This window comes from Ipomoea nil, unplaced genomic scaffold, assembly GCF_001879475.1.
Source record: "Ipomoea nil cultivar Tokyo-kokei standard unplaced genomic scaffold, Asagao_1.1 scaffold2845, whole genome shotgun sequence".
In the NCBI taxonomy this organism is placed as follows: Eukaryota; Viridiplantae; Streptophyta; class Magnoliopsida; order Solanales; family Convolvulaceae; genus Ipomoea; species Ipomoea nil.
The window spans coordinates 1,263,940-1,322,759 of record NW_017619273.1 but is presented as its reverse complement, the minus strand read 5'-3'; the positions used below and the strand labels follow the sequence as shown (position 1 = coordinate 1,322,759).

General features: G+C 40.7%; 4 protein-coding genes across 5 annotated transcripts; 3 read left to right on the top strand and 1 right to left on the bottom strand.

The window, feature by feature from the left end:
* Positions 1–23,550: 23,550 nt before the first annotated feature.
* Positions 23,551–26,777, top strand: LOC109160346. The gene is made up of 3 exons (XM_019308678.1): positions 23,551–23,709; positions 25,736–26,393; positions 26,520–26,777. Exons 2-3 carry the CDS (start codon positions 25,772–25,774, stop codon positions 26,642–26,644), a joined length of 747 nt encoding a protein of 248 aa, XP_019164223.1. The 5' UTR covers positions 23,551–23,709; positions 25,736–25,771; the 3' UTR covers positions 26,645–26,777.
* A 4,123-nt stretch (positions 26,778–30,900) lies between these two features.
* LOC109160178 (T-complex protein 1 subunit eta-like) lies at positions 30,901–36,838 on the top strand. The gene is made up of 14 exons (XM_019308391.1): positions 30,901–31,086; positions 31,458–31,718; positions 32,268–32,393; positions 32,514–32,717; positions 33,444–33,613; positions 33,726–33,861; positions 33,962–34,078; positions 34,209–34,328; positions 34,840–34,938; positions 35,023–35,112; positions 35,583–35,670; positions 35,803–35,891; positions 35,967–36,041; positions 36,451–36,838. The coding sequence occupies exons 1-14, from the start codon at positions 31,072–31,074 to the stop codon at positions 36,541–36,543; spliced, it is 1,683 nt and encodes a 560-aa protein (XP_019163936.1). The 5' UTR covers positions 30,901–31,071; the 3' UTR covers positions 36,544–36,838.
* Positions 36,839–38,573: 1,735 nt separating this feature from the next.
* On the top strand, positions 38,574–42,186 carry LOC109160177 (pentatricopeptide repeat-containing protein At4g28010). The gene is made up of 4 exons (XM_019308390.1): positions 38,574–38,806; positions 38,876–41,259; positions 41,905–41,992; positions 42,074–42,186. The coding sequence occupies exon 2, from the start codon at positions 38,898–38,900 to the stop codon at positions 41,103–41,105; it is 2,208 nt and encodes a 735-aa protein (XP_019163935.1). The 5' UTR covers positions 38,574–38,806; positions 38,876–38,897; the 3' UTR covers positions 41,106–41,259; positions 41,905–41,992; positions 42,074–42,186.
* Positions 42,187–43,000: 814 nt separating this feature from the next.
* On the bottom strand, positions 43,001–51,426 carry LOC109160179 (transcription factor TGA2.3-like). 2 transcript variants are annotated; one of them, XM_019308392.1, is made up of 10 exons: positions 51,412–51,426; positions 51,322–51,348; positions 49,663–49,792; positions 49,245–49,310; positions 49,092–49,151; positions 47,230–47,307; positions 47,009–47,060; positions 44,687–44,958; positions 44,154–44,399; positions 43,001–43,395 (listed from the first exon to the last, which is right to left on the bottom strand). In XM_019308392.1, the coding sequence occupies exons 3-10, from the start codon at positions 49,726–49,728 to the stop codon at positions 43,249–43,251; spliced, it is 987 nt and encodes a 328-aa protein (XP_019163937.1). In that variant the 5' UTR covers positions 49,729–49,792; positions 51,322–51,348; positions 51,412–51,426; the 3' UTR covers positions 43,001–43,248. The 2 variants fall into 2 exon arrangements, with proteins under 2 accessions (XP_019163937.1, XP_019163938.1); XM_019308393.1 differs by lacking the exon at positions 51,412–51,426 and adding an exon at positions 51,036–51,158 and having other exon boundaries at positions 51,322–51,342.
* Positions 51,427–58,820: the final 7,394 nt, after the last annotated feature.

Below are 58,820 nucleotides of genomic sequence, written 5' to 3'. Positions count from 1 at the left end.
TTCACATGACCCTATTCAAACTTTCATCCAGAATAAAAATTACCTTCTTGCTCTCTTTTTCTCATTCTCAATTTTAAGCAAGTGATCGATCTGTTCTCTAAGCTTACAGTAATCACCTTTGAACAAGTTAGAAGCAAATTTCTCTACCTGACCAATCACATAGTATCCATATGCTTCAATGATGGATGATCCGGGTAATACTCATGCTTCATACCAATCTATGCATTCATCAAAGCTTTTTCCCTCATCCAGATTTGATCCATCATGTTTTGCAAAATCCCTCAACTGATACCACATGTCTGTTCTTTTCTTTTCAGAGACTCCAATCTATTCTACTCATTGACCCACAACCTTCTGTAACCACAACTTCACATGCAACATCTCATGTTCTCTCCTCAACCTTTCTGTCAATCAATCCCATTGCATTTTCCATGCCAATATGCACTGTGATAGTGTTAATTGTCATGTAGTGCGGTAATTAAGTAAACAAGAGACCAATTAAAGCAAGTAAATAACTTTTATTGATCACAGTGAAGTTCCTAAGTACAATCTAAATGGCTGCTCTGAGTACCGACTGACTGCGGTCGGGATTCTCTAACAACAACCTATCGATCGTCCAAAAGTCCCTCACATTGTTGCTATCGCGGGTATTTATAGCCGTGGAGCCGGAGACACAAATCCGGCCGTTCGGCATGCTTCCCACGTAGTAACCACGTGTCGTCGTTGTAACACCCCGTGTTACGGCCTTCAATCCCGGATTAATTATTAAATTAATCCCGTTAATAATAATAAAATATGATTTAATTCGGTTAGGTTTCCTTTAATTAATTAATAAAGGTCCACCATGAACCGTGGACCCTTGCCTAAATTAGAGTCATAAGCCTATTAGGAATAAAGAAAGTAAACCCTTTACTATTCAGATTCTAATTAGGAATCCTAGACCTAGTTATCTATTAGGAATAAAGGAAGTAGGCCTTTTACTATTCAGACTACGATTAGGATTCCCTTTAATTAATTAATATGATCCACTACGAACCATGGACCCTTATCCCTAAACCCAATCCTTAGTTCCAAACGGAATAGAATTAGCAAGCCTATAATATTAGTTCCTAACCAGGACTCCTAAATATATAAATAGGGGACTTAAGAGGCACCTAGAACCCCCCACCACAATAAACGTTCCACCACCCCAAAGTGCTCCAAGAATCCCCTTAGAAGAAATCAAGAAAGCAAGAAAGCTTAAAGAAAGACCCTTCATAGCCAAGGAATTAATTAAGGCTAAGAGGTAACCCATGTCTCAACAAAACCTATTTTCATAGCTATGATTCCCCCTTAGGGTTTCCCCATATTATTGTGTATTGGCGAGATATGACGATTATTATTGATGTTTGATGTGATGATCCCATGAGGGATCTTGATAATCTTGATATTGGGAGATTCTTGATAATTATGGTGTTCTTGGTAATTATATGGAGTTCTTGATGATTATGTGTTGTTCTTGATGATTATGTGATGCTCTTGATGTTTATGTGTTATTCTTACCGAATCTTGCAATTAGAAGACGAACCGTATTCTTGTTGATATAAAAGTGATTAGAACCCTAGGTTGTATCGTATGATCTTATTCTTGGATTATCGGGTGGGGAAATCACATGTTTTGGTGTTGATTATATTTAGAAAAGCATGATAGGTTATGTGCCGTTCGTTTCTTGTATTTGATTCGTTAATTGTCTACGTGTTGTCATTAATTGCGTTGTAAAGTGTCTAAGCATGGTTTCGGGTTCCACAACGGTTCCCGGGGCGTAAAGTGTGTGAAAAGAGTCAGTGGGGGGTAGGTGGGGGGTAGGGGACCCGCCACCTACAAACGGCCGTGAAACACCGCCCGGCAGCGGGTGGCCGGCGGGCGGGCAGCTGCCCGCCGGCGACCCGCTGCCCGGAACAGTATTATCCAGCGGGCAGCCGGCGGGTGGCCCCCACCCACCGGCTACCCGCTGGAAATTCATCCCAATTCGGGATCCCGGCTTCCCCGTTTGATGTTCCCCGTTCCCCGTGGTGTCCCAACGGACTCCGTTTATCGTGCCTATGTCTAGTTTGATGTTCCGGGTACCGTTCGTAGGTTTATGAGTCTATTATATTGCATGCTAGTTGAATTGGTATCCCGTTGACCTAGGTGGAAGAAGTATGAACCCCTTAGGACCATTCTTAGTAAGTGATGGATCACGCATAGGTTTTGTTATACGTTTTCTCCCCCTTCCTAATGTGTAATGTGGGTTGCATGTGCTTGCTATGTGTTATGTGTGTGTTACCCCAATTCGGTTGCGATCGGATTGGTTATCCTGAGCTGCGGTTCAGAAGCTGGCTGCGGTCAGATTGATACTCTTGGACTGCGGTCCACCGTTTGGTTGCGATCAAACGTTTCTATACGAGCTGCGGTTCGTCCTTTTTCCTAGCTGCGGTCAGATGACATTCTCTTGGGCTGCGGTCCACTGTTTGGTTGCGATCAAACACTATGATGATCTGCGGTTCATCGGTCGGTTGCGATCGACCCCTCCGTGTTGCGATACGGGGCAGGGTGCTGCGGGGCCGTGTCAGAGCTATATGCGCTGACCCTCATGTATGGACATGCGATTGGTCCTGTGGCGCCAACAAAGTGTGTTATGTGTTGTGACATGGACGAGTTGTGATTACGAGTGTCTTGGGGGATGTGACTATGGGATTTATATTGGGGATTGTTCATGTTGGGTTATGATCATTGTTTATGCTTTGCCTTATCTGCCTTATCTGTTGTGAACTGCATATGCTCGTTATAACTGTGCTTGTGTCTGGCCTTATCTGTCGAGTCATTCCCGGTTTTAAAGCTAGTGTTCGTAGGATATATCTTCATGCTCAAAATGGTTTTCGTATATCTATATATATCTCTATATGTATTGTATTTCAACGCGTTGGAGTGGGTTACCAGCATCTCTCGCTGAACAGATATATTTGGCTTTCAGGCACAAAAGATTAAGTCACTGGAGTGCGCTAGAACTTAGAAGTAGATAGTTTCCCTTTGGCCTGCGTGCCACGTTTACGTATTTACGCTTTGAGGATATTAGTTAGTTAGCCTGTGCACTTGGGTTCTCTAGCCCAGGTGTGGCATAGCACCCCGAACGCTTGTATTTATATCTTGGGATTTAATAAGATTCTACCTTTATTATAAGTTTTAAATGTCTTGAAAATCTGGGGTGTTACAGTTGGTATCAGAGCTTAAGTTTGACCCTAGGATAAGACTCTTAAGACCGGACTTTAGGACACTAGGCTTGAACTCTAGGTACTTAGGAACATAGGATCCAAGAATCTTAGGACGCGCAGTGAGATTGTGAAACCTACACATAACCTCCCCTCACTTCATCCTTCTCTAACTTAAAGGAACCTCCCCCTACGCTTACCACACCAGGTAAGGGTGCGAATAGATAAGTTTACTTCCACAACTGGGTAACGTACACTTACCCGATAAATCGCCTCGTCCTAACTCCCGTCAAAAGACTTGACAAGGACCCTGAAAACGGGCCTTTTTGACCGTCCGGGAAAAAACGGGACGGGATGAAGAAGCCCAACCGTCAGCCGCCAAACCGACCGGCCAGCTGTCATTCCCTTTCTCACCACGTGTCGACGACTGCCGGCCTCTGTGACTGCAACGGTCGCCTCGGAATCAGTGCTGGTCGTGTCACGCAAGTGGGCTTGTTTCCCGCCTAAATGCTCTCATATAAATAGGCCCTTGAGGCCCTCATTTGAACTTTCCTCAATCTTCTGAACCAATCGGCACCCTCAGAGAGTCCCGAACGAGCTCCTCAGCAGACCAACCGAGCAACTCACCTTCAAACTTCTTCAAAGTCTCCCTGATCGGTAAGCTCTCTACTTCCTTGCTTTGTTTTTATTTTAAGCTTTGCATAGTAGTAGGATAGGACTAACTCCGACCCAACGTCCCGAGCACTATACTAACCCCGACCGACCTTTAAGTAGAAAAGATGTCGGACTCGGACAGCCAGAACGTCTTGGTCGTAGACTATGACGACGAAGTCGAGCAGGTTAGCGAGGAGGTGGACATCATGTCCTATTCTCCGAAGGTTGTACAACGACCGCCACAAATCCCCGAGCGAGCCCCCGAGCAAGAAAGGTCATCCAGCTCGTCTGGGACGTCAGGGTCGAGCTCCAGCGGATCGGGGAGCTCGAGCGAGAAGAGCGGGAAAACGTCCACGAGCGGACGGAATTCCCCGGTCGAAGGCGTTAGGGAAACGCCTACGAGGGTAATTGGGGATTACCCTCAGGTTGGGCCCGAAGGGGGCGACCAGGCAGATGACGCAGAGCCGGTCGAAGAGGACCCGGCCGAGCCAGCGGCGCCAGGCGGAGACGGGTTTGAATTTCTCAACAGCGAGAGCGTCAAGACCCAGATGAGCAAATTAACCAAGGGCGAAGCAGCCAAAATTGTCGCAACACTTGCCGGTCGGGTCGAGTTCGACACCAACAGGCAGCTCGGGAACATCATCAAGCGGCACCAGGGAAAGTGGCTCGGGATGCACTACGGTTCCCTCATGGCCCCGATCACTTTCCCCTTCTCAGGCCTCCTCACCGCGTTCCTGGGTTATTACCAGGTGGTGCCCGGGCAGATCTTCCTGAATGCGCACCGGATGATCGCATGCTTCCCGCAGATCTGCGATCGACACAACCTGGCTTGCACCATGGAGCTCTTCAACTTCATCTACCAGGTGAAGGTGTTAGCGGCCACATACGGGGGCGGGTACCTGATGACCAAATCCCGGGCGGACATATGCTCGATTGAGGGCCTGCCCGGGAACAACCGGGGATGGAAGAACCGGCTGTTCTCAGTAAAGTACGAGCCGTGGATTCTCCTGGTCGAGAGGGTCTGGAGTCAACGCTTCAGGAAACAAGTCGTCCCAGCCGAGACTCAGGCCCTCAAGGACGCGGCCACTAAGATATCCGGAGAGATCTACGAGTACCGGATCTTCAAGACGCCCGAGTGCTACGAGGCGGCCGACCTGCCCGAGCCAGTATACGACGTGCCCGAGAAGTATAAGCCCGAGCCTCTGGGCGTAACGATTGTAAGGATACCCGCTCGGGGCAAGCGGAAGAGTAAAGGTTTAACACTAACCATTCTTCCCGACCCTAACACCCCGAACGACCTTACTTTCCCGAACTAACTGCCTTGTTCTTTTTATTTTGCAGAAATGGCAAATTTTGGAGATGATGAAACTCCTCTTCCCCCGCCCGCCAAGATCTCGCTTGGCAAGAAGAAGTCAAAAACCAAACCGGCCGGGCAGAAGGAGGTCCCTCTTACCCGACCGATTGGCACCTCGACCGAGCCGACGGACGTCCTGGTCACCCGGGTGGAGGTCGCCCGAGGGAAGGAGAAGGTACCCGAGAAGGGCATGGCAGAGAGCGGCGGTCTAAAACGCCGCAGAGAGCAGCGCAGCCCGAGCCCCTCGGCCGGGGCTAACAAGGGCGGTTCGTCTGTCCTCGCCCGGTTCGGTAATGCCGGGCCAACTCGGGAGGATCTGAGCAAGCTAACCCCAACTCAAGTGGCCGAGAAAATCGGCCTCGACTTGGCCGAGGTAAAAACCTTTCCCCCTATTCCTTTTCAGGCATAAGTGTTATCAGTCGTGCTAACATAACATGCCTTGCAGATTTCCTGAGCGGCCCAGCTCCTTTAAGGTCGGGCCCTGCTGGCCGACGAGGCCGATCGACACAAAAAGGCCGCCGCCCGACGTCTTCAGGAGGTCAAGGACATCCAGGCCGAGTTGGAGAAGGTCCAGAAGGACCTAAAGAAGAGTCGGGAGGATCAGGAAATAGCCGAGAAGGTCGCGCAGCGGGCGATCGGAGAGGCGGCCGAGTGGAAGACGGCGGCGGAGAAGGCGACCAAAGAGGTCGCGGAGCTGAAGGCCCGGCCGGGCAATCCGGACGAGTTGGCCCGGTCCATTTTCCAGGACAACGAATCGGGCGCGGCGTTCTTCAAGGCGGCCCGGAGGACGAAGATCGGGGAAGAGCTGATGCTATCATTTGGTCGGTGGGCCTTCAAAGCCGGCCAAAGAAAGATGCTCGAGAAGGCCCAGAAGCGAATGGAACAGGCCCTCGAGGGAGACGATCTCCAGCTGGTCCTGTCTGCACTTCCTCCGGATCTCTCTGACCCCAGTCCCTCTCCGTTCGACACGAAGGAAAGAGCGACCGAGCCGAGCGGGTTTGCGGCGGCCACCCCGAGCGAGGCGGAGGCTTCAAAGAAAGGCGAGGCCAAGGAGGCGAAGAAGTAGAAATAGATTGTACTTCTTCTTTTTGTAAGTGACCTTGATCGGGAGCCCGGTCCCGAGTTTGTACCGGGCACTCTTTTAATTAAATGGAATTAATTTTTTGTCCAACTCATATCGTTCGTTTTCCTTATTCGCCCTTCTATTTTCAACCATACATGCGCCGAACCCTTAATGCTCGACCTCGTGGCCTTTTGGCCCGGTCATACATTACTCGACTTGTTCGACACCCGACCCTGCGGCCTTATGGCCCGGTCGTGCATCCGAGATTTCGACGTCAAGCTGGCCTGTCCGATCAGGTTTACCCGATCTCCTGGCCTTGTCGAAATTTTGAGAATAGGTAAGCCTCCACGATCGGGATTTTCCCGAGCGACGGACCTACAACACTTCTTTCATCCCAGCCCCCACACTATTGTGCCCTCGAGGCACGAGCGGGTGCGATAGTGGAAAGAAGTTGGACGGATCGGGGAAATATGCTGGGAGCTCTGGCTTTCCCGATCGGTGGCGTGACCCAAATGTCCGCCGAAGAGGAGCGCGTTTGACCGGTCGAAATAGCGTGATGAAGACTTGACCTGCGTGTGACGAAGGTAAGGAAAATAACCGATCGGGCCGCCGTGTGCAAACGGTCGAGCAATCACCGATCGTATATACATTGAACCCTCCCGCTCGCAGGCGGTTGAATAAATATTTACAACAATAAAACTTAAATACAAGTGACGACCGGGACTAACTCGCAGGTCGAGCCCCCACTTCGTCTAAAAATTACAAAAAAATAGGCTAATGCCTAAACATAACGAGGTGCTCGGAATTCCAAATCCCCTCGATTACCCGACCGGTTGTCGTCTCCAGTCGGTATGTCCCCGGCCGTACGACAGCACTGATGATGTACGGCCCTTCCCAATTCTGGGCTAGCTTACCACCTTCCAAAGGTTGACTGGCCTCCCTTCGTCGTAGAACGTAATCTCCCACCTGGAAATAACGAGGGTTGACCCGGACGTTCTTTGAACTCTTGACTCTCTTCTGATACTCGGTCATACGCCAAGTGGCTAGCTCTCTTTTCTCCTCGACCCCATCGAGATCCATGACCATCGAGTGTTCATTCTCCTCAGCATTGTAAGTTCGTTCTCGGTCAGTTGGGATCCAAGCCTCGATCGGGAGTCGGGCTTCTGCTCCGTAGACAAGGGCGAATGGAGTTTCCAAAGTAGCCTCCCTTGGGGTCGTCCGATAAGTCCATAGAACATATGGCAACTCATCGGCCCAACTACGACCGGCCGAGTGTAGCTTTTTTTTCAGACCTTCCAGAATCGTCCGATTGGCATTCTCCACTTGTCCATTTCCCTGCGGGTAAGCCACCGACGACCGGACGTGGGTCGTCCCGATCGTGGCCAAGAAATTTTGGAAGTATTGGCTTACGAATTGACGGCCGTTGTCGCTGATGAGATGTACAGGCACACCAAAGCGGGAAATCACATTGCGCCAAAGGAACCGAGCACACTGCTGAGAGGTGATCGTGGCCAACGGCTCGACTTCTATCCATTTGGAGAAGTAATCAATGGCGACAATTACAAACTTTCTCCGACCGGAGAGTTGAGGGAAGGGTCCCAAGATGTCCACCCCCCACCTACCAAAGGGAATTGCAGTCGTGACCGGTTGATAAAAAGTTGTCGGCCGTCCAGGCATCCGGGCAAACAGTTGGCACGTCTCACATTCCCGAGCGAGCTTTTCACAGTCAAGCTGGAGAGACGGCCAATAGTACCCGATCAGCATGATCCGACGAGCTAAGGATCGGCCACCTTGATGGGACGAACAAATGCCCGAGTGCAATTCCTTCATGACAAGATCGGCCTCGAATGCGGTCAAGCAACGCATGAGAGGGCCTCCGTATGATCACCTATAGAGACGACCGTCCAAGACTTGGAACCTCGGGCTCTAAGCTTGGCCTTTCGAGCACGCTGAGGGTCGTCTGGGAGCCGACCGTGCTCGAGGAATTCCTTCAGGTCGGTGATCCAATTGTCTTCTACCGGTTGGATTGGATTGACCGGCAAGCGATGGATGCTGTGTCTCGGGATCACCAGAATCCGAGCTATCTTCGACATGTGTTCCGGGGCGTCTTGGGCCAATTTGGACAAGATGTCCGCATCGGCATTATCCAATCGCGGTATGTGCCGGACAGTATACCCCCGGAACTGGGTAAGCTTCTCCATGGCCAGGTCTCGGTATAGTTGTAGTCGTTCTCCGTTCACTTCATAATCCCCGAGAACCTGCCCGACCACGAGCGCGAAGTCCGTTTGAACTCGAATGTATTCAGCCCCCAAGTCCCGAACACATTGTAACCCATTGACAAAGGCTTCATACACGAGGGCGAAATAGACTTTGAATCCCTCCGGGCTCGTGACAACCACTCCTCCTCCTGCCCCTTTTTTGCTACTCGACCCGTCAGTAGCCAGCGACCACCACTCAGCCTCGGGATCCGCAACCTCGGGAGGTCGGGTATCCCGGGCGGTGCACTCGACCAAGAAATCAGCAAGGGATTGACCTTTGATGGCTGGTCTCGGTCGGTATTCGATCGCATACTGGGTCAGCATTAATGCCCAATTGACTAGGCGACCGGATGATGAGGCAGTTCGGAGGACTGGCCCGATCGGTCAAAACGTGAATTGCTCGACCCTGGAAGTAGGGAGCCAACTTCTTCGCGGCAATGTACAAGGCATAGACGACCTTCTCCAACCGGGAGTACCGGAGCTCGGGACCATGTAGCGCGTGGCTTACATAGTACACCGGTCGCTGGACCCCTTCCGGATCGGTTCGGCACAATACTGCGCTTACTGCACGATCGGACACGGCGAGGTACACGTCTAGCTCTTCTCCGAGCTCGGGCTTCGAGAGCACGGTTGGTGACATGAGGTACTCCTTTAGCTCATCGAAAGCCGCTCGGCATTCTTCGTCCCATACGAACCCATTGACTTTACGCAATACCTTGAAGAAAGGTAAAGCGCGCTCGGATAACTTAGAGAGGAACCGGCTGAGAGCTGCCAACCGACCGGTCAATTGCTGGACTTCCCGAACGGTAGAAGGTGGTTGCATGTCCAGAATCGCTTTAACTTTGGCCGGGTTGGGCTCGATTCCCCTCTTGGTCATCATGTAGCCGAGGAATTTCCCGGTCTGAACCGCAAATGTGCACTTGGTCGGGTTCAGCCGCAACTGGTACTTCCTCATGATCTAGAAGCACTCCCGGGGGTCCCGAGTGTGGTCGGATCGGTCCCGACTCTTGACCAACATGTCATCAATGTACGCCTCCATCGTCCGGCCTAGTAGATCGGCGAAGGCTGTTTTGCTCTCATCCTCATGGTGCATCATTATTTGATGATAGCCTTTAAATGCATCCATAAAGCTCATCAACTCGGCCCCGGCTGTCTCGTCGACCATCTGATGGATACTCGGTAGAGGATACGGGTCGAGCGGACAGGCCTTGTTGAGGTCGGTGAAGTCAATACACATCCTCCAAGCTGGGGGCTTAGGAATAAGAACAATATTAGCCACCCACTCGGGATAAATTACCGGCCGGATGTGCTCGATCGCCGCCATTTTCTTGACCTCCTCTCTGACAAATTCGCGGCGATCGGATGAAAGGTGTCGGGTCTTCTGTACGACCGGCTTTGCTGCGGGATCGACGGCCAACTTGTGACAGATCACCGATCGGTCGATCCCGGGTATATCTTCGGGCCCCATGCAAAGATGTCGGCATACTCCCGGAGTATGGCCAAGATTTCCGCTCGGAGCTCGGGGGTGAGGGCCCGGCCAATTTTAATCTTCCTGTCCGGTCGGTCCTCGGACAGGGGAATTTCCTCTATTTCCTCGGAAGGCTCGGGTTGTTCCTTCCGGTCTTTAGATTCCTCCTTAGCAATAGTGTTCACCCGGGAAGACGGACCGGAGTCACGTTTGTTGACCGCTCGGGTGTAACACTTCCGGGCGGATTGGACGTCGCCACGGACCACTCCGACCCCATTGGGGGTGGGGAATTTCATGCATAGGTGGGGCATGGAAATCATCCCACCGATCTTCATAATTGCGGGTCGGCCCAAGATAATGTTGTGGACGCAGTGCAAATTGACCACAACAAACTCCAACTCCGTTCTGATCGACTTCGGGGATGTGCCGATCTCGACTGGGAGCATTATTTTCCCTTCAGGGTAAACGAGCGCCCCGGTAAATCCCGACAGTGGTACACCGACCGGAGTCAGCTCCTTCCTGTCGAGTCCAAGTTTCTCGAACACGTCCAAATAAAGGACGTTGGCACTGCTCCTAGTGTCCAGCATAACCCTCTGGACATCCGTCCCTTTAACATCAATCGTGACCACGAGCGCCTCCATGCCATGGTCACCGCTGCTAGGTTGATCTTCGAGGGTGAAGGTTATGGGCTCCATCTTTTGCCTCTTCCCGGTGTCCCGGGAATCCACTATGGCGACCGGGCAATTCTCCCTCGGTCGGGAAGCGTCATCCAATCCACAAAAAATGACATGGATGGTCGACTTTCCTGCCGGTTAGCTGCTAGACGGTGAGTCAGGGTCCCGTCGGTCATCTCGACGATCGTCTCTTCGGTCCTGACCTGACCGATCGGAGTGTCCCTCACGATCAGAACGATCGGAACGGTGGTGAGAGCGCCAGTGATCTCTCCGATCGGTATTCTCCTTTGTGTCTTCTCTCTTCCCCACACACTTGTCCAACTTTCCAAGATTGAGCAAATCCTCCAACAGTTGGCGCAAGTGGGAACACTCTTCCGTGTCATTCCCGACACATCGGTGGTAAGCATAGTGCTTACTCTTGTCAGGGCCATCTTGATCGGGATGGGGGAGTTTGATGAGATTGCAGGACTGAGCGTACTGCATGGCCTCCGCTGCGGATCGGTTCAAGGCCGTAAACTCACCAGGCCTGGTGCGGGATCGGGGATGATCATCACCCGATCGGTGTTCCGCCCGGCCGGCCGGTTTACGGGACGAAGACCCGACCTCCTGCGAGCGATTTACGGCATTCGCCTCGCTGGCGTTGGCATAATCTGTGACCCTTCGAAGGGCCTCCTCATACGTGGCCGGGGCGTGTAGAATGAAGTCTTGGTACAAATAACCCGCCCGGAGGGAAATGTGGAGCATGTGGGTAGCATCATCCATTGGCTCGACCTCCTCGACCGCTGCCTTCCACTTGACAAGGAAATCGGTCAAGCTCTTCCCTTCAAGCTGTTTGGCCTTTTCCAGGTACATGTAGGGCTTTCTCACCACCTTGGAGGTGATGAACTTCCTTACGAACTTGATCGCCAGGGCGTTAAAATCAGCAATTGAGCCCGGTTGCAAAGTTTGGAACCATTCTGCCGCCCGACCGGTGAGCGTGGAATAAAAAGCCCTGCACATCACGGCGTCTGATACGCCCTTCAACATCATGTTGCCGTAAAAGTCGTTGACATGGACCTCAGGGTCCGTACGGCCATCATAACTTTTCTCCCCGGATACCTTCAAATCGAGTGGGTAGGGCTGAGCCATTACCTCCGCTGTAAAGGGCGTCCTGAGCAAGGACGATTGGTCGACCGGGGGTGTCGCGGGATGCGCGTTCCTGAACTACGCGAACTCCGCCTGGAGGGTGTGTAGCAATCCTCGGGTCTCGATGAGCTCGGCCGTCTGGGCGGCTTGGGCTGTGTCCCGAGCGCGTCGCCGACGGTGAGATCTCGACCCACTATGCCCGGATGAAGCCTCCTAGCTGGCGTCTTGCATCTGCACGTCTTCCGGCTGCCGGCTCGGGTCTTGGGGTCCCAAGCGTTGTCGCATCGCCGGTCGAAGACGATCAAAAGTTACCGCTCGGGTAACTTCTTCGGGGTCCTCCGCTCGGGCTGGAACCTCCGGTGCTTGCTGGGCCTGCCGTGGTGCCTCCATCGCATCAAGTGGGTACACTCTTCCGTGTCATGCCCGGCACATCGGTGTTAAGCACAGTGCTTACTCTTGTCAGGGCCATCTTGATCGGGATGGGGGAGTTTGATGAGATTGCAGGACTGAGCGTACTGCATGGCCTCCGCTGCGGATCGGTTCAAGGCCGTAAACTCACCAGGCCTGGTGCGGGATCGGGGATGATCATCACCCGATCGGTGTTTCGGCCGGCCGGCAAGTTTACGGGACGAAGACCCGACCTCCTGCGAGCGCTTTACGGCATTCGCCTCGCCGGCGTTGGCATAATCTGTGACCCTTCGAAGGGCCTCCTCATACGTGGCCGGGGGGTGTAGAATGAAGTCTTGGTATAAATAACCCGCTCGGAGGGAAATGTGGAGCATGTGGGTAGCGGTCGCATCATCCATTGGCTCGACCTCCCCGACTGCTGCCTTCTACTTGACAAGAAAATCGGTCAAGCTCTCCCCTTCAAGCTGCTTGGCCTTTTCCAGGTACATGTAGGGCTTTCTCACCACCTTGGAGGTGATGAACTTCCTTACGAACTTGATCGCCAGGGCGTTAAAATCAGCAATTGAGCCCGGTTGCAAAGTTCGGAACCATTCCGCCGCCCGACCGGTGAGCGTGGAATAAAAAGTCCTGCACATCACGGCGTCTGCTACGCCCTTCAACATCATGTTGCCGTAAAAGTCGTTGACATGGACCGCAGGGTCCGTACGGCCATCATAACTTTTCTCCCCGGATACCTTCAAATCGAGCGGGTAGGGCTGAGCCATTACCTCCGCTGTAAAGGGCGTCCTGAGCAAGGACGATTGGTCGACCGGGGGTGTCGCGGGATGCGCGTTCCTGAACTGCGTGAACTCTGCCTGGAGGGTGTGCAGCAATCCTCGGGTCTCGGTGAGCTCGGCCGTCTAGGCGGCTTGGGCTGTGTCCCGAGCGCGTCGCCGACGGTGAGATCTCGACCCACTATGCCCGGATGAAGCCTCCTGGCTGGCGTCTTGCATCTGCACGTCTTCCGGCTGACGGCTCGGGTCTTGGGGTCCCAAGCATTGTTGCATCGCCGGTCGAAGACGATCAAAAGCTACCGCTCGGGTAACTTCTTCGGGGTCCTCCGCTAGGGCTGGAACCTCCGGTGCTTGCTGGGCCTGCCGTGGTGCCTCCATCGCATCAGCACCCCCCGACCCCAACCGCGAACGAGCCGAGCGTCGAGCCCGGGAAGTGGGCTGATGCTGCGGCTCTACATGTGCGGCCGGGTAAACTGGAGGGGCGGCGGCTGGAGCCGTCTACGCAGGCGTGAAAGGTGGGTAGCCACCGGTGGTGTGTAGTACATCGGTTGACCGGGCCAATACCCGTACGGTTGAGGTGGGACCGGGTATGGATACTGGCCGGGATATGGCATCTGTTGTTGCTGGTACTGCGGACCGGGTGTCTGATATCCCGGTTGAATGTAGTTCACCGGCTGTTGGGCGGCCGGGTATGTATTAGAGAGATGGGGTGGTGAGAGATTGAGGTTGAGGTCCATATTCTGACCTTGTTGGTGAGTCGCCGGGTGGTCGGATGAGCTCGTTGCATCCGCCTGGTCGTCAGCGAAGTTGTTGTATGCCCACGAATACATGATTGATGAGAGACCGGGTGCTCGTCAAGACGATAGCTTTCTTGCACGGGTCCCCACGGACGGCGCCAAAATGATAGTGTTAATTGCCACGTAGTGCGGTAATTAAGTAAACAAGATACCAATTAAAGCAAGTAAATAACTTTTATTGATCAAAGTGAAGTCCCTAAGTACAATCTAAATGGCTGCTCTGAGTACCGACTGACTGCGGTCGGGATTCTCTAACAACAACCTATCGATCGTCCAAAAGTCCCTCACATTGTTGCTATCGCGGGTATTTATAGCCGTGGAGGCGGAGACACAAATCCGGCCGTTCGGCATGCTTCCCACGTAGCAACCACGTGTCGTCGTCCCGGGTGCCCTGCCTATCAACGCGTAGAGCCGCCACGTGTCCCTCGTCAGCTCTCTCGCCAAAGGGCTACCGCTCGGTGGTCGACACTGCCGCTCGAGTAACTCCCGGTCGGATCCCGACCGGGTCTTTCACAAGAAACCCGACCTGTTACCTGCAAAGACAAGAAGAAAAGGACGAAGGCACACCGGTCGGGGTAAAGCTATATCGGTCGGGGTATTCCCTACCACACTGGATTTTCAGCTTCATTTACGGATCCCACCCTAACTTCTTCATTATCAATAGGTTCGGCCATAACAAATTGATAAGTTCCAAAGACACTCATGTATAAGGATCTTTAAGGGGATGTTTAGTACTCAATTGCTATCCTTTGGGCTTGATTTATGGTTAATTATGCTTGAATGTGCTAATGTGTTGCAAAGCACCGTCATACCTCGCATTTTTGTGATTGTGAAAGGAATCGGGATTAAGAGAAAGGCATATGGGCATGATCCGGAGCGTCCCGAGAAGAGAGCAAACTAGAGCCTTACAAGGACCAATCCACGATCGTGGAGCCTTCGTGGATAGGAAACAACAAAGTCCACGAGGTTGATCCACGATCGTGGACCTCTCGTGCAAAGGAATCAGAATATTCCACGAGCCCGTCCCACGATCGTGAAGGAGAGACGCAGCTGGAATAAGTGAGCGATCCATGAGCATAGAGGGCTCGTGGACCGCTCATGGACGGGAAGCAGCACACGTACGAAAGTGCAAAGGGAGGAAAGAGTTATTTAAAAGCTTAGATTAGACTTAGAGGGGAGACTTTTGGGCAATTTTGCAACTTTTGACTATGAATGGTTGACTTTACCATTCGTCCTACTAACACTTCAAAAGGTCGACTCTTCTATCTCTCGGCCTTTGCAATCTTTTGGTCTTACAGTCTGTTACTCTTCTAGCCTTCATCTCGAGTCATTCAAGAAATAACCATTCGGGTTATTCTATGAATCATTTGTTGACACTGATCAAAATGTGACCCTTCGAGTTAACATTCGGATATTTGTTTAACCGATTTGTGACTATTCGAGGTACCATTCGGATTCTTCGAATGTTGAGCAGAAATATACCTAAGTCTAGAAAATAATATAATTGTGGACTAAAATTCCTATTATTTAGTATCAACAAAATCTAAAACAAAATGTTCCTAGCAATTTCCCCCTTTGATGATGCAATTTTAGCAAAATGGATAAATTTAATACTTTTCACGTTGTTACATTTTGTGGTTTGTTGTTAGACATAATTGTTTCACTTGTTGATTGTAGGATAATGTTAATTGGAGCAACTCGTGTTAAGCATCCTAAGATGAAGTTGCATGAACGTGATAAGACACAAAGTGAGCTTGATAGTTTGTATCTCATTACAGATTCAGATTCGAGCACGAATCCTGTTCAAGAAGGGGAGAGTGATAGGAACCAGCCCACACCGGTTCAAATAAGAGCCCACAACGGGCTCATCACAAGGCCCATCACTATATCCTTAAAGCATCATTGGTGGAAGAAACAAGAAAGTCCAAGAAGAATTCCATTTGATAGAGGAAAGTATTATAGTGAACCGTTTCAAGTGATATCATGGATCAAAGACAATGCTTATAAGGTTGATCTTAGGGGAGAAAACAATGTCTCTTCTACATTCAACGTTTTAGACTTGTCCCCGTATGATTGTACAGATTCGAGGTCGAATCATTTTCAAGAAGGAGATGATGATGCGGCCCAACATACATAAGATCCATTAAGAGTACCAATTGGCCCAATCACAAGGTCCAAGTCCAAACAATTAAGAAAATTCTTCTTTGATTATGTTCAAAAATGGTGGAAATTCAAGTCAAACCCAATTGTAAAAGATGAAGAAGAACTCAAGGCTTTTTATAATTGTTTAAGTGCTGATTTTAGTGATTAAATTAGGCCCAAATCAGCCCTATTATTCTTTGTCATCATTAATTTAAATTGTTTGGCATGAAAGAGAGAACACCAGTTTGTATTTAGAAAGGATTCCTTAAATCCCTTTCTAAATAGGACTATCTTTACTTGCTTGCTACTTGCTAGATTAGGTTTAGGATTCTTTTTCCAATTATATTAAGGATTACAATGTTACCCTATACCTATAAGTAGGGCACAACCATAGCAGCTTTGATTCACTATTTCATTCAATAAAACCCTTAGGTTTTTCTTTACACTTGTGTAAGAAAGCTTATTGTTAATTGTGGACTCAATTAGTGGCTTGTTCATGGACTCGACTAGCAATTGATTTGTGGACTCGAATCATTCTTCTTTTTTTTCAACCTTAGATTTAGATTCGTGGACTCGTTCTTGAATCGAAGGAAACTAGATCCGACTCTAGTTGATTGAAGATTGCATCATCGAGGTACTTGAAGCTACAACGGGATTCTTCTAAGTCTTTAAGGATTCGGGACTAAGGGTTTCACTGAGGTCTAAGGTATTTTCGATCCATCTCTATCCTTGCATTGAGAACAATCTTGGGACAATACTCTATTTTATTCGAACCTATAATAGGTTCATATCAAGCCTACTCCACTCTTTTCCTTAAACACAGAGGAGGTTTGCACTATTTCTATAGTACAAAGACACCACCCAAGCATTGAACGCTAAGCTAGCCTTGAGCGTCTAGGTTTTTCAACTCCACACGAGTTTACTCCGCCTCTTTCTACTTCTATGAGTAGAGTTACAAAAGTTGAGGATAAAATTCTTCGTTTCTCCAACTAAGAAAACTCGACTTTAGAGCGTCTTAATCTTTGTGTGTAAACAGCACAAGTTTCTTGAAAATCTGGATTTATCTTTGCAGCTTCAGTCTCTTTCTCTCATTGGTCGCTAACTGTGACCGATTGGTTGAAAGCTTTGAACTCTTAGAAAATATAAGATTGGCCAGCACCTTCTTCAGTCTTAGAAGAGAGTATTTATAGGCGTAATGAAAAAGGTCTGTTGGAGGGAAACCATTTTCAAACGGATATTAACCAGTGGGTAGAGACCGACGATTAATCTGGAGGGTAGGTGAGCGTGTCAGATTTTCCAGCCGTTATAGACTTAATTTGCGCTGAACATATCCTTTTGCTCTGCACAAAACGTCAAGGCTTTTAAGAAAATATTTTCCTTGAGATGTGTTCCTAGGACTCACTTTGCCTTGGACACATTCGCTCAGTATTTAAGGTCTCGAACTGTTGAGTCAGAGAATGTCTAGAGCAGTCCTTTTGAATGGTCAACTAGGTTAACTCTTCGAACCATAAACCTCTCGGATACGAATGGTTGACTTTACCATTCGTCTCTTTTACGCCTCGAAAGGTAGGTCCTTTCATCTTTCAAACTTTGTAACCTTTCGGCTACGAATAGTTGACTTTACCATTCGTCCTACTAACACTTCGTAAGGTAGGCCCTCTCATCTCTCAGCCTTTATAACCTTTCGGTCTTGTAGTTTTCTACTCTTCGAATCTTCAGACTTTTAGTCTTTTAGCCTTCATCTCGAGCCATTTGAGAAATAACCATTAGGGTTATTCTATGAATCGTTTGTTGAGACTGGTCGAAATGCGACCCTTCCAGTTAACATTCAGATATTTGTTTAATTGAATTGTGACTACTCGAGGTACCATTCATATTGTTCGAATGTTGATCAAAAATAAACTAAGTCTATAAAATAAAATAATTGGAGACTAAAATTCCTATAATCTGGTATCATCAAAATCTAAAATAAAATGTTCCTAACAAATTGGGCTTGCCTGGTCTGATCCATTTGCTATAATGGGCATATTAGGGCTAGCCCGTTTTATACTAAGGTCCAGGTTAGACTTTAATTTTTGGTGCATGGACTGGACAGGCCCGGTCCGGCTTATACATTTTTTCAAAGATATATAATAATAATAATAATAATAATAATAATAATAATAATAATAATAATAATAATAATAATAATAATAATAATAATAATAATAATAATATACATTAATAAAATTCACAATTAAGAAAATGTTAAACACTTAAAAGTGTACTATAATATTTTACTTCATTAATTTTTTTATTTTTTTTTTGAAAAACCTTACTTCATTAATTAACATATATAATAACATTCACTATTTTTTATATTAATTTACCGTAATTAACATTAGACTCTAGTCTCTAACTCTTTATATTAGTGAAGTTATTATTTCATATTATTATTGTATAATGTATAGTCTTGTAGTATGTGGTTATTATTAGTTAGTCAAGACTAGTTCTACTTATCAGGGTTAGTTAGAGTTTTAGTCGTGATATACTCTGTAATCTTTATCTTGTTTCTAATTGAATCGAAAGACATTCTCTAATCTGGTATCAACCGAGACTCGATCATATTTTCTCATCTCCACCGTCAAATTACCCGCTCTCCACCGTAACCTCCACCACCAAATTATCTGTTTTCCACCTTCTAAACCGAGATGTTTTCGAACTCCTCTGAGCACACCCTTCCGCCGCTGCCGCCGGTACGCCATCTCCGGCCGCTGGAAACTCTCTCACAGGCGCCCACCACTATGTAACCATGAAGCTGACATCCCGGAACTTCTTGTTCTGGCGTACGCAGCTGCTCCCGTTTCTTCGGAGCCAGGAACTCCTCGGTTATGTAGACGGTAGCCTGCCATGGCCGCCGGCAACGATCGCCGCACCTTCGTCATCTGCGGATTCCAGTACCACTCCGGTGGCCAGCGGTGTTCCGAATCCAGCATACCAAGCCTGGGTGAAACAGGATCAAGCTATCCTTTCACTTGTGATCTCATCGATGTCGGGTGAGGTCTTGTACCTTGCGCTTGGCCAAAACACGTCTGCTGCGATCTGGGAGTCCATCACCACGGCGCTAGGTTCCTCCAGCCAAGCTAGGTGTCTCAATCTGTTGGGGCAGTTCCAGCTTCTCCGTCAAGGGAATTCCACCACCGCTGATTATCTCGGGGGCGCGGGGGTGTTGGTGGAGTCTCTAGTCCAGGCCGGCCGGCCTCTGTCGTTGATGGAGCAGAATCTGTACGTCATCCGCGGCCTGCGTTCGGAACTGAAAACGTTGGCGGCCTCCTTCACCTCCGGCAATGCAGTAACCCTTGCGCATCTTTCGAATTATCTACAGGCAAATGAATTCATCCTGGTGGATGATTTCCCTGCTGCCGACGGAACTGCAGCCCACTCGGTGTTCTATGCCGGCTCGGGTCGTGGTGCGTCTTCTGGAGGCGGACGACAGCAGCAACAACAATCGGGTCGAGGCTCCTCGTCCGGTGGCCGTAGTGGGCGTGGTGGCCGGCAGAACCGAGGTGGCCGCGGAGGTCCTCGGTGCCAGATTTGTCGCTCCCATGGATATTCGGCTATGTACTGCTTCAAGCGGTATCATCCGCAACCGGTCGCGCGGCAAGCTCATGTCGCCATGTCGGGCGACACTCCGCCGACGCCGGTGCACGCTCCTGCCGACGGGTGGTACCCGGACACCGGTGCCACCGCGCATGCGACCCCCAATGCGAACATGATGGGGCAGTCGGAGGAATACACTGGTTCTGATGTGCTACGTGTGGGTAATGGTGCAGGTTTGGCTATTACTAGATTCGGTCGTGCATCTCTTCCTTCCGAGTCAAAATCTCTCTGTTTAAATAAGATATTGCATGTCCCGAGTCTCTCGGTCCCGTTACTTTCTGTTCATAAATTTGCAGTTGATAACGGTGTATATTTTGAGTTTCATGATTCCTGTTTTTTTGTGAAGGATTCCATCACCAAAGCGGTCCTGCTTAGGGGTCCTGCTATGGGCGAACTTTACAAGCTTTCAGCATCACATTCACATTTTGCGTATGTCAGTTCCCGGGCCACCCCTACGGTTTGGCACTAAAGGCTCGGTCACCCGCATAAAACTGTCCAGAATAAAGTTCTACAAAGTTGCCTAGTCAAATCCAATAAAAATGATCCAGTCAATTCCTGCGTCTCGTGTCATCTCGGGAAATCATCGCGTTTTAAATTAGACAGTGTACCACGTTCTAGTGAAAATGTACTAGATCTTATTTTTACCGACATTTGGGGACCATCCCCGGTACTATCTGTTAGTGGTTATCGTTATTTATGTTTATTTGTAGATGATTTCTCCCGCTTCTGCTGGTTTTATCCATTACGGATAAAATCAGACATATATAAATGTTTCGAGTCGTTTCGTGTTCTGGTCGAGCGCCAATTTGGGCATTCTATAAAGTCAATCCAATCTGATATAGGGGGTGAGTACAGAAAATCACATAATGTATTTCAAACCTTAGGCATTAATCACCGCCAGTCATGTGCATACACACATGAGCAAAATGGGCGTGTAGAGCTCCGTAACCGACACATTGTCGAAATGGGCCTAACTCTACTTGCTGAGGGAAAAGTACCTCACGAATATTGGGAATATGCCTTTGAAACAGCAACTGTCTTAATCAACTACTTACCGTCTTCTGCCATTAATTATGATAGCCCATACACTCGTCTCTTCAAAATACCACCTCTGTATACCTTTCTTCGCGTCTTTGAGTGTCAGTGTTACCCATATCTACGCCCATATAACAGGCATAAGATAGAGTACCGCTCCACCCCGTGCATCTTCCTTGGTTACCCACCCTCCTTTAGGGGATACAGATGCACTGACTTGGCTACTGGTAAGACCTATATCTGCCGCTATGTCCGTTTTGATGAACATGTTTTTCCTTTTTCAGCAAAGAATGTGCAACAAGTTTCGCCTCCACCGAGTTTACCGTGGGTGGCAGCTCCTGTTGTCACGACCAGTACATCTTTAGTGCCCACTGATCCACCGGGCCCACGAGAGGTTGTTGAGTCTGAGCCCATACCCTTAGCACATGATCCACCACAACTGGCGGTCACTCACACTGCCCCGGCACGGACCCGTAAACGGCGTGCTCAACTGCAAGGACGGGACCATGTCATGCGTCTTCGTCACATGACTAAGGGTACGGACGAGCCTTTTCAGGCCTTGACTGTCAGTTCAGACCCGACGTGTTATTCACATGCCGTTGGCCATGCACACTGGCGTGAGGCTATGGATCAGGAGTTTAATGCTCTTCTCCACAATCAACCTGGCGCCTAGTCCCACCTGAACCTCATATGAATATTATTGGGTGCAAGTGGGTGTTCCGCACTAAGCGCACTGCGGATGGGTCAGTAGAGCGGTATAAAGCTCATTTGGTAGCCAAAGGGTTTAACCAGGTTGCAGGGGAGGACTTTTTTGACACATTTAGTCCAGTAGTCAAACCCACTACAGTCCGAATGCTGTTTTCATTGGCTGTATCCAAGGGTTGGACTCTACGGCAACTAGATGTTCACAACGCCTTCCTAAACGGCCACCTAGCCGAAACAGTTTACATGAAACAGCCACCGGGGTATGAGGATCCTACAACAGCTGGTCATGTGTGTCACCTACAACGGTCTCTTTACGGGTTGAAACAGGCACCCAGAGCCTAGTTCAAGCGTCTCCATGATTTTCTGTTATCCACAGGTTTTCAGGCATCCAAAACCGATGTCTCTTTGTTTTATTACACTGCAGGAGACTCCCGTGTGTTTTTGTTGGTCTACGTAGATGACATCATTATGATGGGCAATGATGCCAAACTTGTGACTACTTTACTACAACGACTGTCTACAACCTTCAAAATTCAAGATCTAGGAGCACCGGGATTCTTTTTGGGTATCGAGACAGTTGTGGTAGGCGGTGGTCTCCTTTTATCGCAACGGCGCTACATGACGGATCTGCTTGGCCGCTCGGGTATGATTGACTGTAAGCCGCTTGCCACTCCAGCAGCTGTCACCAAGTCGATCACTACGGTGGATACCCCGTATGATAATACGACATAGTATCGCGCATTGTTGGCGTGTTGCAGTATCTGACGATCACGCGCCCAGACTTGTCTTATGCGGTCAATCGACTTTGTCAGTTCATGCATTCTCCGACAGACGATCACTGGAATCTGGTAAAACGAGTCCTTCGATACATCAAGGGAACTTTAGACTATGGTTGCAGCTTACTCCGTCTGCTTCTACTGCCATTCATGCCTACTCTGATTCAGACTGGGCTGGCTGTCCCGTCGACAGGAAGAGTACAAGTGGTTGTGCTGTTTATCTGGGTTCCAATCTCATCTCATGGTTGTCCAAGAAGCAGCGCATTGTGGCCCGCTCTTCCACTGAAGCTGAGTATAAAGCGTTAGCTTATGTATATGCTGAGGTCACCTGGGTTGTTTCATTACTTCAGGAGCTTGGGTTACATTCTGGTCAACCTGCGACACTATGGTGTGACAATCTTGGCGCAACGTATCTATGTGCAAACCCGGTCTTCCATGCTCGCACTAAACACGTAGAGATTGACTACCACTTCGTTCGTGACAAAGTTGTTTCAGGGGACTTCGTGGTGAATTATGTGTCTACTACTGATCAGCTAGCCGATATCTTCACCAAACCGCTTCCGTCACCGCGTTTTTCTACTCTACGAGGCAAGCTCAATGTGGCCTCTCTGCCGTCTTGTGCTTGCGGGAGTGTATTAGTGAAGTTATTATTTCATATTATTATTGTATAATGTATAGTCTTGTAGTATGTGGTTATTATTAGTTAGTCAAGACTAGTTCTACTTATCAGGTTAGTTAGAGTTTTAGTTGTGATATACTCTGTAATCTTTATCCTGTTTCTAATTGAATCGAAAGACATTTTCTAATCCTTTATTACTCTATAATCTATTATTTATTATTATTTATATAATGCAGCAATGCAATATTAATTTTGAAGTAAAATATGTTACAATAATATTTAGACAACAGTAACATTTATATAGTGCATCAATGCAGCATTCATGATTCAACTTGAAAATATCGATTTCTTCAATTTTTAAAATAATTTTTAAGTTAAATAATTGAAAATAAATATGTAAACTTGTAAAGTTAATTTAGAAAAAAAAAACATAATTTAAATAAATTGATATATAATTTTTAATTTTTTTATATTTTATATTTTATATTTTTTGAAAAATAGACCCGACTATACTTTAATTTTTATTTTTCAGACCGGGTCAAACCCGATCCAAAATATAATCCAAACAAACTAACCCAGTTTAAAAAATAAGCGGGCCAATGACAGGCCGGTCTGGACCGGTCCAAGCCCACCCGTTTAACACCCAAACAATTTTCAAGTTGCGATTTTATTTTAAACCTTGAACCAAAAACCAATTCGGGTTCGGGTTACGGTTTTACGGAGTCTTTTCTAAACCTTGAACCAAAACCTGGTTCCCATAATCCATCGACATGGGCCCACACAACGAATTGCAGACCACAAGAATAGGGAGAATTCACTCTGCAACCAATCAGCCGTATCCAACTTTCTTTCCCAATCTCTCTCTCTAGCTAGTCTATATCTAGAAGCGAGCCCAAAAGACAAAGATCATACTGGATTGAGGGAGGTTTCGAGTTCTGTTGCTCTCTCTCTCTCCCTCGCGAGAAGTTATCCATGAAGAAGACAACCTTTAGGTAACCTTTTAATACTGTATTAATTTTCGTTCAGTTCCAATTTTGAGCTATAATTTTCATCTTTAATGGTGATTTAATGTTTTATCTTCAACTTCTAGCTATCGCATCACTGTTATTATATGTATACGGAAGTATAAACACAATTTTGTTTATGTAGTGTTCCTCAATTATTTTCAGTCTTTTAATGTTTTTTTTTTTTTTTAATTATTGTTATGAATTTGCTATTTACCGTTGGGCTCCATCTCTTCTGATTGCCAAGGGAAAATTCGATATATTTCAGTTAATCTGACCGGGGGGACTGAGCTTGTAGTTTTGGTAGGTGATGTTGATGGGAAATTTGAAGCAATTCGATTGATATTGTTTATGAAAGAGGTAGGCTAACTTGTTATGACATTGATCCTTGATGGTTCTTGAACCCATGCTATGCAGGGCAGGCTTTAATCTATTCGACTTGTTTTGTTGTGCTAGACCTCTATATTACTGTACATTGAGAAATGAATGATCTTTCTTTATTTTATTGAAAATTCACTTCACTGAACCAGAACAATTCATCTCCTGTTTGAACTGTAGACTTTTTTTATTCTGATATAGTTTTGCAGAAGCCATAAAATAATCTTCCTTTTAATTTTCCTGAAAATTTACTTCACTGAACCCAAGAATAAATCTCCTGTTTGAGCTGTAATCTTTACTTATTGTGAAATATTAGTGTGCAGAAGCTGTTGAATTGCATTTCAAAGATACTGCAAAGATATTTGTCAAGTTGTGTTTCATTTTGATGTCTGAACTCTATGTAGTACTGAAGGGACTGACAATGTTTGAAAAGTTATAGCTACTGTGGTGCTCTGTTTGGTAATTGAATGAAATTGTGAGGGATCTTGTAGTAGAATAGTGTAGGGATTGCAAGAAAATGAAAATGACACAAAGTCCAATTATGAAATTGTTCTAAAAAGCCCTATTGAATATAACAACAAAGTTTGGGTTTTGGAAAGTCGTGGGTTGCCCTACTGTCGTCTGAGTTCTCCTATGTCAGTTATATATCTCAGTTTTATATATGCCCCCCTCCCCTGCACAAAAAGGTTCCCATCATTCCATAAATATATGGATCTCCACTCTCACCTTGCAGTTATTTTCATTCTAAATTAATATTAATTATTACTCATTAAAATTTCAACATTAAATATTTAAAAAAGGGTTAGTTGTAATTGAACAAAAATGCAAATTTACTACATTTAGGATAAAGTACAATATACTATCAATCAAGTGTGAACAGTGAATGCTATGGCTTTGAGGCTTTCATTGAGAGTTGATTATGGTTGGCACTATGGAGTTGAGTTAATGACAGCTTTGGCTTGTTGGGTGTTTTCCGTGGGAGTGACAGATGGATGACAGGAAATGAGGAGCAGCCAGGAAACGTGGTTTGATAGAAGGTGGCAAGTGGGCAAGGGGTTGGGGACAGTAATGGGGTTCAGTGCCCAATTTTGTTTGGGATTGTTTTAAGTGTGGTATTTATTAGGCAATTTGGGATACATTTATATTGTAAAAGAAAAGAAAAGTTGATTCTTCATCTTTGGAATCCACCATACCTAAGTTTGTGTGGGGGAGTAGAACATGTGCATTGCAATGGATTTCAAGTGGTTGTGATTCCAACACCTAAATTTTGTTCGATTTATATAACTTATTCTGTGTACCAAGCAGAGAATGAGATATGCTCCTCTCCTTTGTGCTTGGTCTTTGGCTGAGCTTTGCAAAGAGAATGAAGGATATTGGTTGCATTTGACCTCTATAGGTACAAGGCAGAATAAAGAAAACGGAAAGGGGAGGAAAGTGAAGTTGACCTTTCCTTTGATAAATTATCTTATTTTCTATTTGGTTATTAAAAAAATTAGCTCATTGGTTGAAAATTTGTAAAGATCATTGCTTTGCACACTACTAAATGCATAGCATTGGGTCCATGACCAACTGGATTTATCTTGTGTTAATACTACATAATTAGAAGTTGCTTATTATGTATTGTGATTTGTGACAGGTCCACTGCTCTTATAACTTCTGGTGGCTAAAGTACATGTGCTTCGAACATCATACATATATAGCAATGGCTTCTTGGTTTCTTGATAACCTCCCATGGTTCAGACCTCTCTCTAAACAGGATGTGGCATCTACCACTATTTCCACTACCATACTAATACAGACTCCTAAACAAAGGGCACATATTGATATCAACTTTTGGCAATGGCCTATATTTTCAATTATTCCTTGGGTAATTGATGCAAGGAATAAAATTCAAATGCCAGCTACTGTCAACCGCAAGTTCAAAATCAGCTCACAGTCTCGTGACAGAACTGAACTTGTTGCTCAAAACTCTATACGCTTCAGACCATATGTTTCCAAGGTTCCATGGCACACAGGTACAAGAGGTTTTCTATCTCAGTTGTTTCCACGATATGGGCATTACTGTGGCCCCAATTGGTCAAGTGGGAAAGACGGTGGATCTCCAATTTGGGATAGAAGACCAATTGATTGGCTGGACTTCTGTTGCTATTGCCATGACATTGGTTACGATAGTCATGACCAGGCTGAGCTTCTAAAGGCAGACCTAGCTTTCCTCGAGTGCTTGGAGAAGCCTCACATGAGTACCAAGGGGGATCCTAACATCGCTACCCTCTACAAAACAATGTGTATATCTGGTAATAAATGAATGTTTTGCGATGCATATTAACCTCTCTCTCTCTCTCTCCCTCTCTCTCTATATATATATATAAACATAGTGGTATTAAATTGTCAGCGTTGCTGGATCAATGTTTAAAATGCAGGTCTCAGGAATGTACTGATACCTTACAGGCAACAACTGGTGAAGTTACAATCAGGGCAATTATCTTATCAGTTTGGATGGTTAAGCGGTGTTAAATGGAAATGGCCGAAGCTTCAGAATACTTGAAGAGAAGAATAAAGATGTAGCTTGTATCCTATTATTATGAAATGATCAATGTAATGTCCTCGGAAACTGATGCTTCTGTATATTAAAAAAAATTTAGTTCCATCACGCTCTAATATAATGCTCAACTAATACTGCCTAGCATTGGTATAATGGATGAGAGGTTTCACATAAGGGCTCTGGTTGGCAAAGCTTATTTAGGAGCTTATAGCTTATTTTAAGCTACTAATAAGCTATAAGCTCTGTTTGGTAATGTTCCCAAAATAAGCTCCTAGCTTAAAATAAGAGTTTATTTTGGAACGTTACATTAGGTAGCGTTTCAAAATAAGCTCTTAGCTTTTTAACTTTTTTTCCACATTTATCCTTATTATTTTAAAGAAATGACATAATTTATCCTTCCCAATTAAAACTCTTTTCTCTTCTCCTTTATCGGCAACTTTCACCTCAATTATTATTATTATTATTACTATTACTACTATTACTATTATTATTATTACTATTACTACTATTACTACTACTACTATTACTACTACTACTATGCAAGGAGAATAAACAGAAGAATAATTAAGACCTCATTGAAGAGCATTTAATATTCATAATGAGCCATCAAACAGTAGTACTAGTCCTGCCACTCCAACGCCTATTGATAGAATAATTACAGAGCGGATCTAGGGTGATGTAATATGGAGCGAATTAGACCTGAAACCCGACTTGATTACGCACGTGCCCGGGCAGACCACGAAGGGGTCTGCCTCCCAAAGGACCTCGACCATTACACGGGGGTCGGCTGCCGTGAGGTCGGCCACCTCGTGCTCTTCACGGCTCGGCCAGGGGACGGGGTCCTTGTGTTGACCGGGTCTTGCAGCGGCGGTTGCCATCCAAGCGGCTCCCACCGCGTCCTCCGAGGTTGTTGGGCCGACATTGGGTACAAAAACCCTCACTTGTGTCTTGTTCAGACATCTCATGTCCTAATTACACACTTGTCTCGTTATTACATTAATCCTTAGCTTTGTAATAGCGTTTTATACTTAATTAATGCAATACTAGTCTCCTGACTATATTCGTATCATAATTCCAACCCCTATTATCGTTTAATCCTAGACTTGTCACATTTATTCGGGTTAATTGATCCGGACTCCGGGTTAATTAATTCCATCATTGGTGCTATTGTTGAGAACGACTGTACAAGCTTAAGCGTGCTCTCCTTTCTATTATTCGTCCTAGCTATGGCGAGATCAGAGTCAAACACCCGCAATTTCCACGATTCACGCAACACTCGCAACCTCACCCACGCCAATCACCCCACCGGGACAACAGCGAGTCGGCAGACCCTACCCGTGGGGTCAGGAGAGGACCTCGGGTTTTTGACTGAAATGGGAGTTGGCATTGGGTTAGGACAATAATATGAATGCTTCTTTTTTTTTTTTTTTTTTTTTGACAAAAGTAGGAAAACCGAGTTTGGGAAACGCGGTTGGGGTCAAAACCGCATTTCCCAAACTTGGTTGTGGCGAAATTCCACGTTGCTACAGCCGCATTTGAGAAATGCGGTTGTCGTATACACAAAGCCGCATTTGAGAAATGCGGCTTTCGTACGATAGCCGCATTTCCCAAATGCGGCTATGCTTTTAGAATCTCGCTGGCGCCGGCGACAAAGGCGACAAAAACGCGTTTGGGATTGACGGGGAGACGAGAGGGTGGCATGGAACTGCTTCCAGCCATGTTTCTTCCGTCCAAGTTTTTCCCAGAACGAGAGGCCATAGATACCCAGAGCACAGAACCAATTCTCTAAACAAGTTAAACCCAAAAGCCGGTTCTCACACGCAGATTATCCGGCAAAGGAGCGAAGCAATCGCGAAAAAGCAATAAAATTCGGTGCTCACAGACAACCGGTGGAAGAGGAGACGTTACCTGGGGTTACAAGAGAGAACTCCACCGTGACCGTCGACCGTCGGGTTTCCACCCCAGAAAGCCACTTGTTGTCGTTTTACAGTAACTTCCCGTCGAGACCGTCGGACTTCCAGAAACACAAGGCACCGCCTCTTAGCGTCGCACAGAGACACCGACCGGAAAAATCCCTTCAGGAATGGCGGAGGCAGTCGTATCGCCATTTTTGTCGCCGGCGCCGGCGAGATTCTAAAAGCATAGCCGCAGTTGGGAAATGTGGCTATCGTATGATATACGAAAGCCGCATTTCTCAAATGCGGCTTTGTGTATACGACAGCAGCATTTGGGAAATGCGGTTGTCGTATAATATACGACAGCCGCATTTCTCAAATGCGGCTGTCATCAATGTGGAATTTCGCCTCAATCGAGTTTGGGAAATGCGGTTTTGACCCCAACCACGTGGTCCGCGTTTCCCAAACTCGGTTTTCCTACTCTTGTCAAAAAAAAAAAATTCCTATTATTGTCCATAACCCAATGCCAACTCCCATTTCAGTCAAAAACCCGAGGACCTTAGGGATCAACTTAACGGGGACTGACAATGGTAGCGGAGGACCTCAGGAGTCGGCTAAACAACTTATCAACTTTTATAGACTCTATCAAAATAGGGTTTCTGTAGACTTTTTCTTCATTTAATATAAATAGATAAAATCCAACCATCCAACCCCAAACTTTTCAATTTTCTCTACAAACTTTTTTCCTCAATGTAGACCACACAAATTTTTCATCAATTTCTATCAAATTTTACGGTACGTTTCAAACCTTTTATAAATTCTTATATACTTTTTATTTTTATCTCTCTATTAATTTCATACATATTTATTAAAAAAAAAACATAACCAAAATTAATTTAGAGTTTTAATGACTTTTGTAGACTTTTTAATATGAATTTTTTTTAAAAAAGTTTATAAATGTTTGTTCTACGAATTTTTATAGACTCAAGTTGATGAAAGTTTAAAAAAATTTAGGAAATTCTACAAAAATTATTTAAAATCCATCACTTTAACATCACGTTTTGTTCACGGAATGAATTTTGAGGTAATAGAAATGCTATTCCATAAAGAATAAAATATGAATTGTATTATATTGTTTGGTTTGCGGAAAGAATATATTTTAGGAATTATATTACAGTGTTTGATTGGTTTAAGGAATAGAAATGAAATATGTTTTAAAAGACACTTATACAAATATGTGGTAGTAGTGGTGTTGGTGGTGGTGGCGGTGGCGGTGGCGGCAGTGAAATAGGAAATAAATTTAATTGAGCGTAAAATAGGAAATAGCAACTTTAAGCCATTCCGAATAACTCAGAAATAGCTTAATACCAGAGCCCCTTAGGAATCTCTATTCCCCTGCAAGGGGAAAGATGTCATTCCCAGGAATATTGTTTTTGGGAATAGATATTTTTATCAAACAAATGAATAAGTCTATTACTGGGAATGCTATTCCATTCCAAGCATATTCCGCGAACCAAACGTGCCATAAAAGTCTTTGGAAGTCTTAAAAAGTCTTGATTGAATCACTTCCCTTAGAAAGTTTTTAAAATTTGATAGTACATTTTTATTTTGAATGCTACTAACTTTATTAGATTGTAGTATCTGTTCAAACATGCTTTCAACTTAGATGTTCAATCTCATGACCTCCCATATAGGAGAGATCATCATTTGAGCACAAGATACTTGATTGATAGTACATTTTTATAAAAAATTGAAGGAATAAGGGTCAAATAAGTCATCGAACTGTACAGGATAATGCAATTAGACCACTGAACCTAAAAAACCAACAATTATGTCCCTAAACTAATCAATTTCAAACAATTCTTTCAATTTCAAGGTTTCCAACAGGTCAACAGGTCATCCTCTCAAATTAATTATTTTTTTAAAAAAATAAATTTTAAAAAATAATTAATTTTAAATTTTGTTTAAAAAAAAAACATACCCCGTCGTCTCCGGCCAGTCCAGTTATTATTATTATTTTTTGTTTTTTTTTTAAATATTTTTTTAAATTTAAATAATTAATTTTAAAAATTTATTTTTAAAAAATAATTAATTTGGAAGGATGACCTGTTGGAAACCTTCAAATTGAAAGATTTGTTTGAAATTGGTTAGTTTAGAGATTCAATTGTTAGTTTCTTAGATTTAGTGGCCTAATTGAATTATTGTGTGCAGTTGGATGACCTATTTGACCCTTATTCCAAAATTGAATTAACTTATTTTTTTGTGCCATGCGTTGAAATTGAATGACTTATTTGATCTGTATCCGAATACTTATGATACTGTCACAGCTCATTGAATGACATTTTCCTTTTTATAATTTGCAAAGTTAAGCCTTCATGCAAGAGAGAAATGAACTAGAAAATACATAACCCCTAGTCCAACCAAAAAACCCTAAACTGCAGGCATTTCATACTGCTTCCTTCTCTGATACTCTCTCCGCCAACCACTGACTAACTGAGTCACTACATCGTCCGATCTGCAAAGTCAGGGGCAACAATGGCGGCCATGATGGTAAGTTCGATCTCTCTTTCTGACTGATTTTGTAGTATATAGCGGACATGCTTGTTATAGAGTAACCTAGATCAGGTCGGACGGAAGAATTTTTCTGCTTCATCAGAACATCTGAGAAAATGAAATATACTCCGTAATATAGAAATTATTGAATGCTGAGTGTCTATGTTGAAGATTACGCTATTCTATGCAAGTAAAATCTGATTGTAAGTGGTGTTTTACTTCGTGTGTGCTCGGCTAAGGTTAATAATTTAGATTTCTGCATTGAAATGTGGCTGGAGAAGAGCGAATTAACTGGTGGTGAGAAAACTTTGACTATATTGAATGCTATTTGTTGTTTTTTCAACTTACTCTGATTGTTTTTTGAGTAGCAACCACAAATCATATTGCTTAAGGAAGGGACAGATACTTCTCAAGGGAAGGCACAGTTGGTGAGCAATATAAATGCGTGTATGGCTGTTGCGGATGTTGTAAGGACTACGCTTGGTCCAAGGGGTATGGACAAGTTGATTCATGATGATAAGGGAAACACCACCATTTCCAATGACGGTGCCACTATAATGAAGCTTCTTGACATTGTTCACCCTGCTGCCAAAATTCTTGTTGACATTGCCAAGTCCCAGGACTCTGAGGTATTGTATGATGTGCTTTTTTTTTTTTTTTTTTTTTTTTTAAATAATTTTTTGATGAATTTAATGTTCCATAGGCACACGAGTGGTACCTAGATTTGACTATTTGAACATCATAAGGTTTCTGCTTTAAGATTGGCGGAAGTAGCATTGGAAAAATGATTTTGTTATAGGAGAAAAAGTTTTATGTCTTAGAGAAGTTAGAGCATCTAGTTTGGATGGGGAGACTATAGATTGGACTTCTTCACAATATTACTAATAGCTTCTTTGCTTGCAATGAAATGAAGTTGGGGTGCACATTATATGGTGTTACATTTTGTTTGGCTAAGCAGTGAAATAGTTTTCCACTATAGTTCCTCTTTTGCCAAATGCATTTGGTGGGTCTATGTTGGGCTGCTGTTTAGCAATAAAGCAATTAATAGTTCACCAAAATATGTTAGGTAACTTGTAGATGCAATATTTTTATTGACATTGCAGTGTCTTTAATTGCCATTTGTCATGCCCATCCTGTTTAGTAACTGTCCTCCTTGACCAAATATATTATCCCCGCAGGTTGGTGACGGGACAACCACTGTTGTTCTGCTTGCTGGAGAGTTTCTGAAGGAAGCCAAGCCTTACATTGAAGATGGAGTGCACCCTCAAAACTTGATTCGTAGTTATCGAACTGCATGCAATTTGGTATTTTTCTTTCCCCTTCTGTTTTATTCCTTCCCTTTTTTCCAGGGGTGGGGTGGGGTTGTTTTTTGCAGGATGTGATACCTGTGGTACATATTTCTAATTTCTTTTATTCTATGATAGGCAATTGAGAAGGTAAAAGAATTGGCTGTTAGCATAGAGGGTAAAAGCATGGAAGAAAAGAGAAGTCTGCTTGCTAAGTGTGCAGCTACAACACTGTCATCAAAACTTATTGGTGGGGAAAAGGATTTTTTTGCATCCATGGTTGTTGATGCTGTCCTTTCAATTGGAGATGATGACAGGCTGAATATGATTGGCATTAAGAAGGTATACATGCAAATTTGGGATGTTCTGGAATTTGCCTACTTCAGTCGACTTTGACGGTTGCCTTCACGGATCCATACAGAATATAGTACTTTATATATACATAAATAATTAACTTTGATGGTTGCCTTCAGAGATTCCTATAGAATATATTAATTATATATACATAAATATGTATTTTTCTGCATAGTTACTCCAGAGCAGATACTTTGATATATTTGTTGATGTACTAGTAGTGTGAATGCCTTTAAGTGCTTATGATTACTATTTTCATTGCTTGCTTGAGATAAATTGGGTTTCTATACTAATGTATCATCAGGCCTCTAGTCATAATTCAAAAGAAGGTTATTCTTGCTGGTCAAAATTGATTATTTTGTGATCTGATTTGAAGAGATCCAAATTTATTTGCATCAAATACTTAGTTGCTTATGTCAGTATGTGTATTGTTGATGTATCATATATAGGTTGTTGAGTAATATTGAGTCTTTATTATTCTGGAAATCTGGAATTTGAAATCAGATCTACATTTAAATAAATAGCATATAATCTTATGGTGCACCTAAATTTTTTTTCTTGAATTTTCACTTTTCAGTTTACAAATAATGTTAAAAGTTCTTTTTTACTTAGTCCTAAACCGCAATCTACATTCATTTACTTCTGGGTATCTCTATAGCTCCTCAGCGCTTACTGATGCATGTTTACATTTGCTAATTTTCTTTAACTTTGTAGGTTGCTGGAGGCACCATGCGGGATTCTTTCCTTGTAAACGGTGTTGCCTTCAAGAAGACTTTTTCCTATGCTGGTTTTGAACAGCAACCTAAGAAGTTTATCAATCCCAAGATACTCTTACTGAACATAGAATTGGAATTGAAGTCAGAGAAAGAAAATGCAGAGATAAGGTATGATGATTGCTTCTTACATTGAACTATTCTAGGAAATTTATGTCATATTTCTCAATTCATTTTTGTAAGTTGCATGTTTTAAAACCTTGCCTAACCATGTCAATATCAGGCTTTCAGATCCGTCACAGTATCAATCAATTGTTGATGCAGAATGGAATATCATTTATGAAAAGCTGGATAAATGTGTCAAAAGTGGGGCAAAAGTTGTTTTGTCTCGACTTGCTATTGGGGATCTAGCTACACAGGTTGGTAGAAACTTTAAAACTTTTCAGTAAGTCAGTGATCAGTTAGAAATTTCATCCTGAAGAGATATTGATGGATATTTGAAACCTTTTGCATTGCCAGTATTTTGCAGATCGAGATATATTCTGTGCTGGTCGTGTTACTGAGGAGGATCTGCAGCGAGTGACTGCTGCTACTGGTGGAACAGTACAGACAACTGTGAACAACGTTATTGATGAGGTTTTTTTGCTTTGCTTTTGTCACCCATATGTTTAACAGAGATGAAGGAGATTCAAAGTTACTACTTTTTGGAATTGCTAGGATTCTTTATAGTATGTTTTCATTCAACTTTGATTCTTTGTGGAGATAGGTTCTTGGAACATGTGAGCATTTTGAGGAGAAGCAAGTAGGAAATGAGCGGTTCAACATATTTAGTGGATGTCCATCTGGAAAGACAGCCACTATTGTGCTTCGTGGTGGAGCAGATCAGGTGTGCTTTGATTGTTGCATACTACATTTGTTTTAGGGTGTTGATACCCAAACTCCTCTTTTAGCATGCAACACTTATCCAGTTTTTGCTTGAACAAATGACTACAATGTGCTTGCACCTCATTGAATTTTTATGTTCTATTCTTAGTCTTTCAAAAAACTTTAGGACCTAAATTTTGTGGTAAATAGAATTTTTAATATTTTTTCTTAGTGCCTGTCTTCTGTTAGATAAAATTAGATCTTCTAGTGTTCAATCTTAAAGCTGGAATCGATCAAATCTCTTAACACAGTCCTGTAATATCTAATTTACTTAAAAGGTGATAAGCATTAGTAAAATAGCAGTAATGATATTAGAGTTTAAGATGGCTCTAGACTTCATGATGACTAAGCGTTGGATATTTGGATTATTGGAGTAATTTACTTATATAGCAAAAACAATGAGTCTGAGAAGCTAAAAGAGGAGCTGGTTTATTATTTACTGGCTCTAATTTGTTTTCTTGAATTTTATTTAGTTCATTGAAGAAGCTGAGAGAAGCCTGCATGATGCAATTATGATTGTTAGAAGAGCTGTAAAAAATTCTACTGTTGTTGCTGGTGGCGGTGCTATAGATGTAAGATCTTAGCACCATTTATTAGTTAAATAAATATGTTCTTGATCTTCATAACTGGATAATTGGATATACCATTGGCTACAGATGGAGATTAGCCGATATTTGAGGCAGCATTCACGCACAATAAAGGGGAAGTCTCAGCTCTTTATAAACTCATATGCCAAAGCCCTTGAGGTACATTATGTCCTAATCAAAATCAAAGTGCAACATTGTTTAGGAGTTCTGTTATAATGTGCATGTGTTGATGGCTAATATAATCACTGAGGATGTTAATTCGATTACTATTAAGTTAATATGATTATCATTGGTTTAGTTGTACAACTACCCCTCCCCAACTCTCTTACTGTTTCTTCCTTGCTGGATTGAAGTTGGTCTAATTGCAATGAAAAAATCAGCCTATAAATTTGCAGTTGCCAGTTGGCATATTATAATTGTGAGTATGTACTTCTGCTGTTAATGTCATTTAAAAGTTTTATGGTTGTTAGGCTTCTTACTTGCTAGCTTGTTCTGTGTAAATCTGAGTAATATTTGATTAGGGTACCATCTGATGCTTTTGCTGCTGAGTTTTCTGGGAACATGTAACTTTTCTTTTCATATTATGAGAACTCATTATTGTTGCTGAAAATGTTAATTATGTGCTGCAGATTATTCCACGGCAATTGTGTGATAATGCTGGTTTTGATGCAACTGATGTGCTGAACAAACTCAGACAAAAACATGCTCTTCCTTCAGGTGAGGCTACTTTTATTTAGTTATAATATCTATTTGTGAGGTATTTATATTGAAATTAATATTTAAAATTTTAAATGTTCTGCCCTACTTTTTATAAGTGTTTGTTACTGATGCCACAAGATCATTAAACAGGTGAGGGCGCACCTTATGGGGTGGATATTAATACCGGTGGCATATCAAATTCATTTGCTAATTTTGTCTGGGAACCATCAGTTGTGAAGGTACATTGATATTTGCTAGTAACTATTTGCGCATTGTTTTCTAGTTATCGTCTAACGTTGTACGAGTTTTCACAGATAAATGCCATTAATGCTGCTACTGAAGCATGTTGCCTTATCCTTAGCGTGGATGAAACAGTGAAGAACCCCAAGGTATATTGAGCCATCTGTAAATGCCTTGTAACTAGGCTCTACTATTGCTAATAGGTGTAGCACATGGAAATTGGAAAGTATGATACATTTTGGACTATTTGGAGTATACTTAGGTTTGTCCTTTTTCTTTATCACACTAGCTTAATATCTACTAAATATACTTAATTTGTAGGGAAACTATTCATCTCAAGTCCCTTGTGCAAACTGATAAAATAAAAAGGAAAATAAAGTGTATATGTGCTTATTCGAAGATGTTGATTTGTATCGTGCATGTGCAATTTATGTGTAATATGTGGGTACAAATTAGGATTTCATGATGTTGTGTCAGATAGGCGGCATTAAATACAATGCAGACTTTTCTATTATATTGTTTGTGTTACAATTTGCTCTTTTATTTTGTGACATGCAGTCTGAGAGTGCCCAGGGAGCTGCTGCAGGTGGCATGGGCGGAAGAGGCGGATTTGCTTCTCGGGGTCGAGGACGTGGGATGCGAAGGCGATAGGCTTTTCGCATTATTCGATTGCATTTCTTCTCAATCTCAAGCTCACTATGTTACCTTCTGCAAATGATGCAGAAATCTAATGGTATCATTATGCAGTGTGATGTTCCAATTTCAGATGCTCATATGTGTGTGTACTGAGTTTTTATGGCATCTGATAAAGCAGTGCAAAAGAGAGAATTTCCTCGTCATCTTCTGATATAAGTAGATGCTGTGCGTGTTACTCCTCGCCGTTGTATAACACTTTTGAAAGGGATTGATAATTAATTGGTGGCTTAGCTTTTCGTTTTTTCATCAATTGGAGTACTATGAACTCGGGGTTTTTTGGTCCTCCAGTTATATCTGCATCTGCCATTCTCCATCAACATCCCAAATAACTCTCTTGGTTGCATTCTCTCTTAGCTAGCTTTTAGTACTTACATCCATACACTTTTACAAGATAATTTTTTGTTTTTACACTATCACATTGCAGAAGAGAGAGACAGTATTCACGGGATTAAAGTGGCTAGAAGTGTTCCAGTTATCACACACCTGTTTTTTTGCAGATGATAGCCTACTCTTTTTCAAAGCATACCAGAATGAGGCCGAGGAAATCAAATGGTGCCTTATCACATATGAGAAGTGTTTGGGGCAAACAATTAATTTTCACATATCTAGAATCACCTTTAGCATGAACACCCCATGGAGTACTCGAAATCACCTTGCAAGTAATTTTGGAGTCAATTTAACAAATGATTGGGCAAATATCTTGGGGTCCCATCAGTTATTGGTCGGAACAAATGCCAGGTATTCAGATAGATTTATTGAGGATAAACTTCGAAATTGTATTGGAGGTTGGAACAAAAAGTTCCTAACAAAGGCAGGGAAGGAAGTGCTACTCAAACGCCTAGGCTGTTTCAATGTTTACCATGAGTGTTTTCCTTCTATCGGTATCTTCTTGTCAAGAACTGAAAATCCTAACAGATTTTGGTGGAGGAATGGTGGTGTGGGAGGTACGGGAATTCACTGGCATGCTTGGAAAAATATTTGTCTGCCTAAGAAGGTTGGAGGTTTAGGGTTCAGGGACCTATATGCTTTCAACATCGCTCTCCTTGTCAAGCAGGGGTGGCAGTTCCTAACAGCTCCAGACAGTTTAGCCAGCAAGAGGTAAATATAGGCAACAATCCCAACTTCTGTTGGCGTGGTATACTAGTTGGACGTGAAACATTATTCAAAGGTCTGGGTAGAAAAATAGGTAATGGGCAGGACACGAATGTTTGGAGCTCCTCGTGACTAACAGATAGGAACCATCCTTATATCACTACATTGTTTGAGAGGGAGGAATATAATTATTGAGAATGAGAATGGAAGAAATGACATAAAAATTAAAAAAATGTACTTGTGTAATAATAATACTAATAATAATTAAGGGTAAAAAAGTCTTTTTTTCATTTTCCCTTTCTTTTCCCCATTAAATTGTAATTCATATGGGGGTGGGGGTGGGGGTAGGGGGATATGAATTGCAATTCAACAAAATTAATTCCCTCCAACCAAACATTTTAATTTAAGTAGCTAAAGAATAATTGAATCGCAACTATATCCAACCAAACAGCTCATAAGCTTTGCAAGGCAAGAAATTTGCAAGACGCTTTGGAGTTGAAGGCTGATATGAAAATTTTCATGTATTTCGATAAATTTTAAAATTAAAATAAATGTTAATATCTTGAATTTGAAAAATAAAATTATTTTATAAGTTAATTAACATGATGTAATAAAAAATAAAATAAAAGATATAATTACAAAAATAATTAAACATAATAGTATAATAAATTAACATAAAATATATATTTTATGATAATTAAAATTAAATAATTTTTTTTTTGTAAATATCAAAATAACATAAAAATTTGTGAGGAATTCACTTTCCCTCCAGAATCTTAAGTAAAAGGTATATTACATTCTTTAGAAAATGTTATGTTATATTCTGGGAGTGTAACCTTTTTAGAATGTCACATAATAGACAAGCTGGGGCTAAAAGAGTTGAAAAGGAGTGATGGAGGAGCTGATTCTGTTGACTGGTTGTGTTTCAAGTCTGTAACTTGAGGTTGAGGCTGTCTGGAATCTGGATTGTGGAGCGGTGCACGCTTCCGCCGCCGCTACGTAGAAAGAATGGTGAATGGTGATTCCGGCCGATCGGCGACCAGGCCTCATTAAGCCTTCTATCCAAACACTTCCTTTTATCACTCTGCTGTCTCTAACATTCGTCTCCTTCGATTCACCTTTTATATATCTATCCATTCCCCATTCGTTTCTGATTATTATTATTATTATTTTTTAAAAAATTTTTTTTTTGGGGGATGTAGTTGTAGTTGAGAACTATGATCCTTATTAAGAAGAAACCGTTAGATCGCCGATTTCCATTTCACCTAACTACCTTATTGGTTTCCTTGAACCCCATCAAACAATTTTCTTCCTCTTCTTCTGCGAGCAGTGATGTGCACGCCCAAAACTTGGATTCTAAATTGAGATCTCTCTGCGCTCAACCTTGCCCTAATTCAGTTTTAGTTGAGGCGGTGCGCCTCTTCGAGCATGGCGTTAATGATTTGGGGCAAATCCCTTCTTCATCTACTTGCAATTTTCTTGTTGCAACTCTCGCAAAGAACAAGGCATATGGACTTGCATTTGATGTGTATGATAAAATTACCCATCAATTTACTCCTAGTTTTTTAACTTTAGCTGCTTTGGTTGAAATTTTCGTCCACAATCACAAGCCTGAACTAGCAATTTCTGTATTTGGGTTAATTTTGAAGCGAGGGTTTGTGATCAATGTGTACCTTTTCAATCTGTTGCTGAAGGGTTTCTGTGAAAATGGGATGGTTCATAAGGGGGTGGAGCTCTTCTGTGGGTTGGATAGGAAAATGGTGTGTCCTGATATAGTTAGTTATAATACCCTCATTAAAGGGCTTTGCAAGGCAAGAAATTTGCAGGAGGCTTTGGAGTTGAAGGCTGGTATGGAAAATGCAAATCTTGCTCCCAATTCATTGACATATACTATATTGATGGATGGCTTTTGCATGGAGGGCAGGGTGGATGAAGCTATGGGATTGGTGGAGGAGATGAGGACCAAGGGTTTGGAACTCAATGTGTTTGCTTACAGCATAATGATAAATGGACTTTGCAGTCGAGGGAATGTGAAAGAAGGCAAAGAACTTTTTAATGGGATGCTAGGGAAAGGGGTTTCACCAAATGTAGTTACCTATACCTCTTTGATAAATGGGTTATGTAAGCTGGGTCAGCTGGAAGAAACCATTACGACGTTCAATGCTATGTTGGAGCACGGAGTGCAGCCTGATGTTGTCACATTTACAGGTATAATTGATGGGCTTTGCAAAGATGGAAAAGCGGAGAAAGCGTTGAAGTTGTTCAATGTGATGCTGGGGAAGGGTATAGTTCCTGGAAATATAACCTACAATGTTCTGCTTCGAGGTCTATGTGATAAAGGGTTATTGGCTGATGCATTTAATATTTTACAACTAATGATAGAGAAGGGTGAGAGGCCCAACCTGGTGACCTACAATACAATTCTGAGGGGGCTTTGCAACAATGGGAAGGTAGATGATGCCATGACACTTTTTCATTCAATGTTGACAGACAAAAGTTATGTTGAACCAGATGTTAGAACAGTGACTCTGCTGATTCATGGGCTTTGCCAAGAAAACCGTCTTGATCTTGCTGCAGATATTCATAATATGATGATTGAGAACAATAAACTAGTTGATGTGCAAACTTTTACCGTGCTTATTGGAGCTTATCTAAAGGCAGATAATTTCGGGAAAGCTATGGATATTTGGAAGAAGATGATTGAATTGGGTTTTACTCCAGATTCATTGGCCTACAGTGCCTTAATCGATGGATTTTGTAAGTTAAATATGCTAAACATTGCAAAGGGAATTTTTGTAATCATGAGAGATCGTGGATGTTCTCCCACAGTGTTCGACTATAACTCAGTCATGGCGGCTTTGTGCAAGGAAAGCAGCTTGGAACAAGCAAGGAGGTTGTTTCAGGAGATGTTAAATGGAAATTATGAACCAGATTCTGTCTCGTATAATATTATAATTGACTCAGCTCTGAAATCAGGAAATTTAGAGTCTGCTGAAGAACTGCTTAACCATATGCTTCAAAGGGGTTTGAATCCTGATGCTTTCACCTTTTCCATACTAATAAATAGGTTTTCAAATCTAGGACGCATTGAGGAAGCTAAAAAATTGTTCAACAAAATGGTTGCATCTGGTTTCACACCCGACATCTATGTATATGATTCTTTACTGAAGGGCTTTAGTTTGAAGGGAAAAACAGATGAAATAATTCAATTGCTCCAGCAAATGGCTGTGAAGGGAATTGTTTTAGACTCTAAAATCACTTCTACTATCTTAAGATGTCTTTGTGACACTTCTGAAGATCTCAAATTGGTGGAGCTTCTACCAAATTTTACAGAGGAACCATCAAAAGAAAATTGTGTTCCATGTGATGAATTACTCTTAAAGATCCATGAGATTCTTCCCAAGCTTCAGTCATGCTCTACTTGATTGATACCTTTTCCCAATATACTTTTATGAAGAAATGTTATTGGAGCATGTAAGTCCTTGAAGTGAAGCAAGCAGGAAACGAGTGGCTCTACATAGTGGATGTCCATCCAACAGCAAGACAGCCACTGCTGTTCTTCGTAATGGAGCAGATCAGGTGTGCTTAATTGTTGCATACTGCCATTTTTTAGGTCCCTGATACCCACACCCCTTTTTAGTTCCCAACATTTCTCTATATTTTGGTTTTAACAATGATCCCAAAGCCCTTTTACCTCTTGAAATCCTCAGATATTTGGCTTCAATTCTATTTTTTCTTTCCATTGGGAATTTTCAATCCAAATATTTGTGGAGTATTTTTTAACAAAATACTTGAGGGATTGAAATTGGAATTAACTATATTTTTAACGGATTTTCTCAATTTTCCATCTTGTTTTATGTAGTTTTGATTTTCTAGTGTTATATCTCAAAGCTGAAATTTGATCAAACGAGTTCTTTAATATCTAATTTTTACTTGAGTTGCTAGTATAAAACATGATAATGATGTTAGAATCAAATTATATTATTAGCATAAAAGCAATAATTATATTAGAATGAAATGACTCTAGATTTGCCTCTAGGGCATTAGTGCAGTGGATGAGAAATTTCACTTTAAGACTTGCTTCTAGCGGCAGGGTAGGGTTCGATTCCTGCCACGAGCATTGGGGATGTCTCCTTCCATTAGGGCAAAAACAAGTAGTCTAAGAAGCTAAAAGAGGAGCCTTGATTTGTTTCTTGACCCTAATTTGTGTTGAATTATATTCAGTTCACTGAAGAAGCCTGAGAGAAGATTCCAGGACACCATTATCAATTGTTAGAAGAGCTATGAAATTGCTGGTGGCAGTGTTATAAATGTAAGACCTTAACACCATCTTTTGGGAATAAATCCATTAATGATCTTCATAACTTGATGATTAAATATGTATTGGGTGCAGATGGAGATCAACTGATATTTGTGACACCATGCTTGCACAATATAAAGGAAGTCCTCTGCCCTTTATAAACTCGTATGCAAAGCTCTCGACGAAGATTAAATAGGATGCCCTATGATAACATGTTAAAAGGGCTTAAATAGGATGCCCTATGATAACATGTTAAAAGTGCTAATTGCCCTTTTGTATCAGTTTGATGGGTCAATTGAAGCCCTATGATTACTTGTGAGTTTTTTTTTTTTTTTTTTTTTTTTTTTTTTTTTTAGCTTTTATATAATAATAATAATCTTTAATTTACGAGAGAGTTTGTAATCACTATCCGAAGATGAACTTTGGGTTAAACTTATCTTATGAGTTTGATTGGCAATAATAATTTCTATTTGATTGAGTTATGATGTGACTAGTCAATTAAAAATAAAAATTACAGGTGTCAAATATGATGTGACATTGCTAGAATCAAGAATTTTGGAAGGAAAAATTGCATTTTTCACCAAAAAAAAGTACTACATCAGTTCCATTTTATGTGTCTTGATTCGGTTAACGAGGTTTGACAGAAGTTATTTTTAATCTAATTTTTTATAATATTAAGTTTAGTATTTGTATACAAAATTTATATATATAGAAACTATACTAAAAGTTAGTTTGATCCAATGAATAGTAAGTAAGACGGATAAAATGGGAGTATGGGACAAAGGAAGTAGTAGACTTGCTTTCTCTTTGGGCATGTGGTTATGTGAATCTTATTTTTCCCCACCTTGATATACTGAAAAATGAAGGAAAAAAAAAATCAGCAGCCAATCTGTGCCACATGCATCCAAGATACTGAAAATCAGATTATGTACTTAGCAAATTGGGAGGGTCTAATTTTGATTAATTCTCATCGTTGCAGTTAGACAAGAAGCTGAAAGAAAATACACTATCAAATCAGTCTATCTAAAACATGAAATTGTATAACTTAACATCCATACAGGGCTAAAATTTCTGGAAATATGTACCACAACAACATGAAGAGGTTGAACAGCATGGTGCCAAAAAATCTCAGCTTGAAAGGATGATTGCAGCTCAGCCTCAAAACTACAGGCCAATGAAAATTGCAGTGTCCCAGCAGAATTTTTTTTTGTTTTTCTCATTTACAAATGTGAAGAATCTCCTAGGTGGCATTAGATGGAAGATGGCCGTCACTCCCTGGGGCGGGCGAGCCATAGAGAACTTAGTGCTCGTAGCCGTGAGAAGTAGTCATTGATGGCCAGAAGAGCACGGGCTGATTGGCGGGTAGTCAATATGCGATGCATTTGTTGCAGTGTCTGTTGCCGCAGGTTATCAGCCTGAAATCGACCAAAATTCATTGCTCAGTAAATTACAACTTCCCACATGTATAATCCTAAATACCATCTAAACCACTCATATGATCATATCCCTTAATCAGAATATCTCTATCCCCAATATCTATGATAAAAGGTTCAACTTCTAGTGGAAATGGCCTATTGGCCTTCTTAGTTTGAAACAATCAACTATTGGCAACCTAGGCTTGTTTACTTTATAATTCTTTGCTAACTAGGGTCGCAAAGCAGGATTTACCCAATACTCTTGGGTAGTATTTGTGGGTTTCCCTCGTCACCAAAAAAAAAAAATTAAAATAAATAAATAGAGCAAACAAATAGCCTCATTTTGTGCCAAGGACCTTGTAGTCCAATGGCACCAAGTTGTTCACTTATAAAGGAGGTTGTGGGATCGAGCCTTAGTGGAGCCAATATTGGCTCTTTGTGCTTCAATAGGTTGAGAAAGTAGTTATGAACAGATACTGCATTGTAATAGAGTCAGTAGTATTCAATAAAAAAAAAAAAATAGCCTCATTTTGTAAAGTGGAATTCCAAATTTGTTAATTTCATTAATACCTCTCAGCATTGCTGTCTTCTAAGAGATAATGAGAGAGTTCATGAGATTGACTATATTAAATACCAATACACATGTTATTCCTTGATGTTTTGATTGATTAAGAAATTAATAAGCAATCAAATGACCAAATTTCATAAAATGAAATAGATGCTTAAATACCAAAACACAAGTTTAAAAAGTTGAATACCTGGCGGATAAACCCCTCTAGAGTTCCTAGCTTTCCCATCGCCATGGCCATTTGACCCATATAATTCGCAACATTTCCCGAGGAACTAGAAGGGCCAAGAGATCCAGCAAGAGTCTCGGCCAAAGATTGCTGCAATGCCTCCATTCCCTGGGACAATGCATCTTCAGCCTGTTGGGATGACTGTTGCAAGTTGTTGATGGCCAATAATTGCTGCTCGGTTAATGGCTCCAACTGATTTATAAGCAACTGCAACCACATAGGTTAGAAATTAACATCTAGGAAAATAACATAGAAAGACAACAAAGAAAGACGAGAAAGAACTGTTATCCATGCCAAAATGTCAGCACCTTGGGTTGCCAGGGTAAAAATTATGCAACATGATGTTATTTTGCTCTCACTAGTGACTTAAAAAATAAAATATATATATATATATATATATATAAAAAGGTGCCCAAGGGACTTCACTAAGGTGGGGAAGGGACACTAACAAAAATGCAATGATTTGTAAGAAGGAAATCAACAAGGGCACATACCTTGAGGAGTTCAGATGTACGGAATCCACCCAACCACAGGAAACATCTTTCTGCAGGTGTTTTCCACATGCCTGATAAAACATGAAAGACGTCAGTTTTTGCAGCTTCTCCTTTTATCCTGAAAATGTCATCGTAGTGTGCCAAGATGCTATCAACAATGCTGCGAAGTTCACCATCACCCGCATGGGAATTAACTGCTCCTCTTAGCTCATTTACTCGCCGATTGTGATCCTCCAGCCACCGAGCATACTCTACGTCAAATGCCAAGGCTCCTACAAGGAAGTTTGTAGAACAGGAAGTCATAAATAGAGATCACAAATGGGTCAAAATAAATTATAAAATGGACCAAAACAAAGAGCGTCTAATAAAGAATGCATTCTATGTAGTATACACTGATTATAAATGATCTTCTCTTTCTACATGTTTCTTTCCTCTTTCAACAGATTATCTCTTTTCTTTTTTCAAGAAGAAACTGTAATAACATAGAAAAAGCAACCTGGGTTTCCGTGTACATTGCCCACTCAGGAGTCAACATGTGTATTATCTAAACTCGTGAAATTTTAAGTAAAAGTGTGGAATATCAAAGTCTAAATTCTTAGGGTTGCATTTTATGAGACGTTACATCAGGTATTAAAAATGGCAAGCAACCAGAAATGCCAAAATTTATGTACAACCATGCCAAAATGGCAGATATAACAAGGTTTATTTGGATTATTATATAGATTAAATACTCTGCTAGTAACATGTTTGGTAAAGTATCTGGATTGTATAACACTTCTTAGCTTATTTAACTGGGAAACAATTTACTCCAACAGTTGATATCTTTTTCATCAATTTATAAGGTCAAATCAATAACCTTGCTCTATGACCCAGTCCAAAGAACCACAGCAACTAGGACAATGTCAAATGGGGCAAATTATATTGTGAACTATGGTTGTTCAAAAAAAAAAAAAAAAAAATATTGTGAACTATGGTCCGCACTACAACGTGGACCACTGATAAAGGTTCATTTTTAGTATACTAAAGGTTCATTTTAGGTAGTACACCTAAAAATGAACCTTCAAAAAGTGAACATTCAATGTTATAAAAATGAACCTTCAATATACTAAAATGAACCTTATGTTAATGGTCCACGGTATAATGATTGGTCAAATGGACTACCAGAAGAGAAAATAGGACAAAGAAAACGGGAGAAAAGCAATAGCAAATATTGCATCATCTAGCACTATTTTTAGCAATATGAAAACCATTTGGTATATCTTGCATTAGCCCTTTATATTTTTAATAAGCATGCAATTCATATCAAAACCTAATTTTGATTGTTATGGAATATAGAATATATATTTGATATATAGAATCTCTACATATTAGGCAGTTACTTGTTTCCTATTCGTAGTCTTCTAGCTCCTATTTATAGGGCTTTGTATTCTCTTTTCTATAAGACAGTTTGAGACAATATAAGACACCACATTAGAATATTCTCTCTTTCCTTTCGTAACATTGATCAATGTTTTAAAACATGTTCCTTCAAAATTTTGAGTTGCAGTACTTGAAATAAGTAATGCATAATGTGTGCTTTTATACTATCTAATTTTTAATTTCAGAAGTTAAACTTAATAAACATTAAATCAAAATTTAGTCAAACTGACCACCGGAGGACAAACAGAATGGAATAGGAGTAGCAAATACTGAATCATCAAGCATTACTTCTAGCAATATGAAGAAAAAAAAAAAAAAACACACATTTGGTATATCTCGCAGTAGCACTTAAAATGTTTAAGGGAAGGGTCAAATAGACCTTCAAACTATATATGCAAAATTGCAATTAGGCCCTTAAACTATAAAATGTTCCAATTAAATCACTAAACTCATAAATTCAATTATTTTTTTAAAAAATGGCCAGGCTCTTTGCTATGGCCATTTGCTGACCATGGCGTTGGCCTCTTTATTCAAATCTGGACAAAGAGCCATGGCAAACTGGCCAGTTTTTTTTTTTTTTTTTTTTTAAATTATTTTTTTAATTTTTAAATTTTACATAAGTTATAAAAAACATAAAGTCGTATGACATGGCGACCAAGTCAGCAGTAACCTGATGTTTACACGCAAAATCAGGTAAATATGACCTAATTGCATTGTTTTAAGAGTTTAAGGATTCAATTGGAACTTTTCATAGTTTAAGGGCCTAATTGTGGTTTTGCATATAGTTCGAGGGCCTATTTGACCCTTTTCCCAATGTTAAATAAGTGCGCAATTCATATCAAAATCAAAAGTTGAAACTTCACAAGAAAATATATTCCCAGAATAAAATGCAAATAAGCATACCATTTCCACTCATAGATTGTGATTGATCTCCTGAACTCGAAATAAATATGCCCTTCAACCAAAAAGCACCCAAAAAAAAAAGAAGATAAATGCTTCTTAAAAATGTTGTATAGTTATGAAGACTGCTTGTTGTCCTGATAGAAAAGCTAGTAGTTGTCCAACTTGCAGCAAGTTGAAGATAAAATAAAAATACAATTAAAAATTAGGTGGTTAGAACAAACCTGTTGTCGAGCTCGTTGAAGCTCCTGTTCAAGTTGTGTTAGCTTCATTCTGCTGTTCTCCAATTGTTGGACATATGCCTATGCCAAAGAAAAAGAATTTAAATTAATAAATATGAGACACACAATCATTGTCATTTTGATGTAAAGATATTATCATTGTTATGAGGCCAACAACTCCAGTAACAAATTCTCTAAGAACCAAAAGTTACAACTATAACCACTGTCATTATATGATTATGTTCGAATCTTTTTCATGCAAACACTACCACACCTAAGATCTTGGCTGCCACAAATAAAGAGCCACATGAAAAAACCGACTGCCAACTTCAAAAATGTAGAATAGAACAATAAACTAAAAAGTTACTTTACCATCACTAGATTAGCTTCATAATATCTTAAGATACGCGATAGCTGTTCATTTAACTTACACCGGAAGCCATGTGTATTGATGAAAAACTAGTTTATAGCTAGACTAGTTTATTTTCTTTTCGAAATACATAAAAAGTTTCCTGAAAGTTAACAGCATGAAAATTGTTGAAAAATAAAGGGATAGATTTATCTATAGGGTTGTGTCTGTTTATGAATAGGTGCTTACAGTTATGTGTCTATATATATATATATATATATATATATATATATATATATATATATATATATATATATATATATATATATATATATATATATAGGGGTGAGTTCTGGTGCGGGGTTGCTCCCAGGTAAAAAATGGGATTAGACCTGAGCCATTGATCAAATCTAGATCAATGGCTAAAATCAATGAAAATTTTAATTAAAAAAAACGCACGTGCTCCATTAATGCTCTCATCTGAGCACCTAGGATGACAGACAACCTAAAGGAATTCATGAAATTGTTTATAAAATTAATAAAAATTCATTTTATTTTATTTTTTCTTAAGAAGGAAAAACAAAGCACCTTAAGAAGTAAAACAAAGCATCTTAAAAAGGAAAATAATGCACCTTAAGAAGAAAACTCACGCACCTAAAACTTTAGACCGATGCACCTTAAGAAGGAAACAATATGCTTTAAAACATTAATTTAAAAAACACAAAAAACAAACCCAAACACAAAAAACAAAAAACAAAACAAAAGAAGAAAAGATTGTGTTGATCATCTGAAAGAGAAATTGGACAAACTTTTTGGGATAGAGGGAGTAGTTTTTTCACCTGGTCCACTGTTTCTATTAGAGAAAACCTGAAAACCCGAAGGAAACAACTCTATTATTTGATTCAAAATGAGTCCAAATAGACTTTCTGCTTATCTGTACTAATACTTGTAGATCCCTACAAGTGGTTGTGAATCAGGTGCAAGTTATTGTATCTTTTTTTTTTTAATGTTAAAACAATGTAGCAATAATATTTATTCAAAAGTAAATAATTATATTAAAGCACCGAGGGGGTGGAAACACTATGAAAAGACACAATAAGCCCCAAGGAAACCCACCCACCATCCTACAGGACTAACCTTGAGCATTCCCCATCCAGAAAAACCAACAAAAACCATAACCCAACTGCAAAAGAAAACCACACAAACCTCTACGACAGAAGATCAAGTACATAGGATCAGAACTAACCTTTGTTCTCAAAATGGTATTTCACTGGAGCAGAAAAAATCATGACAAATAAATTAAAAAAAAATCCATTTTCAGTCCCCAGACAAAAGATGATTCTTCAATTAGGGTTAATAAAAGAACTCTTATGGGGAACCTTTTCTGTCAATTTCTCAAAAGTTGGGGAGCATTCTGATATAAACTAGAGTTGGATACTAAAAGTGAAATATCTCTATAGTTTGGGACTAAAACTGGATGTAGTTCAATAAATAACAACAGGTGAGAGCAACCTACTTTTTTCCTTAAACGGCTCTTTCGTGCTGCCTCGCGATTCTGAGCAAGCCTCCTTAGTGTCTGCACATAAGATTTGAATTTTAGAAACCCTTTCACTTTTACCTGGTTTTAAACCCACCACTTCTTTATTGCCAAAAAAAAATAAAAAGTAACCTTTTGATCTCTTGTCTTATCACTGCCATCAGAACCAACAATATTCATGGATTGGTTGTTTTGAAACTGCAATCAACAGTAATGAATTGCAAAATTATTTGCTGAAGAATCAAGGATTATTGAAGGAACGAAAAACATACTTGGCTGACAAGCATGGAAATGCAAAGAATTCTCAACCACTTCATTTCATACTGATTTCCAATGTCTTTGAAATTTATAATACAACCATGGCAAGGAAATAGTGCCATTTGACTTTTTGAAGGGATTTGATTAATCTATTATTAAGAATATCAAATTTGGGGATGGATAGGAATAGGTAACAATATCACCATGTAACTGAAACTTTATGGACACGTGATTGAAGAGTGCCAACACTAGGAAAATTTGTGGACATTTGTTAGGTAAACATTTGATGTACCCTGGAGTTTCTTTCTTCAGTATCTGCATCAGTTGACGTATCAGTCAAAGGACTGACATCTGCCATGATGGGTTATTGCCAACTTTCCGGACAATCACTGCAGATGGGAACTTGATTGTCTATTGTTCTTCTGCAACAGCAACAGATCAGAGCACAAGATTATTATATATGGGACTTTAAAATAGGATAATGCTGCAAAGGAAACATGAACAAACACTTGTACATATCATAGATATGATCACTCCCCAAAAGCAATGTAAATAAACATTTATAGACACAAAACTAAAGCATTCTCTCCATCCAATAGATAAAGAGGGGGGAAGAGTGTTTACCTGAATTAAGGCATATTACTATATTAGGGCCCACTTCAGCTATGTGCTCCCCCACCCCCCCCCCCCACCCCACCCCCCAAAAAAAAATTGAATAAATAAATAAACACACACAACATGTCCAGTATAGATAAAATTCCAAGATTGACACCAGTTTTGTACAAATTCAGAACTTTTTTATCCAATAAGGCAATAAGGGTTAGGGGCATGGATCTCCCCTTGCTATTTTATTTATAACAAAATATGTGCGCAAAGAGAAAGGCTGTACTCCACCATATATTGGCCTTTTACACCAAAAAATGATACTCTCAAACAATTGTGAATGAAATTCAGCAAGCACACATTAATTGGAGAAGATATCAGATCAAGAACCATCTGATATAAAAGTCCAGATGGATCCAAGAAGTTGGAGGTGTATAGAATTGCTTAGGAAATGTTTTAGATCTCTCATGAACAGTTTGCTCATGAAACCATTGCCTGGCCTGATTTGAATCATGAATTAAAGCAGGCTGACTGGAACCAATATGGATGATGACATACATCTTGATTGATCAATCAGATATTGTCTGCTACCTTACAATTGAAATCATTTCTAGCAGGTTTATTTGTTGGAAGGACTCTCATTTTGTTAGTGCAGGTCATGCTTAGTCAGGAATATACTGCCAGTGACTCAAAGTCAAAGATTAGAAACTAACAACACTTGAATAGAGTGAAGAATTCTTACACTATCAAATAACAGTCAAATTCCCAAATCCATATGTTATCAAAAGAATTGTCTCTATATTACTCAGGAAATTATTGTTAAGTTGAAGGTCAAAAGGTTTATCAAATTAAGTGGTGTGTAAGCCAGAGCACAGGGAAGGGTGAAAAGGGACATTGATAACAAAGAAACTATTTTTACTACTGTAAACATAAACCATGTTCCAAGATTCCAGAGTCCAAGCATTTTTCCCTCCTGCTCTGGCAACACTAATTCACAACCCATTATCATAAGTAATTGAGTAAGATTCAAAAAAGTGGAACTATTGCATAGAGATTATCTACCCATGTTAATTTCCATTTTCCAGATATCAGAAAGAGACAAGCTATGAACACTTCTCTCAAATCGACACAGCTGACGAGAACTCAAATTCATGAGCTGCATCCTCAACAATCAAAAGCATAACTCTGAAGATATATATTTAACATATCGAATCAAAATCAACCACCAATAATTCAACTAAAGGAACCAGAAAAAACTAAGCCAAACTTCTCAAAGCAAGTTTTTTATTTTTTCTGCTGAGACTCAACACGACAACACCAATATATATCTAAGGTTGGAGATGCTTACAGCTTAGAGTAAACGAACAGTTTTCCCCTCAAACTTCGGCTCCTTTTTTTCTCTTTTTTGTTTTTTTTTTTTTTTTTGCTGGTTCTTCACCTCCTCCTCCTCTGCCTCCGCGTCGTCTCAAGTGTAGTTCAGTAAATCAGTGGAACAGTGAAATCTAAGAGTGAAACAAGAGGCCTGTTGCTTTTTGTCTTAGCAAATCAGAGATGGACGGAGATGTGAGAATGGAAGAAATTGGTTTGACGTCTACTCTCTCTCTCTCTCTCTCTCTCTCTCTCTCTCTCTCTCTCTCCCTCTCCAATTTTGACTCGTGCTCTCTATATGTAGTTGGAGTCTCAAGTATAGATAGTATGTCAGTATGAGTTTTTGAGTACGTATATGGTGCGTATTTCACCATCTCTTATTCTCTGTCTCACTAAGAAAATTATGGATGAATAATGAAGAGGAAAATGTTTTTTTTTTTCTCTCCTAACCACTGTTAGAGGGTGAGGGTGTATATCAATCAACTTAGGGTTGGTTTGGAAATTCAAAAAAAAAAATGATTTTTGAATGTTTTAATATTTGGATATTCAAAGAAAATAAAATTAGTGTAAAACAATTATTATCAAAAAAAAAAAAAAATTAATTTAGTAAAAAATGTCTTTTTAGATTTATAGTCATAAAAGATTTTCTGAAAAAATTATTTTTCCGTTTTTCTTTTCTTTCTTATTTCTCTTCATGCTACACCAATACCAGGAAAAAGGACTGAAATGTGAAGGGAGATGCACTCATTTTCCAAAATGCGTCTCTCTTTTTTTGTAGACAAAAATATGAAAAAGACGTTTGGGATGCGTTTAATGTCAGAATTGGTCAAACACAAACGCATCTCCCACTTGTATTTGTGTTTTTTTTTTTTTAATTTGGTCGCCGGCACTTCTCCGTCGGCGACACTGGTCACCGATTTCTCCAACGAAGGAGGTGGCCTTCTCCTTCGCTGGAGAAGTCGGCTACACCAGTTTGGTCGTTGGTTTCTCTAGCGAAGGAGAAGGCCACGGGTTGCCTTCTCCTTCACTAGAGAAACCACCGACCAAGTAGTTGGCTTCTCCAGCAAAGGAGAAGGCAAATCATTGGCCTTCTCCTTCACTGGAGAAGACGGCGACACCAGTTTGGTCGCTAGCTTCTCCAGCGAAGGAGAAGGTCACCTCCTTCGCTGGAGAAATCGGTGACCGGTGTAGCTGGCGGAGAAGTGCCGGCGATCAATTTTATTTTTATTTTTTAAAAAAAAAACACACACACACACACAAGTGGGAGATGCGTTTGTGTTTGACCAATTCTGACATCAAACGCATCTTGTCCACAAAAAAGGAGAGACACATTTTGGGAAATGATTGCATCTTCCTTCACATTTCAGTCTTTTTTTCCCAATACCATCACACCACCACCTATTTAATATATATATATATATATATATATATATATATACACACACACACATCGCCTCAACTGAGGCTCGATCTCATGATCTCTCATATGGAAAAGTCACTATATGTCATATAAGCACAATGTGCTTGGCAAGTGCATCTATTGTCACTGTGCAAGTAATTTTACCTTCTTAACATTCGTGCACCTAGGTGCAACTACTTATAACTATAAGTGCACCTAGGTATAACGTTAGGTGCACTGCCACTTAGTATTGATGTTGTTCAGTGTAAATTTTACTTGCACCTGTAATACATTTTACCTGCACATGTAATATATTTTACTTGCACTGAGGTGCACTATATGAAACTGTTACTTGCACTTGTAATACATTTTACTTACACTTTGATGTTAAATTATTTACGAAAATGCTATTGTGTTTTTAAAAAAAAATCTGTGTTTCTCATCCATTAGATCTGGACACGTGGACGGATGGCATGCGTTCTTATTTATTTCTTGGGTGGGCAATTCGCACCTGAACGCAGCCCTATATATATATATATATATATATATATATATATATATATATATATATATATATATATATATATATATATATATATATATATATATATATATATATATATATATATATATATATATATATATATATATATATATATATATATAGAGGCGGATTCAGGTGCGGCAGTGTCTTACGGTGCGGCAACACCAATAGTTCACCAAATATGTACCATCAACGTTAGGAAATACACCACACAAAACAGAGTAAACAGAGCCCTGCATCACCAAACACACACCATTAGGTGTGAGTAAAAACACCATACACTGTTCGGAAATACACCATTGGGGGTGGTGAGTTATATGGTGTGTTTTTTTGAGTCTGTGGTGTATTTTGTGATGTTTTATTACATTTCATTGAGGTGTGTTTTTATTACATTGTTGGTGCATATTGTTAACACTGTTGGTGTATTCTGGAATTTGACCGCACCGCCGCACCGTAAGACCCCGCCGCATATGAGCGCTCTTCTATATATATATATATATATATATATATATATATAGCACGCTCTCATGCAAACGGCCGCCCAGGAGAGAAATAAGAACCATTTACAGTTGTTCACGTGTCCATATCAATGAACCAGATGTAATTTTAAAAATTTGATGCGGTGACATTTTTGTAAATAATTTGAACTTTAGTGCAAATAAATGTGTTATAAGTGCAAGTAGCTGGTGCAGCTTTGCAAGTAAAAAGTGCAAGTAAAATCACTTATAAGTGCAAGTAATTTACCTGTTAACATTCGTGCACCTAGGTGCAACTAATTATAACGTTAAGTGGAACTAGTTGTAACGTTAGGTGCACTTAGTATTAATGCTCAGTGTAAATTTACTTGCACCTGTAATCAAGGTTGCAAAACTCGGCCGCCTAGCCGCCTAGGCGCTAGGCGGCCCCGAGCCTTGGAGTTTTGGCCAAAACTCGGCCGGCCGCCTAGGCGGCCTGGGCGGCCAAACTCGGCCAACTTGGTCGAGTCGGTCAACTCGGCCGAGTCGACCGATTTCGTCCGATTTTGACCGATTTTGTTCGATTTTGACCGATGTCGCCTTTCATTAATTATTGATTTTAATATTATTATGACATTATGACTTATAAATTATCATTATTTCATTTATTTAGATGTGTTATTTGAGTGAACGTTGAAAACAACCTCATTAAAATTGTCGAACTACAAGTCTGTTACTATTTTTTTTAATTTTTTTGGTGCCCGCCTAGCGCCGCCTAGAATCCGCCTAGGCGCTAGGCGCTGCCCGGCCGCCCGACTAGCGCCTAGCACCTACTGCAACCATGCCTGTAATACATTTTACTTGCACTTAAGTGCATCATATGAAACTGCTACTTGCACTTGTAATACATTTTATTTGCACTTCGATGTTCAATTATTTACAAAAATGTCACTGTATTTTTTTTAAATCAATATTTCGCATCCGCTAGATCTGGACACGTGACCGCGATTATCATGCATGCGTTCTGAGTTCTCTCCTGGACGCACCATTCTCACTTGAACGCAGCTATATATATATATATATATATATATATATATATATATATATATATATATATATATATATATATATATATATATATATATATATATATAAAATACAAAGTACTTTTTATGATAAAACAAATATCATATTTTGATCAAAAAGTATTATATAGTCACTACTATTTTTTCAAAGAATAAAAAATATTTTTCAATAAAAAGTAATACTCGTTAATTTATCAAAATATTATATTTTTATAAAAAAGTATTATATATTTGAGATCAATTTGCACAAGCTTTTGTATTGAAAAATAAAATAAAATTGCACTCCATTCCCTTGTCTTCGAGGTTGGATAAATCACAAGATAATGAAATATGAAAAATTCTAAAGTATTTATTGAATAAGGCATAATGAAAAATGAATGCAATGAACTTTAGGGTATGTTTGGAAACTCAAAAAAAATGATTTTTGAAAATCATTTTTTAGGTTTTCAGTATTTGATAAAAAAGTGAAAAATGTGAGTCAAAGAAAAATGATCATTTAATCAAAGAAAAATACTCTCGTTTTCATAGAAAATGACTTTCTTTTTTTTTTTTTTTTTGGGAAGTCATTTTCCAATTTCCACACCATTACTACCACCACCATCACCATACTACCACTGCCGCCACCACCACCACCGTCACCACTAACACCACACCTCCACTACCACCATCACCAGCACTACCGCACCTCCACCACCATTGTCACCACTACCACCACCACCACTACCGCACCTCCACCACCATTGTCACCACTACCACCACCACCACCACCACTACTGCCACCATTGTCACCACTACCCCCACCACCACCACCACCACTACTGCCACCAAATCACCACCACCACCACATCACCACCACTACCATTACCACTACCACCACGGCACCACCACCAACACCAACATCACCGCCGCCGTGTTGCCGCCACCACCATTTATATAATAATAATAATAATAATAATAATAATAATAATAATAATTATTATTATTATTATTATTATTATTATTATTATTATTATTATTATTATTATTATTATTTTGAATGCTAGTTGTTGAGCATATAATCATTAATGTGCAATCCAATTATTAGCTTAGGCTTTTAATTGAGATGAAGCACATGCTTTAATTTGGTATCAGAGCCAGACCAAAGGCCTGCGGTGTTCATTTTATAAAAAATAAACCGAACACACCAAAACAATTTTATAGAATGCAACCACTCATGTTCTATCGACTTTCAAATTTTTACCATCCATGGTCTAAGTTAATAACCAATGGTCATTCAATTTAAAAAAATTAACCAGCTATAGTCATCATAGAAGGACCATTGATGATTAAAATTTGATAGTTGAAGGAGCATGAGTGATTAACTTGGACCATGGGTGGTAATAATTTGAAAGTCGAAAGACAACGGGCAGTCAATTTGAAAGTTTAGAACTAAACATGACAAAATCACTATACTCGGAGCACCTCATATGATATTAACTCATATAATCCACATATCATTGGAGATGAGGGTAAAAGTGTAATTTCCCATCCCACTTCTCTAGGATTGTACTATCCATGTCCAATGGCCATTGGCATCTCTCAATCAATTAAAACATGGAGATTATAATGTTTTTTGCAAAAATGACATATATTCACATTAAATTTTACCCTCATCCGACGAAACCATCGCAATCACAAAGCTATTGCGACCACTTTGCCTTCTGACTAATTGAGAAAAATATAAGAACTATCATTAAAAACAAAAGAGTATAGGGTCAAACATGGAATAAGATGTAACATGAAGTATTATATTTTTAAAAAAGTATTCATAAATTTAGACTCCAAATTTAAGACTTCTCATCACTCATATTTCAAAAATGAGTGGATAAATTAGGACTGGCAATGTGCCCCGTTCTCGTAAGGGACGAGACCGAAAACGAAAAAAAATTCGGAAATCAAGGACGGAGACAAAGAATTTTTTTAATTCTCCGCTGGGACGTGGACGGGGATGGGGGTACTCCTCACGCCCCCCCTCCCCCCCATGTCCCCGAAAATTTATATATATATATATATATATATATATATGGAATTAGGAATTAGATTATTAGTTATTTAGTTAATTAGTTTTATTAGATTTTAAAATTATAATGTAAAACACGGTCAGTATTTGAATTTCAAATTTTTTGTTTTTTGTTTTTTTTTTTTATTTTAAATTATATTATTTTCACACATTGATTATGGATTAATCGGAGATAAAGATTCTCCGTTCTCGCCAAATTTTTCGCGGGGACAGGAACGAGAAATTTTTTTAATTTCCTGTCAGGGATGGGGACGGAGAGTATACTTTCCGCCCCCGTTCCGCTCCGTTGCCATCCCTATATGAGATAAGTTATGGAATATTATTAGAGTAGATGGTTGAGGTAAATTATATGATGTGTCTCAATTGGCATACATTTTTCAAATACTTATACATAAGTATCCAAAATAAAGTCAAATTCATATCATTTTACGACTCTTAATAAAATAAAATTTATAAATTTATTTTGAATTAATTGATCAGTAAAATTATGACTCGGGATTTTAAAAAATTCATTATTGTACGATCGAGCAACGTAAATTTATAATTTTAAATTAACAAATCTTACACAAGAATGAAGTACGTATGGGCATTAGACAACTCCATGTGCATGAAGAGGGAGAGGGCTTTTGTGAGCCACACTACGAAAAAGGAGTATTTAAATATTGAGAAAATAGTACTTTGGTCCCATCTTGTTATTAAAATAACGAATTTGTCATTCAGATGTCAATTCTGACGCGTTGAATGAGAATTAAATTATACCACCAATAATAGAATGGTCAAAATTTTACACAGATAATTTAGAGACTGAAAATATTAGTACTATTTTTTTTTTTTTTTTGAATTTATGTGTTTGTAAAAGTTTAAAGTATTATAAACTGAACGAGAGTTATATAGAGAAACACCCATTCTTTTGTTATCTTAGTATTGTTAGGTTAAAGACTATTTACAGTTGAGTGACATTATCTTATAATTGTGAACTATAAATTCTTCAAAATTGCAAAAAATTATGAAATTGTTATAACTATACACTCTTGTCTATGACTTGGTTAGAGAAAGGTATTTTTTTTTTTTTTTTTTTAAATTGTCATAGTAGGTACTTATTCTTCCTTTTCCTTACTCTATTCGTCTCATTCTATATATCTAATTCAATTAACAAGGTTTGACTTAAATTACTTATAATTCATTTTTTTGGTAATATTTAGTTTAATATTAAGATATAAAATTTATATATTTTAAAAATTATATTAGAAGTAATATTAAATACAAAAAAAAATTAAAAAGTGAAAAAAAATTAGTTTGTCCATTTAATAGTAAGCAAAAAATACTGAATAAATATTGTGTGAAACCGTCTCATCATGATATGTGATACTTTTTAGTTAAAATATACTCCCTCAGTCCCGTAAAGGATGTCTCAATTACTTTTGGCACGCAATTTAAGACAAGCAAAAAAGTAGACTCTTTTTCCATTTATGCCCTTGTGTTCTCTGACTTTATTTGCTACCCAGTACTACTCTTTCAATTCTTCTTTCTTCTTTTCATTCGACTACTTTGCTACAGAGGCATTCCTTCATCTCATTTGCAGATATTTTTTCATCTTTCTTCAACAAATATTCCATAACCTCTTTGTTTTTTATTATTCTCTATACACTCAGTAATTATACAAAAAAAAAATACATGAATTTAATACTACTAAAACCCACCAGATCTGCATTCAACTATAAGAATAAATAGAAAAACAGAGGTAGTGATGTTCACAGATCTGAAAGACTGTTGCCATTAATCTGCGGATGTCGACAAGGATGAGTGTCGTCATCAATTCAAGGAGTAATAAAAAGCCGGCGGGAACATATACAAGCAGTTACTAAAAAAGATGGATGGGCATTCCGAAGTGTAAAAAATTCTGATGTTTCATGGATATTCGAAGGCCGGTCTCACCA

What these genes read in the sequence shown, in the direction of transcription:
- LOC109160346 (XM_019308678.1), top strand. Translation starts at nt 25,772, where the DNA reads ATGTGCTTCGAACATCATACATATATAGCAATGGCTTCTTGGTTTCTT. An exon ending in CAAAACAATGTGTATATCTG is followed by an intron (nt 26,394 to 26,519) that starts GTAATAAATGAA and finishes TTTAAAATGCAG; the next exon opens with GTCTCAGGAATGTACTGATA.
- LOC109160178 (XM_019308391.1), top strand. An exon ending in TTGGGGATCTAGCTACACAG is followed by an intron (nt 33,862 to 33,961) that starts GTTGGTAGAAAC and finishes TTGCATTGCCAG; the next exon opens with TATTTTGCAGATCGAGATAT. An exon ending in CTGGTGGCGGTGCTATAGAT is followed by an intron (nt 34,939 to 35,022) that starts GTAAGATCTTAG and finishes CATTGGCTACAG; the next exon opens with ATGGAGATTAGCCGATATTT.
- LOC109160177 (XM_019308390.1), top strand. Translation starts at nt 38,898, where the DNA reads ATGATCCTTATTAAGAAGAAACCGTTAGATCGCCGATTTCCATTTCAC.
- LOC109160179 (XM_019308392.1), bottom strand. Translation starts at nt 49,728, where the DNA reads ATGGCAGATGTCAGTCCTTTGACTGATACGTCAACTGATGCAGATACT. An exon ending in CTGAAGAAAGAAACTCCAGG is followed by an intron (nt 49,311 to 49,662) that starts GTACATCAAATG and finishes TGTTGATTGCAG; the next exon opens with TTTCAAAACAACCAATCCAT. An exon ending in ACAATCTATGAGTGGAAATG is followed by an intron (nt 44,959 to 47,008) that starts GTATGCTTATTT and finishes ACTTCCTTGTAG; the next exon opens with GAGCCTTGGCATTTGACGTA.